The following is a 62,500-nucleotide window of genomic DNA, read 5'->3' on the forward strand; positions in this document are numbered from 1 at the left end:
ACATAGCCTACCTTAATTAACCAGCATAGAGAAACGGTTTCTATTCAACACACATAGCCTACCTTATGTCCTCAGCTTTACCTTTACTTTAGGGACCAGTTGATCATGCTCGCCTTTATTTAACTAGGCAAGTCAGTTAAGAACAAATTCTTATTCACAATGACAGCCTATGAACAGTGGGTTAACTACCTTGTTCAGGGGCAGAACGACAGATTTTTACCTTCTCAGTTCAGGGATTCAATCTAGCAACCTTTCGGTTACTGGCCCAACGCTCTAACCACTAGGCTACCTGCCGCCCCACGGTACAATTTTACGGTTGTATTTTATCCCAAAGTTATGGATCTGACTTTGCCGTTCTCCCTTACCTCCTCATCTTTAACCTATCCAAGGCCGACACCTCCACCCGACCAGGAACTCGATCGCCCTGAGCCCGTCCTTAGATATGCCTGGTCTTTATACAGTCACTTAGACAGGCCTGGTATTTATACAGTCATTTAGACAGGCCTGGTCTTTATACAGTCACTTAGACAGGCCTGGTATTTATACAGTCATTTAGACAGGCCTGGTCTTTATACAGTCATTTAGACAGGCCTGGTATTTATACAGTCATTTAGACAGGCCTGGTCTTTATACAGTCACTTAGACAGGCCTGGTATTTATACAGTCATTTAGATAGGCCTGGTCTTTATACAGTCACTTAGACAGGCCTGGTCTTTATACAGTCACTTAGACAGGCCTGGTCTTTATACAGTCATTTAGACAGGCCTGGTCTTTATACAGTCATTTAGACAGGCCTGGTCTTTATACAGTCACTTAGACAGGCCTGGTATTTATACAGTCATTTAGACAGGCCTGGTCTTTAGACAGTCATTTAGACAGGCCTGGACTTTATACAGTCATTTAGACAGGCCTGGTATTTATACAGTCATTTAGACAGACCTGGTATTTATACAGTCATTTAGACAGGCCTGGTCTTTATACAGTCATTTAGACAGGCCTGGTCTTTATACAGTCATTTAGATAGGCCTGGTCTTTATACAATCACTTAGACAGGCCTGGTCTTTATTCAGTCACTTAGACAGGCCTGGTCTTTATACAGTCATTTAGACAGGCCTGGTATTTATACAGTCATTTAGACAGGCCTGGTCTTTATACAGTCATTTAGACAGGCCTGGTCTTTATACAGTCATTTAGACAGGCCTGGTCTTTATAGTCATTTAGACAGGCCTGGTCTTTATACAGTCATTTAGACAGGCCTGGTCTTTATACAGTCACTTAGAGAGGCCTGGTCTTTATTCAGTCACTTAGACAGGCCTGGTATTTATTCAGTCACTTAGACAGGCCTGGTATTTATACAGTCATTTAGACAGGCCTGGTCTTTATACAGTCACTTAGACAGGCCTGGTCTTTCAGTCACTTAGACAGGCCTGGTCTTTATACAGTCATTTAGACAGGCCTGGTCTTTATACAGTCACTTAGACAGGCCTGGTCTTTATTCAGTCACTTAGACAGGCCTGGTATTTATACAGTCATTTAGACAGGCCTGGTATTTATACAGTCATTTAGACAGGCCTGGTCTTTATACAGTCATTTAGACAGGCCTGGTATTTATACAGTCACTTAGACAGGCCTGGTATTTATAGTCATTTAGACAGGCCTGGTATTTATACAGTCATTTAGACAGGCCTGGTATTTATACAGTCACTTAGACAGGCCTGGTCTTTATACAGTCATTTAGACAGGCCTGGTCTTTATACAGTCATTTAGACAGGCCTGGTCTTTATACAGTCACTTAGACAGGCCTGGTCTTTATACAGTCACTTAGACAGGCCTGGTATTTATACAGTCACTTAGACAGGCCTGGTCTTTATACAGTCACTTAGACAGGCCTGGTCTTTATACAGTCACTTAGACAGGCCTGGTCTTTATACAGTCACTTAGACAGGCCTGGTATTTATACAGTCATTTAGACAGGCCTGGTATTTATACAGTCCAGTTATTTAGATATGACACCGAAACATTATCACTCAATACAAACACATGCTAGGTTGTGATAGTGTGTTAGATGAACCTCTGTGTTTAGTGATTTATATCTGATGTGTCTGGGACTGACTGGATAAAACATTCACTACTTTAATGGTTATATTGTCATGTTTGTTACTGTCGTTCTACTGTTGGTGTGATACTGCAACACTGACAGCAGAGGTAAGACCTATGTGCTGTAAACGTGATATTTCATTTTTTTATTTTATATAAATTTGCACAAAAGAAACCTCTTTGCTTTGTCAATATGGGGTATTGTGTGTAGATTAATGAGGTTTTTTTTAATCAATTTTAGAATAAGACTGTAACGTAACAAACAGTGGAAAGAGTCAGGAGGTCTGAATACTTTCTGAATGCTCTGTAAATGAGCCATACTGGCTCTTCATTAAGTAGGTTAGCTGTCGTCTAACCCCTCAGTGACTGATTTCCTGTTCATAGTGTGGTTCACCTCACAGACCAAAGAGCATAGACAGAGTACTAGAACGGTGGGACAATTCCCTTTCTAGTCAAATTACCATGGCTCTGAGGGCCTTCCCCTTCTAGTAATTCTATTTCTATGCCACAGCACATTGGTCTTACCTCTGCTGTCAGTGTTGCAGTATCACACCAACAGTAGAACGACAGTAACAAACATGACAATATAACCATCAAAGTAGTGAATGTTTTATCCAGTCAGTCCCAGACACATCAGATATAAATCACTAAACACAGAGGTTCATCTAACACACTATCACAACCTAGCATGTGTTTGTATTGAGTGATATTTACTGGCGTCACTACAATGTTTTGGTCGTCTATTAAGTAGTTCCATGGTTCAGCACGTAGCTCACAACAACAGGCTAACCTTCAGTTACTTTAGAGTTACTTACTGGAAGATACTGCTAGCACACAAACACACATGCTGCTATCTGAGATGTTCCTGATGTCTTGTCTGCAGGCTTGTTGTAGCTGACTGGTAGAGAGGAGCAGAGATCTGGTCACTAGTGGAAATGTAAACAGCTGTTAGGTGAGAGACGTCCACACTACCCAGCCAGGAGAGGAGAGAGTTTCCTGTACGTTTCACCGTTTTATTTAGCTGTTAAACAGCTGTTAGGTGAGAGACGTCCACACTACCCAGCCAGGAGAGGAGAGAGTTTCCTCCCTCATCAGACAGATTTACTGCATCTCTCTCTCTCTCTCCTCTCTCTTCTCTCTCTCTCTCTCTCTCTCTCTCTCTCTCTCTCTCTCTCTCTCTCTCTCTCTCTCTCTCTCTTCTCTCTCTCTCTCTCTCTCTCTCTCTCTCTCTCTTCTCTCTCTCTCTCTCTCTCTCTCTCTCTCTCTCTCTCTCTCTCCTCTTCTCTCTCTCATTTATTCTAGGACTATAAATAGACTAGGCTTAATATTGACTGATTTAGTATTAACTTAGGACGTCATAGAGAGTAAAACGATGCTAAAGTGTAGTTTTCTCATGCCTATTTTAGCTTGAGATATTTGCCTTTTGCGAGCAGTGTTTTTCCTCTCAAAAAAAAGCAGTTTGTCAGTGGAAACGAACAGGCAGACAGACCATCATTGACCAGGAAAGGCATTGAAAGATTGCCACACAGTGAGTCCACTTTCTAAATCTGGCCTTGGCTTCTTTAATGGTCAGCAGTTAGTGTCCCATGTTGGAGAGGACTGGCTGGATGTGGATGGGCTTGAATGGGGAGAACACACCTGGGTTCAAATACTATTTCAAGTCTTTCAAATATTTGAGTTGTGCTGATTGAGCTGTAAGTGCAATGCCCACCCATCTGGTGGGAGACTGGGGGAGTGGGGGGAGGGTTGGTGGGGGACTGGGGAGTGGGGGGGTTGGTGGGGGAGTGGGGGGAGGGTTGGTGGGGGACTGGGGAGTGGGGGAGGGTTGGTGGGGGACTGGGGAGTGGGGGGAGGGTTGGTGGGGGACTGGGGAGTGGGGGGAGGGTTGGTGAGGGATGGGGAGTGGGGGGAGGGTTGGTGAGGGACTGTGGAGTGGGGGGAGGGTTGGTGAGGGACTGGGGAGTGAGGGGAGGGTTGGTGGGGGGGACTGGGGAGTGGGGGAGGGTTGGTGGGGGACTGGGGAGTGGGGGAGGGTGGTGAGGGAGTGGGGTGTGGGGGGAGGGTTGGTGGGGGACTGGGGAGTGGGGGGAGGGTTGGTGGGGGGAGTGAGGGGAGGGTTGGTGAGGGGACTGGGGAGTGGGGGGAGGGTGGTGGGGGACTGGGGAGTGGGGGGAGGGTTGGTGAGGGACTGGGGAGTGGGGGGAGGGTTGGTGGGGGAGTGGGAGGTGGGGGGAGGGTTGGTGGGGGACTGGGGAGTGGGGGGAGGGTCGGTGGGGGAGTGGGGGGAGGGTGGTGGGGGAGTGGGAGGTGGGGGGAGGGTTGGTGAGGGAGTGGGAGGTGGGGGGAGGGTTGGTGGGGGAGGGGAGTGGGGGGGGTTGGTGGGGGATGTGGGGGAGGGGGTGGGGGAGGGGGGGTGGGGGAGTGGGGGGTGGGTGGGTGTGGGGAGTGGGAGGTGGGGGGAGAGTTGGTGGGGGACTGGGGAGTGGGGGAGTGGGGGGTGGGGGGAGGGTTGGTGGGGGACTGGGGAGTGGGGGGAGGGTTGGTGGGGGACTGGGGAGTGGGGGGAGGGTTGGTGGGGGACTGGGGAGTGGGGGAGGGTTGGTGGGAGACTGGGGAGTGGGGGGAGGGTTGGTGGGGGACTGGGGAGTGGGGGAGGGTTGGTGGGGGAGTGGGGGGAGGGTTGGTGGGGGACTGGGGAGTGGGGGGAGGGTTGGTGGGGGACTGGGGAGGGGGGGGAGGGTTGGGGGGGAGTGGGGAGTGGGGGGAGGGTTGGTGAGGGACTGGGGAGTGGGGGGAGGGTTGGTAAGGGACTGGGTGGAGGGTTGGTGGGGGACTGGGGAGTGGGGGGAGAGTTGGTGGGGGACTGGGGAGTGGGGGAGGGTTGGTGGGGGACTGGGGACTGGGGGAGGGTTGGGGGGGAGTGGGGGAGGGTTGGTGGGGGGAGGGTGGGTGGGGGACTGGGGGGAGGGTGGTGGGGGAGTGGGGGAGGGTTGGTGGGGGACGGGAGACTGGGGGGAGGGTTGGTGGGGGACTGGGGGGAGGGTTGGTGGGGGACTGGGGGGAGGGTTGGTGGGGGACTGGGGACTGGGGGGAGGGTTGGTGGGGGACTGGGGGAGGGTTGGTGGGGGACTGGGGGAGGGTTGGTGGGGGGACGGGGGACTGGGCGGAGGGTTGGTGGGGGACTGGGGACTGGGGGAGGGTTGGTGGGGGACTGGGGGGAGGGTTGGTGGGGGACTGGGGACTGGGGGGAGGGTTGGTGGGGGACTGGAGCCTGGGGGGAGGGTTGGTGGGGGGACTGGGGGAGGGTTGGTGGGGGACTGGGGAGGTGGGGGCGAGTAGGAGACGGAGCACCTGCAGTTGATGTAGTGGTTTGTGACATCATGATAACATGGTCTCCCACTGTCTCTGATTAATGACAGGTAGATTTATCACCAATGGTCATATTCAAGTCCCAGGTCTGAGGTGAAAACGGTTTCCTTCAACCTTGTTCATTTCATTTATTTATGTTGTTAGCTGAATGTATTCATAATATCCTTAGCTAATGTTTCCAATGCCAAAAGGCTTGAAACTTACTGCACATCCCACAAGAGACAAACCAAACGTTATCAACCCATGATGAGTAAGCATGTGTGGAAATAAATACCTACCCCGGTACACAGGGCTAGGTGCATCAAAGGAAATGTTTATCTCAGCCAGAAAAAGAAGAGACACTGTGAAACAGTCTTTTAGTGGTGCTGGGATCATTTCCATTCACTTAGGACATCATCAAGCACACAGGGGCCATCTTCCTTTCCCTTCAAAGGGAAGTAGCCTTTGTTGAACTGAAGAAGCATTTTCTCATGTCCACTGAAAGCTGTGCCATGGGAGCTGTTTGCCTGTGACAAAACAAATTCACAGCTTTCTCAATGTCTTTCTGTCTGTTTGTGTTCTCCAGGCAGTTAGAGCTGCACTCTCCGGACGCCAAGCATACTGTGGTGTTACGGTGTAAAGACACAGCCTCGGCCCAGGCCTGGTTCGAGGTCATGCAGTCGGCGACCTCTAACCTCATCAACAAGGTCATCACAGAGGTCAAAGAGCACACAGGAAGAACAGGAATCGCAGGGAGCAGAGAGATCAGACAGCTGGGCTGGCTGGCTGAGAAGGTAGGAGCTACTCTGTACTTTATTGAATGTTGGTGCAGGAAAACACCTCAAATAAACGTGCTTACCTTTAATCAGATGAATAATATGCATTCACAGCCCACCTTCTGATGATAACTCATATGTGATTTTTGTGAGGCAGTTATACGATGGTGAGCCAAGCATTCTAGGATCCTCATACAGTATAGCTGATGCAGTAGTTTCCAACAGAAGAAGCCTGGATGGGGGCTTTGTAGTGTTCCTTCTATACAGTACAGCAGCTATTGTTCCCTGGTGACTTTCCCCCCCCCCCTCCTCGGCCTCCTCTAAATCCTCTTTCATCACTCTCTTATTAGTCAGGGCAAGCCTGGCAGAGAGAGAGCGAGACGGCTAATACTGAGTAGACTATAGCCCTGTACTTTGGGCAGTCAGTCAATCAGTCAATCAGTCAGCCAGTTAGTCAGTCAGTCTGCCAAGCCAAGCCAGAGGATGCTTTCCAGGCTTCTTAATGAGTTCCTCTTTTATTACTGCCTGCCTGCCCCATTGTGAGTCACAAATGGCACCTTAGTGCACTATATAGGGAATATGGTTCCATTTGGGATGCAGTTTCTGTGTGATGGTCAATACACTACAGGCTGGAGTCTGAGTCTCTACTTAGCTGTGTGATGGTCAACACACTACAGGCTGGAGTCTGAGTCTCTACTTAGCTGTGTGATGGTCAACAGACTACAGGCTGGAGTCTGAGTCTCTACTTAGCTGTGTGATGGTCAACAGACTACAGGCTGGAGTCTGAGTCTCTACTTAGCTGTGTGATGGTCAACACACTACAGGCTGGAGTCTGAGTCTCTACTTAGCTGTGTGATGGTCAACACACTACAGGCTGGAGTCTGAGTCTCTACTTAGCTGTGTGATGGTCAACACACTACAGGCTGGAGTCTGAGTCTCTACTTAGCTGTGTGATGGTCAATACACTACAGGCTGGAGTCTGAGTCTCTACTTAGCTGTGTGATGGTCAACACACTACAGGCTGGAGTCTGAGTCTCTACTTAGCTGTGTGATGGTCAACACACTACAGGCTGGAGTCTGAGTCTCTACTTAGCTGTGTGATGGTCAACAGACTACAGGCTGGAGTCTGAGTCTCTACTTAGCTGTGTGATGGTCAACACACTACAGGCTGGAGTCTGAGTCTCTACTTAGCTGTGTGATGGTCAACACACTAAAGGCTGGAGTCTGAGTCTCTACTTAGCTGTGTGATGGTCAACACACTACAGGCTGGAGTCTGAGTCTCTACTTAGCTGTGTGATGGTCAACACACTACAGGCTGGAGTCTGAGTCTCTACTTAGCTGTGTGATGGTCAACACACTACAGGCTGGAGTCTGAGTCTCTACTTAGCTGTGTGATGGTCAACAGACTACAGAGCAGACCCTCTGGAGTTCAGCATGCTAATGTGATCAGATATCGGAGAGGAGGGGAAGGGGAGAGGAGAGGAGGAGAGGAGAGGAGGAGTAGAGGAGATGGAGAGGAGATGGAGAGGACAGGAGAGAAGAGGAAAGGAGAGGGGAGGTGGGGGAGGAGAGGAGAGGGAGGGAGGGGATCCTTGTTTTACAGCCTTGTTGAGGTTGCTCTGTGCAACTGTCCTGAGCCTGGCTTTAACCACAGACTTTATATTCACTCTCATACTATAGCCAATTATACTGTGGCAGCATTTTAAAATGAATTAATGTTACACACTAATTATGTGGTTGTGTAGGCTTTAGTTAGATCTACGTTTGTGAGCCTGTATATGGTGTTTTAATATGGTTACTTGGCAACATGTGTTGGTAATGTTATAGGATTGACCTATGGCCACCAGAATCATATGTTCTCATAACTAGCTGAGGACCTCATAGTGAGACGAGGCTTATAGTTATGAGGATTGTGCTGTAGCAAAGCTTTCATAATGAGGATTGTGCTGTAACTTTCATAATGAGGATTGTTCTGTTGCAAAGCTTTCATTATGAGGATTGTTCTGTAACTTTCATTATGAGGATTGTGCTGTAGCAAAGCTTTCATATTGAGGATTGTGCTGTAACTTTCATAATGAGGATTGTTCTGTTGCAAAGCTTTCATTATGAGGATTGTTCTGTAACTTTCATTATGAGGATTGTGCTGTAACTTTCATAATGAGGATTGTGCTGTATCTTTCATAATGAGGATTGTGCTGTAACTAAGCTTTTATATTGAGGATTGTGCTGTAACTAGGCGTTCATAATGAGGATTGTGCTGTAACTTTCATAATTAGGATTGTGCTGTAACTAAGCATTCATAATGAGGATTGTGCTGTAGCAAAGCTTTCATAATGAGGATTGTGCTGTAGCAAAGCTTTCATAATGAGGATTGTGCTGTAGATAAGCTTTCATAATGAGGATTATGCTGTAACTTTCATAATGATGATTGTTCTGTAACTTTCATAATGAGGATTGTGCTGTAGATAAGCTTTCATAATGAGGATTGTGCTGTAACTTTCATAATGAGGATTGTGCTGTAACTTTCATAATGAGGATTATGTTGTAACTTTCATAATGAGGATTGTGCTGTAGCAAAGCTTTCATAATGAGGATTGTGCTGTAACTTTCATAATAAGGATTGTGCTGTAACTAAGCTTTCATAATGAGGATTGTGCTGTAACTTTCATAATGAGGATTGTGCTGTAACTTTCATAATGAGGATTGTTATGCTGTATAATGTTATGCAAGCCGGTGTTGTATTGGGTGTCTGGGAGTTGAGAGTTTATCTACAGGCCAAAATGAATAAACTGTATAAAGTGCCTTGCTGTGAAAAATAACGAAGATATTGTTACTAAGACTTAGTTACATAGAGAAATGCTGAAGACATTCAAGGTTGTGTCTTTGCTGTTTGTAGTAGTATGTGCTTATCACTCTTGCTAAATTGTATTTTCTAGTCCATAACATTCCCTCCATTGCACCAGTAACCCCCATGCAAATAGCAGCAGCCTGTCATGCTGTGTGGTGTGTTTTCTCATAGACAGAGAGTATTCTAGGGAGGGGAGGGGAGTCAGAGAGGAGAGGAGAGGAGAGGAGGGGGAGAGGAAGGGAAGGGGGGAGAGGAGGCAGAGAGGAGAGGAGGCAGAGAGGAGAGGAGGCGGAGATGAGAGGAGGCGGAGAGGAGGGGAAGAGGAGGGGGGGAAGGGGAGAGGAGGGGAAGAGGACAGGAGAGGAGGGGAAGAGGACAGTAGAAGAGATGGAGAGGTGGGGGAGGAGAGGAGGAGGGAGGGAGGGGATCCTTGTTTTACAGCCTTGTTGAGGTTGCTCTGTGCAACTGTCCTGAGCCTGGCTTTAACCACAGACTTTATATTCACTCTCATACTATAGCCAATTATACTGTGGCAGCATTTTAAATTGAATGATCGTTACACACTAATTATGTGGTTGTGTAGGCTTTAGTTAGATCTACGTTTGTGAGCCTGTATATGGTGTTTTAATATGGTTACTTGGCAACATGTGTTGGTAATGTTATAGGATTGACCTATGGCCACCAGAATCATATGTTCTCATAACTAGCTGAGGACCTCATAGTGAGACGAGGCTTATAGTTATGAGCACTGTGCTGTAGCAAAGCTTTCATAATGAGGATTGTGCTGTAACTTTCATAATGAGGATTGTTCTGTTGTAAAGCTTTCATTATGAGGATTGTTCTGTAACTTTCATTATGAGGATTGTGCTGTAGCAAAGCTTTCATAATGAGGATTGTTCTGTAACTTTCATAATGAGGATTGTGCTGTAACATTCATAATGAGGATTGTGCTGTAACTTTCATAATGAGGATTGTTCTGTTGCAACGCTTTCATTATGAGGATTGTTCTGTAACTTTTATATTGAGTATTGTTCTGTTGCAATGCTTGCATAATGAGGATGGCGCTGTAGTTAAGCTTTCATAATAAGGATTGTGCTGTAACTAAGCTTGTATAATGAGGATTATGCTGTAGCAAAGCTTTCATAATGAGGATTGTTCTGTAACTTTCATAATGAGGATTGTGCTGTAACTTTCATAATGAGGATTGTTCTGTTGCAACGCTTTCATTATGAGGATTGTTCTGTAACTTTTATATTGAGTATTGTTCTGTTGCAATGCTTGCATAATGAGGATGGCGCTGTAGTTAAGCTTTCATAATAAGGATTGTGCTGTAACTAAGCTTGTATAATGAGGATTATGCTGTAACTAGGCGTTCATAATGAGGATTGTGCTGTAACTAAGCTTTCACAATGACGATTGTGCTGTAACTAAGCTTTCATAATGAGAATTGTTCTGTACCTTTCGTAATGTGGATCGCGCTATAACTTTCATAATGTTGATCGCGCTATAACTTTCATAATGAGGATTGTGCTGTAACTTTCATAATGAGGATTGTGCTGTAACTTTCATAATGAGGATTGTGCTGTAGCAAAGCTTGCATAATAAGGATTGTGCTGTAACTAAGCTTTCATAATGAGGATTGTGCTGTAACTTTCATAATGACGATTGTGCTGTAACGTTCATAATGAGGATTTTGCTGTAACTTTCATAATGAGGATTGTTATGCTGTATAATGTTATGCAAGCCGGTGTTGTATTGGGTGTCTGGGAGTTGAGAGTTTATCTACAGGCCAAGATGAAAACTGTATATAAGTGCCTTGCTGTGAAAAATAACGAAGATATTGTTACTAAGACTTAGTTACATAGAGAAATGCTGAAGACATTCAAGGTTGTGTCTTTGCTGTTTGTAGTAGTATGTGCTTATCACTCTTGCTAAATTGTATTTTCTAGTCCAGAACATTCCCTCCATTGCACCAGTAACCCCCATGCAAATAGCAGCAGCCTGTCATTGCTGTGTGGTGTGTTTCCTCCAGACGAGAGTATTCTAACACAGTGTGGTGTGTTTTGGTCCAGACAGAGAGTATTCTAACACCAGTGTGGTGTGTTTTCTCCTAGACAGGAGAGTATTCTAACACAGTGTGGTGTGTTTTGTCCAGACAGAGAGTATTCTAAACCAGTGTGGTGTGTTTTCCTCCTAGACAGAGAGTATTCTAACACGGTGTGGTGTGTTTTGTCCAGACAGAGAGTTATTCTAACACAGTGTGGTGTGTTTCCTCCAGACAGAGAGTATTCTAACACAGTGTGGTGTGTTTTCTCCCAGACAGAGAGTATTCTAACACAGTGTGGTGTGTTTTCTCCTAGACAGAGAGTATTCTAACACAGTGTGGTGTGTTTCTCCTAGACAGAGAGTATTCTAACACAGTGGTGGTGTGTTTTCTCCTAGACAGAGAGAGTATCTAACACAGTGTGGGTGTTTTTCTCCTAGACAGAGAGTATTCTAACACAGTGTGGTGTGTGTTTTCTCCAGACAGAGGAGTATTCTAACACGTGTGGTGTGTTTTTGTCCAGACAGAGAGTATTCTACACAGTGTGGTGTGTTTTCTCCTAGACCGAGAGTATTCTAACACAGTGTGGTGTGTTTCTCCAGACAGAGAGTATTCTAACACAGTGTGGTGTGTTTTCTTCTCCAGAACAGAGAGTATTCTAACACAGTGTGGTGTGTTTCCTCCAGACAGAGAGTATTCTAACACAGTGTGGTGTGTTTTCTCCTAGACAGAGAGTATTCTACACACAGTGTGGTGTGTTTTCTCCTAGACAGAGAGTATTCTAACACAGTGTGGTTGTGTTTTCTCCAGACAGAGAGTATTCTAACACAGTGTGGTTGTGGTTTCTCCTAGACAGAGAGTATTCTAACACAGTGTGGTGTGTTTTCTCCCCGACAGAGAGATTTCTAAACACAGTGTGGTGTGTTTTCTCCTAGACAGAGAGTATTCTAACACAGTGTGGTGTGTTTTCTCCTAGACAGAGAGTATTCTAACACAGGGTGGTGTGTTTTCTCCCAGACAGAGAGTATTCTAACACAGTGTGGTGTTTTCTTCCAGACAGAGAGTATTCTAACACAGTGTGGTGTGTTTTCCTAGACAGAGAGTATTCTAACACAGTGTGGTGTGTTTTCTCCAGACAGAGAGTATTCTAACACAGTGTGGTGTGTTTTCTCCTAGACAGAGAGTATTCTAACACAGTGTGGTGTGTTTTCTCCTAGACAGAGAGTATTCTAACACAGTGTGGTGTGTTTTCTCCAGACAGCGAGTATTCTAACACAGTGTGGTGTGTTTTCTCCAGACAGAGAGTATTCTAACACAGTGTGGTGTGTTTTCTCCAGACAGAGAGTATTCTAACACTGTGTGGTGTGTTTTCTCCTAGACAGAGAGTATTCTAACACAGTGTGGTGTGTTTTCTCCTAGACAGAGAGTATTCTAACACAGTGTGGTGTGTTTTCTCCTAGACAGAGAGTATTCTAACACAGTGTGGTGTGTTTTCTCCTAGACAGAGAGTATTCTAACACAGTGTGGTGTGTTTTCTCCTAGACAGAGAGTATTCGAACACAGTGTGGTGTGTTTTTGTCCAGACAGAGAGTATTCTAACACAGTGTGGTGTGTTTCCTCCAGACAGAGAGTATTCTAACACAGTGTGGTGTGTTTTCTCCTAGACAGAGAGTATTCTAACACAGTGTGGTGTGTTTTCTCCAGACAGAGAGTATTCTAACACAGTGTGGTGTGTTTTCTCCTAGACAGAGAGTATTCTAACACAGTGTGGTGTGTTTTCTCCTAGACAGAGAGTTCTAACACAGTGTGGTGTGTTTTCTCCTAGACAGAGAGTATTCTAACACAGTGTGGTGTGTTTTCTCCTAGACAGAGAGTATTCTAACACAGTGTGGTGTGTTTTCTCCCAGACAGAGAGTATTCTAACACAGTGTGGTGTGTTTTCTCCAGACAGAGAGTATTCTAACACAGTGTGGTGTGTTTTTCTCCTAGACAGAGAGTATTTCTAACGCAAGTGTGGTGTGTTTTTCTCCAGACAGAGAATGAGAAGCAGCAGTGGAAGCCAGTGCTGGTGATGGTGACAGAGAAAGACCTGCTCCTCTATCACAGCCTTCCACGCATGAAGGAATCCTGGCACAGCCCTGCACACACATACCCACTGTTAGCTACACGGTACGCTACACACACCCTCTCTCTACTAGCCACAAGAAAAATAGCTGCTGCTATCCACACAGTAAGCAAAATACACCGTCTTCCTGCTAGTCAAATAGCAAAACACATTTATCTTATCTTAGCCACATGGTTAGTAGCATCCACCCTGAACAACCCAACCATGACCACATGGTAATCCTCCGCCACTCCAAACACACCTACCCTTTATTGGCCAAGCAATAATCAGAAGATATCTACCCTCTATTGGCCAAGCAATAATCAGAAGACATCTACCCTCTATTGTCCAAGCATTAATCAGAAGATATCTACCCTCTATTGTCCAAGCATTAATCAGAAGATATCTACCCTCTATTGGCCAAGCATTGATCAGAAGATATCTACCCTCTATTGGCCAAGCAATAATCATTACACACCTACACTCTATTGGCCAAGCATTGATCAGAAGATATCTACCCTCTATTGGCCTCATGGTGCAGAACACATGTGAAAGATGAGGTGGCACAGGAGGACACATCCACAACATGTTTCCATTACTGAACACAGCCAAGAACGTGTTACTTTTTATCATGTTATCAATCATTCCACCTTTATGTCCTTGATGTGAAGAGGGTTATATGGTTACAGCACTGACTAGCTAGTCTCTCTCAACAGCAGAATATAACAGAATGTGTGTCTGTCTGTAGGCTGGTGCACTCTGGCCCAGACCGAGGCTCTCCCCAGCCGGGCGTGGAGCTGTCCTTCGCCACACGTACAGGAACCCGACTGGGTATCGAGGCCCACCTGTTCAGAGCTGAAACCTCTCAGGACCTTTCACTGTGGACCAGGCACATCGTTACGGGCTGTCACTCCTCTGCCCAGATGATCAAAGAAGTCACTACCAGTGAGTACCACTACCACCGACCCTGGCTATTAGACTGTGTGAGGCCCGCTGAGCTAAAGCCTTGATTAACCAAGTCACTACCAGTGAGCCTAGGTAGACATTAGCTTGGGGAGTAACTCAAATCAAGGTTACTTATCATGTTAGTGTGATTGTAACATAGACGGGTTTGTCAGTCTCAGTACAGTACTCATAGCTGCAGTATTTGGTAAGGGGGGGTTACTGCTGGTCAGTCACATGGAAGACATTGAGAAAGGAGTCCATGTTTTTCAAAAGGAACGGAATGTCACTGTGAGATCCTGTGTGTGTGATGTCTGTGTGTGGTCTGTGTGGTCTGTGTATGTGTGTAGTCTGTGTGTGTGTGGTCTGTGTGTGTGTGGTCTGTGTATGTGTGTGGTCTGTGTGGTCTGTGTGGTCTGTGTAGTCTGTGTGTTTTATTTAAAAAAAATTACCTTTTATTTAACCAGGCAAGTCAGTTAAGAACAAATTCTTATTTTCAATGATGGCCTACCGGGGAACAGTGGGTTAACTGCCTTGTTCAGGGGCAGAACGACAGATTTTTACCTTGTCAGCTCAGGGATTCGATCTTGCAACCTTTCGGTTACTAGTCCAACGCTCTAACCACTAGGTTACCTGCCGCCTGTGTGTGTGTGTGGTCTGTGTGTGTGTGTGTGTGTGTGGTCTGTGTGTGGCCTCTGTGTGTGTGGTCTGTCTGTGTGTGGTCTGTCTGTGTGTGGTCTGTGTGTGGTCTGTGTGTGGCCTCTGTGTGTGTGGTCTGTCTGTGTGTGGTCTGTCTTTTTGTGGTTTGTGTGTGGTCTGTGTGTGGTCTCTGTGTGTGTGGTCTCTGTGTGTGTGGTCTGTGTGTGGTCTGTGTGTGGTCTGTGTGTGTGTTGTGTGTCCGTGTGTGTTGTTGGTCTGTCTGTGTGTGGTCTCTGTGTGTGTGGTCTGTGTGTGTGTGTGTGGTCTGTGTGTGTGTGTGTGTGGTCTGTCTGTGTGTGTCTCTGTGTGTGTGGTCTCTCTCTGTGTGTGTGTGTGTGGTGTGTGTGTGTGTGTGTGTGGTTGTGTGTGTGTGTGTGTGTGTGGTGTGTGTGTGTGTGTGGTGTGTGTGATAATAAACAAAAGTGAAATAAAACAATGAAATGAAACAGTAAACACTACACTCACAAACGTTTCAGAGGAATAGGAGACATTTCAATTGTGATATTATGTCTATATACAAGGCAGAGATCTGGTCACTAGTGGAAATGTAAACAGCTGTTAGGTGAGAGACGTCCACACTACCCAGCCAGGAGAGGAGAGAGTTTCCTGTACGTTTCACCGTTTTATTTAGCTGTTAAACAGCTGTTTAGGTGAGAGACGTCCACACTACCCAGCCAGGAGAGGAGAGAGTTTTCCTGTACGTTTCACACCGTTTTATTTAGCTGTTAAACAGCTTCATCATTTATCAGGAGGATCTCTCTCTCTCCTCCCCCTCTGTCATAAGCTACAGTGGAGATCAGACACATGTTGGGAATGGGAGAGACAAAGGGAGGAGGGATTTCCTCACTGACTTAGTTCAGTTGATCAGAGTTTATTACAACATGTCAAAACAAAGCTGTGTCCCAAATAACACCCTATTACCTATACAGTATAGTGCACTACATCTGACCAGAACCCTATGGGAAATAGAGCGCTGTTTGGGACGCAACCAGTGTTTATCAACTGTGTGTCTGAGGGAACTATGTCATACATGTTGTTACTGATCCAGTGTCTGAGGGAACTATGTCATACATGTTGTTACTGATCCAGTGTCTGAGGGAACTATGTCATACATGTTGTTACTGATCCAGTGTCTGAGGGAACTATGTCATACATGTTGTTACTGATCCAGTGTCTGAGGGAACTATGTCATACATGTTGTTACTGATCCAGTGACTCAGGGAACCATGTAAAATATGTTGTTTTCACTAAGAGCTCTTTAGGAATGGATCATATATCACTTCACTTATTGTGACATGGCATCAGCTGTCAGACATAAGCTTTACTATCTTTGCTAGGTCAACGTGAACATTGTTGTCATAGGAGGGTATACAATAGGAACCTAACACCAGCTGCATTAAGTACTGCAGTGCATCTCCTCCTCATGGACTGCATCAGATTTGCCAGTTCTTGCTGTGAGATGTTACCCCACTCTTCCACCAAGGCACCTGCAAGTTCCCAGACATTTCTGGGGGGAATGGCACTAGCCCTCACCCTCCGATCCAACAGGTCCCAGACGTGCTCAATGGGATTGAGATCCGGGCTCTTCGCTGGCCATGGCAGAACACTGACATTCCTGTCTTGCAGGAAATCACGCTCAGAACGAGCAGTATGGCTGGTGGCATTGTCATGCTGGAGGGACATGTCAGGATGAGCCTGCAGGAAGGGTACCACATGAGGGAGGAGGATGTCTTCCCCGTAACGCACAGCGTTGAGATTGCCTGCAATGACAACAAGCTCAGTCCAATGATGCTGTGACACACTGCCCCAGACCATGACTGACCCTCCACCTCCAAATCGATCCCGCTCCAGAGTACAGGCCTCGGTGTAACGCTCATTCCTTCGACAATAAACGCGAATCCGACCATCACCCCTGGTGAGACAAAACCGTGACTCGTCAGTGAAGAGCACTTTTTGCCAGTCCTGTCTGGTCCAGCGACGGTGGGTTTGTGCCCATAGCCATAGGCTGCCTTACAACAGGCCTACAAGCCCTCAGTCCAGCCTCTCTCAGCCTATTGCGGACCATCTGAGCACTGATGGAGGGATTGTGCGTTCCTGGTGTAACTCAGGCAGTTGTTGTTGCCGTCCTGTACCTGTCCCGCAGATGTGATGTTCGGATGTATCAATCCTGTGCAGGTGTTGTTACACGTGGTCTGCCACTGCGAGGACGATCAGCTGTCCATCCTGTCTCCCTGTAGCACTGTCTTAGGCGTCTCACATTACGCACATTGCAATTTATTGCTCTGGCCACATCTGCAGTCCTCATGCCTCCTTGCAGCATGCCTAAGGCACGTTCACGCAGATGAGCAGGGACCCTGGGCATCTTTCTTTTGGTGTTTTTCAGAGTCAGTAGAAATGCCTCTTTAGTGTCCTAAGTTTTCATAACTCTGACCTTAATTGCCTACCGTCTGTAAGCTGTTAGTGTCTTAACGACCGTTCCACAGGTGCATGTTCATTAAGTGTTTATGGTTCATTGAACAAGCATGGGAAACAGTGTTTATACCCTTTACAATGAAGATCTGTAAAGTTATTTGGATTTTTACAAATTATCTTTGAAAACAGGGTCCTGAAAAAGGGCCGTTTCTTTTTTTGCTGAGTTTATATAGATGGCGCCGACAGTGATGGTCGCCTCGCTTCGAGTTCTTAGGAAACTATGCAGTATTTTGTTTTTTTATGTATTATTTCTTACATTGTTACCCCAGGTAATCTTAAGTCTTATTACATACAGCCGGGAAGAACTATTAGATATAAGAGCAACGTCAACTTTCCAACATTACGACCAGGAATACGACTTTCCCGAAGCGGATCCTCCGTTCGGACCACCACCCAGGACAATGGATCTAATTCTAGTAGTCGACCCAAAACAACGGCGCCGCAGAAGGGGCAGATGAAGCGGCCACCTGGTCAGGCTCCGTAGACGTGCACATCACCCACCGCTCCCGAGTATACTACTAGCCAATGTCCAGTCTCTTGACAACAAGGTAGAGGAAATTCGAGCAACGGTTGCCTTCCAGAGAGACATCAGAGATTGTAACATTCTCTGTTTCACAGAAACATGGCTCTCTCGGGATATGTTTTCGGAATCAGTTCAGCCACCGGGCTTCTCCATGCATCGCACCGACAAGAGATAAACATCTCTCTGGGAAGAGGAAGGGCGGGGGTGTATGCTTTATGATTAACGACTTATGGTGTAATCATAACAACATACAGGAACTCAAGTCCTGCTCACCTGACAAAGAATTCCTTACAATCAAATTTTACCTACCAAGAGAATTCTCGTCAGTTATAGTCACAGCTGTGTACATTCCCCATTAAGAAGACACCAACATGGCCATCAAGGAACTTCACTGGACTGTATGCAAACTGGAAACCATACACCCTGAGGCTGCATTTATTGTAGCTGGAGATTTTAACATAGCAAATTTGAGAACAAGGCTACCTAAATTCTACCAGCATATTGATTACGCTACGCGCATGGGCAATACCCACGACCACTGTTACTCAAACTTCCGTGATGCAAACAAAGCCCTCCCCCGCCCTCCCTTCGGCAAATCCAACCACGACGCCATCTTGCTCCTACCGTCTTATAGGCAGAAACTCAAACAGGATGTACCTGTAATGAGAACCATTCAACGCTGGTCGTTGAAAGCCACGCTTCAAGATTGTTTTGATCACGCGGACTGGAATATGTTCCGGTCAGCCTCAGAGAACAACATCGACCTAAACGCTGATTCTGTGATTGTGTTTATAAAGAAGTGCATTGGAGATGTTGTACCCACTGTGACTATTAAAACCTACCTTAACCAGAAACCTTGAATGGATGGTGGCATTCGTGCAAAATTGAAAGCGCGATCCACCGCATTTAACCATGGAAAGAGGTCTGGGAATAGGACTGAATATAAACAGTATAGTTATTCCCTCTGCAAGGCAATCAAACAAGCGAAATGACAGTACAGGGACAAGGTGGAGTCGCAATTCAACGGCTCAGACACAAGACGTATGTGGCAGGGTCTACAGGAAATCACGGACTACAAAAAGAAAACCAGCCACGTCACATACACTGACGTCACGCTTCCAGACAAACTAAACGCCTTCTTTGCTTTGAGGATAATACAGTGCCACCTTCGCGGTCCACTAACAAGGACTGCGCCCCCCCTTCTTCTCCGTGGCTAACGTGAGTAAAACATTTAAACGTGTTAACCCTCGCAAGGCTGCTGGCCTAGACGGCATCCCTAGCCACATCCTCAGAGCATGCGCAGACCAGCTGGCTGGTGTGTTTACGGACATATTCAATCGCTCCCTATCCCAGTCTGTTGTCCCCACATGCTTCAAGATGGCTACCATTGTTCCTGTACCCAAGAAGGAAAAGATAACTGAACCAAATGACTACCGCCCCGTAGCATTCACCTCTGTCAGCATGAAGGGCTTTGAGAGACTAGTCAAGGATCATATCACCTCCACCTTACCGGCCACCCTAGACCCACTTCAGTTTGCATACCACCCCAACAGGTCCACAGATGACGCAATCGCCATCCCACTGCACACTGCCCTATCCCATCTGGACAAGAGGAATACCTATGTAAGAATGCTGTTCATTGACTACAGCTCAGCATTCAACACCATAGTACCCTCCAAGCTCATCATCAAGCTAGAGGCCCAGGGTCTCAACCCCGCCGTGTGCAATTGGATCCTGGACTTTCTGACGGGCCGCCCCCAGGTGGTGAAGGTAGGAAACAACATCTCCACTTCCCTGACCCTCAACATTGGGGCCTCACAAGGATGCGTGCTCAGCCCCCTCCTGTACTCCCTGTTCACCCACGACTGCGTGGCCATGTACGCCTCCAACTCAATCAAGTTTGCAGACGACACAACATTAGTGGGCTTGATTACCAACAACGACGAGACAGCCTACAGGGAGGAGGTGAGGACACTCAGAGTGTGGTGTCAGGAAAAAAACCTCTCACTCAACGTAAACAAAACAAAGGAGATGATCGTGGACTTCAGGAAACAGCAGAGGGAGCACCCCCCTATCCACATCGACGAGACCGCAGTGGAGAAGGTGGAAAGTTTTAAGTTCCTCAGCGTACACATCACAGACAAACTGAAATGGTCCACCCACAAAGACAGTGTGGTGAAGAAGGCGCAACAGCCCCTCTTCAACCTCAGGAGGCTGAAGAAATTTGGCTTATCACCCAAAACCCTGACAAACTTTTACAGATGCACAATCGAGAGCATCCTGTCGGGCTGTATCAACGCCTGGTACGGCAACTGCACCGCCCGCAACCGCAGGGCTCTCCAGAGGGTGGTGCGGTCTGCACAACGCATCACCGGGGGCAAAGTGCCTGCCCTCCATGACACCTACAGTGCCCAATGTCACAGGAAGGCCAAAAAGATCATCAAGGACATCAACCACCCGAGCCACTGCCTGTTCACCCCGCTACCATCCAGAAGGCGAGGTCAGTACAGGTGTATCAAAGCGGGGTCCGAGAAACTGAAAAACAGCTTCTTTCTCAAGGCCATCAGACTGCTAAACTGCAATCACTAACTCAGAGAGGCTGCTGCCTACATTGAGACCCAACCACTGGCCACTTTAATAAATGGATTAATAGTCACTTAATACAATGCCACTCTAAATAATGACACTTTAATAATGTTTACATATCTTACATTACTCATATCACATGTATATACTGTATTTTATACCATCTATTGCATCTTGCCTATGCCGCTCAGCCATCGCTCATCCATATACTTACATGTACATATTCTCATTCACCCTTTAGATTTGTGTCTGGGCATGTCTGGACAGGTTATAGAATAGGAAACTAATACAATATGTCTGGACAGGGTATAGAATAGGAAACTCATAAACTTTGTCTGGACAGTGTCTGTGAATCTGTGAAAGAGGCATGCTATGGTCCTCTATGGTCCTCTATGGTCCTCTATGGTCCTCTATGGACCTCTATGGACCTCTATGGACCTCTATGGACCTCTACGGACCTCTACGGACCTCTACGGTCCTCTATGGTCCTCTATGGACCTCTATGGTCCTCTATGGACCTCTATGGACCTCTATTGTCCTCTATGGTCCTCTATGGATCTCTATGGTCCTCTATGGACCTCTATGGACCTCTATGGACCTCTATGGACCTCTGGAGCGTGTGGTTGAGTGTTTTTGTCTCTTTGTAGACTGTGGCTAAATTTGGCTAAATCTTTTTAATCTTTTATTTACAGTGAAAACGTTGTTATTATTAGTATTACAATATTTAGTCCTAAGAATAGCTGAACTCTACGTCGGGGTCTGGGCCTAGCGCCATATTGTGGGGTTTTAGAGGAAAAAGGCCTCTTTTGGCTGAGGAGCTACATTTCCATTGAGTCCAGTGATGATTATTACGGAGACTGCGTCCCAAACGGCACCCTATTCCCGAACGCAGTGCACTATATATGGTGTCATTTAGGACGTATCTTGAGGGATTTGGCTTTTCGCGTTTGAGGCCAACTTGACCGTTATTCAACTGGCTCAAAATAAAGCAATAGTCAGAATCAGATATTGTTCAGGGGCTGTTTTATTATTTATAATGTATTAACAATTTATTATGTATTATATATTATCTAGTCTCTTATTTATTGTAAAGGGCATGTATTTATCCACTGGCATATTCCTGTTGTGATCAGTGGTCTGTAATACAGAGGTATTGTTGATACACTACCTATAGGGGTTTATGATGTCATCACAGTTGTGTTTGCTTAATATTGTAACTTAAGCACCTAAAGCACACAAGGAGAAGGGCTCTCTATCAAGGAGTGACCCCTATACTGAATATCATACTGTATGTCACGAGTGGGAAAGAAATCTAACATAGACATGAGCTTGGGGATAAACTACTCCTAGACCCTACAGGGTTAGAGCTTGGGGATAAACTACTCCCAGACCCTACAGGGTTAGAGCTTGGTGTTAAACTACTCCCAGACCCTACAGGGTTAGAGCTTGGGGATAAACTACTCCTAGACCCTACAGGGTTAGAGCTTGGGGATAAACTACTCCCAGATCCTACAGGGTTAGAGCTTGGGGATAAACTACTCCCAGACCCTACAGGGTTAGAGCTTGGTGTTAAACTACTCCTAGATCCTACAGGATTAGAGCTTGGGGATAAACTACTCCCAGACCCTACAGGGTTAGAGCTTGGGGATAAACTACTCCTAGACCCCACAGGGTTAGAGCTTGGGGATAAACTACTCCTAGACCCTACAGTGTTAGAGCTTGGGGATAAACTACTCCCAGACCCTACAGGGTTAGAGCTTGGGGATAACCTACTCCCAGACCCTACAGGGTTAGAGCTTGGTGATAAACTACTCCCAGACCCTACAGGGTTAGAGCTTGGGGATAAACTACTCCTAGACCCTACAGGGTTAGAGCTTGGGGATAAACTACTCCCAGACCCTACAGGGTTAGAGCTTGGGGATAAACTACTCCCAGACCCTACAGGGTTAGAGCTTGGGGATAAACTACTCCCAGACCCTACAGGGTTAGAGCTTGGTGTTAAACTACTCCTAGACCCTACAGGGTTAGAGCTTGGGGATAAACTACTCCCAGACCCTACAGGGTTAGAGCTTGGGGATAAACTACTCCTAGACCCTACAGGGTTAGAGCTTGGGGATAAACTACTCCTAGACCCTACAGGGTTGGAGCTTGGGGATAAACTACTCCTAGACCCTACAGGGTTAGAGCTTGGGGATAAACTACTCCCAGACCCTACAGGGTTAGAGCTTGGTGTTAAACTACTCCTAGACCCTACAGGGTTAGAGCTTGGGGATAAACTACTCCTAGACCCCACAGGGCTAGAGCTTGGGGATAAACTATTCCCAGACCCTACAGGGTTAGAGCTTGGGGATAAACTACTCCTAGACCCTACAGGGTTAGAGCTTGGGGATAAACTACTCCCAGACCCTACAGGGTTAGAGCTTGGTGTTAAACTACTCCTAGACCCTACAGGGTTAGAGCTTGGGGATAAACTACTCCTAGACCCCACAGGGCTAGAGCTTGGGGATAAACTACTCCCAGACCCTACAGGGTTAGAGCTTGGGGATAAACTACTCCTAGACCCTACAGGGTTAGAGCTTGGGGATAAACTACTCCCAGATCCTACAGGGTTAGAGCTTGGGGATAAACTACTCCTAGACCCTACAGGGTTAGAGCTTGGGGATAAACTACTCCTAGACCCTACAGGGTTAGAAAGCACTCAAAAGTTCCTCTGTCCGTAAATTACCTTTTAAGGATTCTGGTAGTTATAGTAACCAAACTGGATCCACCTTGCTTTCCTTGGGGAGGTTTCTGTGTTTTGCCACTCTGAATGGAGGTTCTTTGTGTCTGACTGAAAGCATCTTTGTGTGTGTGTTTCCCTGTTGGTGGGAAAGCGGTGGGAGTCACACAGGTCAAGCATTTCAGGTAGGGAGTAGTATTTCCTTATTGTGGAACAAAAAAACACTAACACCTGAGAGAGTTGGGTACATGTTAGTTTGACCTCTGACCTTTCCATACAACTTCTTCCCACAGGTAATTCTAAGTCAGTATTAAGAGAATGTTGTTGTGACAGCAATATGAGGACGATATGATACGGACGATGCCTTTAACACAACAATACCTTTCGGACTACCCTCTAAAGAAGATAAGTCCTTTGTGAAACTGTCTTTCAGAGCAACAGTGTGTGTTTATCAGTAAAGTGTTCCATCTTAGCTTGAGTCTTTACAAAAGGCTCTTACCTCTTGACAGAGAGCCACACAAGCCTTAGAGTGATTTGCAGAGGTTTACTGGAACACATGTAAAGTAGTTTGAGAAGTAGCTTGTTGACACTGATACAATAGAGCTGGTACATCCTGCTCTCAGCACAGGAGATCATGTCTGACGAGCATGGAGCAATGGCAAGGCCTAGGATTGACAGCATGGGAATCCATATATCTGACACACAGATCAGTGTATTATATATGGGACAGACAAGGAATCAGCCTTTCAAAGAGTACAACATTATATATTAAAAAACATCTATAGGCAAGGCAGGGTCATGAATGGTAGTTTTTTCTCAAGAGCTGGAGATGAATTTAAAAGGGATTGATTAGAAAAACAACAAATGTGAAATACAGCCGTTGTCTGTTTTTACAAGCCAAATCACTTATCTGGATTTAAAATGGCTGACATCTGCTCCAGAACTAATTTCCCACCCACTAGCACCAAGCAGCAGTAGTCCTAATATACAGCCAGGACAGGGCCTTGTTTTCATCCAACTGTTGTCCTGTTACAGGCTGGATGTGCAAGGTTCAGGAATGACCTAGCAGTACATAGCTTGTTGTGGTCTAGTAGCAACACTCCCAGCACAAGCACATACTGTAATATTGCAAGCCCGGAGACAGGGGTTGGAATCCTGCGTCCTCCCTTCATACTGTTCCTACCTGTTCTCTAGCTCCCCCTTTGTTTTGGGATGTGTATACAGTTTAAAAAATACTGAAAGGTTAGTGGAACTTTATTCACCCAGCAGTATGTTGCCTTGTTCCAGGCTGTGTGTTCAAGGGCCAGGCTGTTACCCATTCTATTGTCCTGTTCCAGGCTGTATGTTCAAGGGCCAGGCTGTTACCCATTCTATTGTCCTGTTCCAGGCTGTATGTTCAAGGGCCAGGCTGTTACCCATTCTATTGTTCTGTTCCAGGCTGTATGTTCAAGGACCAGGCTGTTACCCATTCTATTGTTCTGTTCCAGGCTGTATGTACAAGGGCCAGGCTGTTACCCATTCTATTGTTCTGTTCCAGGCTGTATGTACAAGGGCCAGGCTGTTACCCATTCTATTGTCCTGTTCCAGGCTGTATATACAAGGGCCAGGCTGTTACCCATTCTATTGTTCTGTTCCAGGCTGTATGTACAAGGGCCAGGCTGTTACCCATTCTATTGTCCTGTTCCAGGCTGTATGTACAAGGGCCAGGCTGTTACCCATTCTATTGTCCTGTTCCAGGCTGTATGTACAAGGGCCAGGCTGTTACCCATTCTATTGTCCTGTTCCAGGCTGTATGTTCAAGGGCCCGGCTGTTACCCATTCTATTGTCCTGTTCCAGGCTGTATATACAAGGGCCAGGCTGTTACCCATTCTATTGTCCTGTTCCAGGCTGTATGTACAAGGGCCAGGAGTGCAGACTGGTGATCCACTACGAGCAGGGCTTCTCTGTCCTGGCTGAGCAGAAGGGGGAGGACCAGGTGGACCAGGGGAACCAGAACCAGGCCAAACCTCTCCTTTGCTACCCCTTCGAACGCCTCAAGATGTCCTCCGACGACGGGGTCCGGATGCTCTTCCTGGATTTCAGTGGAAAAGAGGGTGAAATTGTAAGTGTTTTTTTTAAACAAGAAGCAAGGCATCCTCCTCTTGATATTCCACACTACAGTAGATCCACCATGTGACCTTTCCCCTACATTAACCTGGTTATCATTCACACTATCAGGACCATTGTTTCTACTAGGACCACTCTTAACAACCGTCTCTGTTAGTTGATGACTATACATGAGACCGTATTTCATAGAGGATAAAAAACCAGTTGACTCATATTTCATTTCAGTTTCTCTTCTGCTCTACCTAGCCACGGTTAAATGAACACAAACAAGTAAAGATGGAAAAGTTTCCACAGAATCCCCTATACGTTAAACAGGAAATGAGTCATACATGGGCATACTGAAACACTGTCCTGCAAGTCCCTCTGCTGTTAATGAAAATAACTATGTTTAGATGTGTTCTGCTCTCAGAACACTACAACTGTAATAGATTACAACTAATGGAACTCACCATTAGAACTCATGGAACTGTAATATAATAGAATTGTAATAGATTACAACTAATGGAACTCACCATTGGAACTAATGGAACTGTAATATAATAGAACTCACCATTAGAACTCATGGAACTGTAATAGAATAGAACTAATGGAACTCACCATTAGAACTCATGGAACTGTAATAGAATAGAACTAATGGAACTCACCATTAGAACTAATGGAACTGTAACAGATTACAACTAATGGAACTCACCATTAGAACTAATGGAACTGTAACAGATTACAAGTAATGGAACTGTAATAGAATAGAACTAATGGAACTCATCATTAGAACTAATGGAACTGTAATATAATGGAACTCACCATTAGAACTCATGGAACTGTAATAGAATAGAACTAATGGAACTCACCATTAGAACTCATGGAACTGTAATAGAATAGAACTAATGGAACTCACCATTAGAGCTAATGGAACTGTAACAGATTACAACTAATGGAACTCACCATTAGAACTAATGGAACTGTAACAGATTACAACTAATGGAACTGTAATAGAATAGAACTAATGGAACTCATCATTAGAACTAATGGAACTGTAATATAATGGAACTCACCATTAGAACTCATGGAACTGTAATATAATGGAACTCACCATTAGAACTCATGGAACTGTAATATAATAGAATTGTAATAGATTAGAACTAATGGAACTCACCATTAGAACTCATGGAACTGTAATAGAATAGAACTAATGGAACTCACCATTAGAACTCATGGAACTGTAATAGAATAGAACTAATGGAACTCACCATTAGAGCTAATGGAACTGTAATAGATTAGAACTAATGGAACTCACCATTAGAACTAATGGAACTGTAACAGATTACAACTAATGGAACTCACCATTAGAACTAATGGAACTGTAACAGATTACAACTAATGGAACTGTAATAGAATAGAACTAATGGAACTCATCATTAGAACTAATGGAACTGTAATATAATGGAACTCACCATTAGAACTCATGGAACTGTAATATAATGGAACTCACCATTAGAACTCATGGAACTGTAATATAATGGAACTCACCATTAGAACTCATGGAACTGTAATATAATGGAACTCACCATTAGAACTCATGGAACTGTAATATAATGGAACTCACCATTAGAACTCATGGAACTGGAATGTAACATCTAACATTCTCTCCTGTTCTATGTTCAGCAGCTGGACCTCCACTCATGCCCAAAGCCTATTGTCTTCATCCTCCACTCATTCCTCTCGGCAAAGATCGCCAGACTCGGCCTGGTAGCATAAAGGTTCTGTTTACCACCGACGGACCACAAGGACTGAACTGTTCCAGAGTTCTAGAGTGGAGTGTCCCGGAGTTCCACAGTGGAGGGTACAGAACAGAGGAGAACATGGCTTATAACTGAAATACGAGAACAAGGACTGTGATGTGCAGTGAACTAGACACAGGATCTACCCTGATTCAAAGTCCACACAAACAGCTCAAAATGAATGGATCATGTTTCAAAAACTTGATTGAGTTGATTTGTATATTTATAGAAACACATGCATTACCGATGACATCATAGTGAGAGCGTAAAAGATCAGTTACAGCAGAAGAAATTGTTTTGTTCAAATCGTTAAGCTGTAGAAGAACAATAATCTATTGTTTTGGTACTAAAAACATACTGGAAGTATTATCTATCTAGCATCCATCCAGCCTACGCTAATTTCTTTTCCTGCAATCTCTGTCTGCAAATAATCCAGCGATTACTGTTAACTTATTAAAAAGTTACTGTGAAAAAGCTAGTAAAGGCTGCTTGAACATTTGAATTGTCCTACGCCTTTGGCAGCTATTATAATTCAAGGCTTAGTTTTATTTTAACTCTGTTAATGATGCACATAAATGACATATTTCTGGATTGTCTTTGTATTTCAGGTTGTTCTTGTGGTCTAACTGGTGTTCACTGTATTGTTCACTGTATTTCCTCAACAAGAACCAACATCCCACAAAACACACACACTGAAATGTGTTCAAGTCTCTGTCCAAACAATGGCTTCACTTGTGGAGGAATGGGGTGCATCGAATGAATGCAATATGACAATTAAAATGTCAAAACACTTCCACACGCTGCAACTTGGGATGGCCCATTCCATACAATACAATAGAGTAGAATAGACTATAATATAATAGACTATAATAGAGTAGACTAGACAAGAATAGAGTAGACTAGAACATAATAGACTATAATATAGTAGAGTAGAATAGACTATAATATAATAGACTATAATAGAGTAGAATAGACAAGAATAGAGTAGACTAGAACATAATAGACTATAATATAATAGAGTAGAATAGACTATAATATAATAGACTATAATAGAGTAGAATAGACAAGAATAGAGTAGACTAGAACATAATAGAGTAGAATAGACTATAATATAATAGACTATAATAGAGTAGAATAGACAAGAATAGAGTAGACTAGAACATAATAGACTATAATATAGTAGAGTAGAATAGACTATAATATAATAGACTATAATAGAATAGACTAGAACATAATATAATAGACTATAATAGAGTAGAATAGACTATAATATAATAGAGTAGAATAGACTATAATATAATAGACTATAATAGAGTAGAATAGACTATAATATAATAGACTATAATAGAGTAGAATAGACTATAATATAATAGAGTAGAATAGACTATAATATAATAGAGTAGAATAGACTATAATAGAGTAGAATAGACTATAATATAATAGACTATAATAGAGTAGAATAGACTATAATATAATAGACTATAATAGAGTAGAATAGACTATAATAGAGTAGAATAGACTATAATATAATAGACTATAATAGAGTAGAATAGACTATATAGAGTAGAATACATATATAATAGACTATAATAGAGTAGAATAGACTATAATATAATAACCTATAATAGTAAATAGACTATAATATAATAGAGTAGAATAGACTATAATATAATAGAGTAGAATAGACTATAATATAATAGAGTAGAATAGACTATAATAGAGTAGAATAGACTATAATATAATAGAGTAGAATAGACTATAATATAATAGAGTAGAATAGACTATAATATAATAGAGTAGAATAGAGTATAATATAATAGAGTAGAAATAGACTATATATAATAGAGTAGAATAGACTATATATAATAGACTATAATAGAGTAGAATATGACTATATATAATAGACTATAATAGAGTAGAATAGACTATAACTATAATAGACTATAATAGAGTAGAATAGACTATAATATAATAGAGTAGAATAGACTATAATATAATAGAGTAGAATAGACTATAATATAATAGACTATAATAGAGTAGAATAGACTATAATATAATAGACTATAATAGAGTAGAATAGACTATAATAGAGTAGAATAGACTATAATATAATAGACTATAATAGAGTAGAATAGACTATAATAGAGTAGAATAGACTATAATAGAGTAGAATAGACTATAATATAATAGACTATAATAGAGTAGAATAGACTATAATATAATAGACTATAATAGAGTAGAATAGACTATAATAGAGTAGAATAGACTATAATATAATAGACTATAATAGAGTAGAATAGACTATAATAGAGTAGAATAGACTATAATATAATAGACTATAATAGAGTAGAATAGACTATAATAGAGTAGAATAGACTATACTAGAGTAGAATAGACTATAATAGAGTAGAATAGACTATAATATAATAGACTATAATAGAGTAGAATAGACTATAATATAATAGACTATAATAGAGTAGACTAGACAAGAATAGAGTAGACTAGAACATAATAGACTATAATATAGTAGAGTAGAATAGACTATAATATAATAGACTTTAATAGAGTAGAATAGACAAGAATAGAGTAGACTAGAACATAATAGACTATAATATAATAGAGTACAATAGACTATAATATAATAGACTATAATAGAGTAGAATAGACAAGAATAGAGTAGACTAGAACATAATAGAGTAGAATAGACTATAATATAATAGACTATAATAGAGTAGAATAGACAAGAATAGAGTAGACTAGAAAATAATAGACTATAATATAGTAGAGTAGAATAGACTATAATATAATAGACTATAATAGAATAGACTAGAACATAATATAATAGACTATAATAGAGTAGAATAGACTATAATATAATAGAGTAGAATAGACTATAATATAATAGACTATAATAGAGTAGAATAGACTATAATATAATAGACTATAATAGAGTAGAATAGTCTATAATATAATAGAGTAGAAGACTATAATATAATAGAGTAGAATAGACTATAATAGAGTATAATAGACTATAATAGAGTAGAATAGACTATAATATAATAGACTATAATAGAGTAGAATAGACTATAATAGAGTAGAATAGACTATAATATAATAGACTATAATATAATAGACTATAATAGAGTAGAATAGACTATAATATAATAGACTATAATAGAGTAGAATAGACTATAATAGAGTAGAATAGACTATAATATAATAGACTATAATAGAGTAGAATAGACTATAATAGAGTAGAATAGACTATAATATAATAGAGTAGAATAGACTATAATATAATAGAGTAGAATAGACTATAATATAATAGAGTAGAATAGAGTAGAATAGACTATAATATAATAGAGTAGAATAGAGTATAATGTAATAGACTATAATATAATAGAGTAGAATAGACTATAATATAATAGACTATAATAGAGTAGAATAGACTATAATATAATAGACTATAATAGAGTAGAATAGACTATAATATAATAGAGTAGAATAGACTATAATATAATAGAGTAGAATAGAGTAGAATAGACTATAATAGAGTAGAATAGACCATAATATAATAGACTATAATAGAGTAGAATAGACTATAATATAATAGACTATAATAGAGTAGAATAGACTATAATAGAGTAGAATAGACTATAATATAATAGACTATAATAGAGTAGAATAGACTATAATAGAGTAGAATAGACTATAATAGAGTAGAATAGACTATAATAGAGTAGAATAGACTATAATATAATAGACTATAATAGAGTAGAATAGACTATAATATAATAGACTATAATAGAGTAGAATAGACTATAATAGAGTAGAATAGACTATATATAATAGACTATAATAGAGTAGAATAGACTATAATAGAGTAGAATAGACTATAATATAATAGACTATAATAGAGTAGAATAGACTATAATAGAGTAGAATAGACTATAATAGAGTAGAATAGACTATAATATAATAGACTATAATAGAGTAGAATAGACTATAATATAATAGACTATAATAGAATAGACTATAATAGAGTAGAATAGACTATAATAGAGTAGAATAGACTATAATAGAGTAGAATAGACTATAATAGAGTAGAATAGACTATAATAGAGTAGAATAGACTATAATAGAGTAGAATAGACTATAATATAATAGAGTAGAATAGACTATAATAGAGTAGAATAGACTATAATAGAGTAGAATAGACTATAATATAATAGAGTAGAATAGACTATAATAGAGTAGAATAGACTATAATAGAGTAGAATAGACTATAATAGAATATACTAAAATATAATGGAACAGAGTAGAATAGAAGACTAATATAATGAGTATAATATAGACTATAATAGACTATAATAGACTAGAAGACTATATTATAATGACTATAATATATGACTAATATAATATGACTATAATAGAATATAATAGAATATAATAGAAGACTGTATTATAATGACTACAATATAATAGAAGACTAATATAATATGACTACATTATAATATGACTATAATATAGAGTAGAATATACTAGAGTATAATAGAACAGACTATAATATATGCCTCTAATATAATGACTATAATATAATAGAAGACTAATATAATATGACTATATTATAATGTGACTATAATATAGAGTAGAATATACTAGAGTATAATAGAACAGACTATAATATATGCCTCTAATATAATGACTATAATATAATACACTATAATATAAGACACTAGAATAGAATAGCTCAGCAGAGAATTGACCAAAGCAGCACAACACAGCTCCTAATTGGGGTTTACATGCCACTGAGTAAGGAGCAGGCATCCAAGCCACTCACACACAACCTGTTGTTCAGCATCAGAGCTGTTCAGAGCCACTGTCCACAGCTTCAAGCCATCATTCAGCCCATCTAATCAAACACAAAAGATAGACTTTCTGAATGTCAACTTCTAGAAATCAGAGAACTGCTGGAGACTTTCCAAATGAAATCAGCAATTAGTGTGTCCTTTGTTGTGTGCTGAGGGCTCCGTCTCCCAGCGGCCTGCCCGTTTCTAGGAATACGGTGAGTGTGTGTGTGTGGGGGGGGTTGATTCTTCTGGGGACTTTTGGGGATTTTAGGTCCCCACAAGGATAGTAAAACAGGGAAAATTGTCCCTCATGGGGACATTTCCCACATCCGCATGAGGACAAAGGCTATTCTAAACTGAGGACTTAGGTTTAGAATTAGGTCTAGGATTAGGGTTAGGTTTAGGGTTAGGTTTAGAATTAGGGTTAGGTTTAGAATTAGGGTTAGGTTTAGAATTAGGGATAGGTTTAAAATTAGGGGGAAGTAGGATTTTGTATGGAAATCAATTGTAGGTCCCCACGAGGACAGAAGAACAAAATGTGTGTGTAAATGTTTTCCTACCTTATCAGGACCACACTGTCCTGACAAGTCACCACACTGTCCTGACAAGTCACCACACTGTCCTGACAAGTCACCACACTGTCCTGACAAGTCACCACAATGTCCTGATAAGATAGAAAAACAAGAACAATTTAGAAAAGTCAGGACTTGTGTTATGTCCTGAATTTGTTAAAATGCTATGTTAAGCTTAAGGGTTAGGTTTAGGGTTAAGGTTAGGACAAGCTCACTCTCCTTGCTTGTTTTATTACATGAGTCCAAATCACTGATCTGATTTCACCTCCACTAATTCGTTTAATAAGTCAACTCTCCACTATCATGACTGAGGGTGGTTGGTCCTGCTTCTGTTCAGTAGGACTTAACAGACGGAGCAGGTTTTGAATATCACTAATGAGGACAGACCTAGACCGAACTCAGTCATTCTGTACTAATATTTACTTATATCCTTTTTTGCCTTAAGTCATTGAGAACAGGTTCTCTTTTACAATAAGGACCTAACCAAGAGGGAGCTGAATATTGAAGATGCTATATTTATACCATGACAAATAGAATGCTTGGTAGTTATCCCAAAATAATTGTTTAAGTCCAACCCTTACCTTAGTCTAATTGGGTGGCCTGGAGTGGGATGAATCATGAGACCAAACACAATAGGTGGTGTGGAGCACCTATAGGGGAGCATTGTTAGCCTGGACGCCTGTCTGTTGTTTAGCAGTAGAGCAGGAACAGAAGCACCCAGGCCAGAGGACAAAACAAAGCCCCCTCAGAATCTATCAGGTCCCAAGGTTGCTAACCAGAGGCTCAACCCCCAGTTCAGTTCCCATCATCCCTTTCATGCTCTTGGCCAGGGGGGAGGACTTAGGGGGGTATAGAGTAGTGAGGACTAAGGGGGGTGGTATAGAGTAGTGAGGACTGAGGGGGGTGGTATAGAGTAGTGAGGACTGAGGGGGGTATAGAGAAGAGAGGACTGAGGGGGGTATAGAGTAGTGAGGACTGAGGGGGGTATAGAGTAGTGAGGACTGAGGGGGGTATAGAGTAGTGAGGACTGAGGGGGGTATAGAGTAGTGAGGACTGAGGGGGGTATAGAGTAGAGAGGACTGAGGGGGGTATAGAGTAGTGAGGACTGAGGGGGGTATAGAGTAGTGAGGGGGGTATAGAGTAGTGAGGGGGGTATAGAGTAGTGAGGACTGAGGGGGGTATAGAATAGTGAGGGGGGTATAGAGTAATGAGGACTGAGGGGGGTACAGAGTAGTGAGGGCTGAGAGGGGTATAGAATAGTGAGGGGGGTATAGAGTAGTGAGGACTGAGGGGGGTATAGAATAGTGAGGGGGGTATAGAGTAATGAGGACTGAGGGGGGTATAGAGTAGTGAGGACTGAGGGGGGTATAGAGTAGTGAGGGGGTAAAGTGTAATGAGGACTGAGGGGGGTAAAGAGTAATGAGGACTGAGGGGGGTATAGAGTAGTGAGGGCTGAGGGGGGTATAGAGTAGTGAGGACTGAGGGGGGTATAGAGTAGTGAGGACTGAGGGGGGTATAGAGTAGTGAGGGGGTAAAGTGTAATGAGGACTGAGGGGGGTAAAGAGTAATGAGGACTGAGGGGGGTATAGAGTAGTGAGGGCTGAGGGGGGTATAGAATAGTGAGGGGGGTATAGAGTAATGAGGACTGAGGGGGGTATAGAGTAGTGAGGGCTGAGGGGGGTATAGAATAGTGAGGGCTGAGGGGGGTATAGAATAGTGAGGGGGGTATAGAATAGTGAGGACTGATGGGGTACAGTTCTGATTTTGAAAGCATTGTTTTGTTCATATGTGTGAGAGAAAGTGACATTCTCTGTTGGCTTTGCATTTGTTCCTACTGTGAACCTAGATAGACTAATGTTACGTCACTAGAAACTGACAGTGTTGTACAGAACAGTCGTAGTGTGCACACAAGATCACAACACACATTTTATTATATTTCATCACATTGATGGCACAACTAAAAGAAATAGTGATATCTACAATTCTACCAATGCTTTACAACAAACAGAGACATACACACATGTTAAATAAACTAAAAGACAAACCTCCCAGTTCTTGGAATTCCCTATTAAAACAACATGAGAGAGAACTCAGTAAATAAACCATGTCATTAATGAATGGCTGCCTGACAACTGACAGTCACTGATGTTCTTAAAACATAAACATGCTAATCACACTTTCACATCCTGACAGACTGTACTGATGTTTCCTGTGGTGAAATACATCCCAGTGGTGGTTGCAGTTTGCTGTGACTATAACAACCGGTCTAAAACCACTAGTGATTGTTCAGCTTCCCTCGTCACTTAGAGGCCTTCTCCGTAACCCAGTCAATGACCTGCAATACAACCAATAAAAACATATGGCTCTGTTTAAACGCTGCAAGCCATACAATTTACAAACTCTTCATGACCTATTTCTACCTGAATACCCCTTGACTTCTGAAGAACATGATTGAATACCCCTTGACTTCTGAAGAACATGATTGAATACCCTTGACTTCTGAAGAAACATGATTGAATACCCCTTGACTTCTGAAGAACATGATTGAATAACCCCTTGACTTCTGAAGAACATGATTGAATACCCCTTGACTTCTGAAGAACATGATTGAATACCCCTTGACTTCTGAAGAACATGATTGAATACCCCTTGACTTCTGAAGAACATGATTGAATACCCCTTGACTTCTGAAGAACATGATTGAATACCCCTTGACTTCTGAAGAACATGATTGAATACCCCTTGACTTCTGAAGAACATGATTGAATACCCCTTGACTTCTGAAGAACATGATTGAATACCCCTTGACTTCTGAAGACATGATTGAATACCCCTTGACTCCTGATAGAACATGATTGAATACCCCTTGACTTCTGAAGAACATGATTGAATACCCCTTGACTTCTGAAGAACATGATTGAATACCCCTTGACTCCTGAAGAACATGATTGAATACCCCTTGACTTCTGAAGAACATGATTCAAAGCATGCCTTGGTAAGGGGAAGGTAAATATGTAATAAATGGTTGACAGGTTACCTGCTTGGCATTGCTGCTGGCTGCTTTCATCATTTCCTCATGAAGGCCCCTGGATGTTTTCAGATCCTTTTGGAGAAAAGGAATACATTGTGACGCCAGCTTATCTCTCTCTAGTCTCTGGGGTGATGATGTAACAGTCAGCTGCTATAGTCAGGTCAGACAGCCAGCTTATCTCTCTATAGTCTCTGGGGTGATGATGTAACAGTCAGCTTATCTCTCTCTAGTCTCTGGGGTGATGATGTAACAGTCAGCTTATCTCTCTCTAGTCTCTGGGGTGATGATGTAACAGTCAGCTGCTATAGTCAGGTCAGACAGCCAGCTTATCTCTCTATAGTCTCTGGGGTGATGATGTAACAGTTAGCTTATCTCTCTGGGGTGATGATGTAACAGTCAGCTGCTATAGTCAGGTCAGACAGTCAGCTTATCTCTCTGGGGTGATGATGTAACAGTCAGCTGCTATAGTCAGGTCAGACAGTCAGCTTATCTCTCTATAGTCTCTGGGGTGATGATGTAACAGTCAGCTGCTATAGTCAGGTCAGACAGTCAGCTTATCTCTCTATAGTCTCTGGGGTGATGATGTAACAGTCAGCTGCTATAGTCAGGTCAGACAGCCAGCTTATCTCTCTATAGTCTCTGGGGTGATGATGTAACAGTCAGCTGCTATAGTCAGGTCAGACAGTCAGCTTATCTCTCTATAGTCTCTGGGGTGATGATGTACCAGTCAGCTGCTATAGTCAGGTCAGACAGTCAGCTTATCTCTCTATAGTCTCTGGGGTGATGATGTAACAGTCAGCTTATCTCTCTATAGTCTCTGGGGTGATGATGTAACAGTCAGCTGCTATAGTCAGGTCAGACAGTCAGCTTATCTCTCTATAGTCTCTGGGGTGATGATGTAACAGTCAGCTGCTATAGTCAGGTCAGACAGTCAGCTTATCTCTCTATAGTCTCTGGAGTGATGATGTAACAGTCAGCTGCTATAGTCAGGTCAGACAGTCAGCTTATCTCTCTATAGTCTCTGGGGTGATGATGTAACAGTCAGCTGCTATAGTCAGGTCAGACAGTCAGCTTATCTCTCTATAGTCTCTGGGGTGATGATGTAACAGTCAGCTTATCTCTCTATAGTCTCTGGGGTGATGATGTAACAGTCAGCTGCTATAGTCAGGTCAGACAGTCAGCTTATCTCTATAGTCTCTGGGGTGATGATGTAACAGTCAGCTTATCTCTCTATAGTCTCTGGGGTGATGATGTAACAGTCAGCTGCTATAGTCAGGTCAGACAGTCAGCTTATCTCTCTATAGTCTCTGGAGTGATGATGTAACAGTCAGCTGCTATAGTCAGGTCAGACAGTCAGCTTATCTCTCTATAGTCTCTGGAGTGATGATGTACCAGTCAGCTGCTATAGTCAGGTCAGACAGCCAGCTTATCTATCTTATTTAACATAGTTGAACAGGGCAAGTTAAAAGCGTAGGACAAGGCAATATAAAACAATCTGTCTAACAATCTGTCTTACAGTCTTAGGTGTCATTCTGTCATTGAAAACTTTTTCAAAGAGGGGCCAAGGGACTTCTAGATGAAGTTTTCACGTTAACTCACGATTGGTGCTAAATGTCAAATTCAAAGAAAGGAAAAAGGAGAGGAACCTTCAGATAGAATTTGGAGATTTCAAACAGTCTTTGACTGCAGGCGGCAAGATACTTGTGTTCTCTGGTGATCCCATGATGCTTCAGCGTCTTCGCCACAACCTCTTTTAGCATCTGGAACAGAAACAACAGAAAACACTCTGCATGCTGTTCTGACTTGCCTAGTTAAATAAAAGGTTAAATAAATAAATGTGTGTGTGTCAATGGGAATCACTGACATTTCTCTACTTCAGGGATGGGCAACTTTGATGGGGGGTGAGGGCTACCAAAATATGAATTTATCATGGGGGGCCGCAGTGGCTCGCGGGTCTGTGTACCCACATCCATACCCCCACCTTTAAGCAAAACGTTTTAGCGTTTAGACAAAAAAAAAAAAGTGGGGGTTCGCCAGTTGCCCATCCCTGCTCGAAATAAACCTGTATTTTTCTCCACGGGGCCACGTTGGTCTTGTTGTGGTTGATAAGCTTGGGTTTGCGTAGTAATCAGAACAGCTTAACGTCTTGTTCCTTGAAACTCTTATCTCAAGGATATTTTTTAAATCAATTTATTTTTTGTACTTTTACCCCATTTTCTCTCCAATTGGTAGTTACAGTCTTGTCCCATCGCTGCAACTCCCCTACGGACTCAGGAGAGGCGAAGGTCGAGAGCCGTGCGTCCTCCGAAACACGACCCAACCAAGCCGCACTGCTTCTTGACACACTGCTCGCTTAACCCGGAAGCCAGCCGCACCAATGTGTCAGAGGAAACACCGTACACCTGGCGTCCGGATGCCAGCTTGCAGGCGCCCGGCCCGCCACAATGAATCGCTAGAGCGCGATGGGACAAGGATATCGCGGTCAGCCAAAACCTCCCCTAACCCGGACGACGCTGGGCCAATTGTGCGACCGCCTCATGGGTCTCCCGGGTCAAGGCCGGCTATGACACTGCAATGCAGTGCCTTAGACCGCTTCGCCACTCGGAAGGCCCCTCACGGATCTTAACATTGTGGATAATGGTAGGACAGAAAGGAATGTACCGCTGTCGTTAGAGATCTGCTGCAGCGTCATCATGTCCTAGTTACCTAGTGGAGGGCTACAATATGGCAATATAGCACAGCATAACCTAATGGAAGACTATGAATCTAGATGTTGTGTGTGTCTATAGAGATAAATACTCTATGTGAATATCTACATGCTGTACAAAAACAGAAATATTTCCCCAACAGGTACAATAAGCCATCCTCTTACCCGGGCATGTTTCTGGGAGCGAGACTCCTTGCTGGCCTTGTCCTCTGCCTGTCCCTGCCTGTGTCCCTGGGCCTGGGGGGCTCTGTGGCTGTTTTGGGGGTCAGGGTGGGGCTTCTCTGACCCCTGGGGGCCCAGTCTCAGGGCTGAGACAGAGGAGGAGGACTGAGACCGGGTTTTCTGCGGTCTCAAGCCTCTTAAAGCTGGGTGGGTATCAGTTCCACTGCTGCCACTGCACACAGAGCCCAGGGACTCACTGCTCTCTGACTTGGCCAACCTGGACAATAGACACACAGACAGTTAAACACTCACAGACACGCGCGCACACACAGAATACTTTTAGACAAAATGGCGTCACTATCTCTGCCAGAAAGACTACTGTGAATCTACTCTACTAATGACCTCAGCTGTCACCATAATCAATTAAGGTTCAATTCCATGGCAACAGACAACATATTTCATCTCTATGTAATAATACAGTAGCCAAGAGGGCTCCTAAAGATATTCATCTGGGAAGTAATGTAGAGGGTCATCAACCTGTTGCTGCTGGCATCATATTACATCATTAAGCCTACTAGGTTATATCGCTTGATATCCACTGTGGAAACATCGATTCCAGTTTTATTAGTTTTAAAACTATCAGTTATATCTGCTGGTCACATCACCTGAGTAATAAAACCATCATTTATATCTGCTGGTCACATCACCTGAGTAATAAAACCCTCATTTATATCTGCAGGTCACATCACCTGAGTAATAAAACCATCATTTATATCTGCTGGTCACATCACCTGAGTAATAAAACCATCATTTATATCTGCTGGTCACATCACCTGAGTAATAAAACCATCATTTATATCTGCTGGTCACATCACCTGAGTAATAAAACCATCAGTTATATCTGCTGGTCACATCACCTGAGTAATAAAACCATCATTTATATCTGCTGGTCACATCACCTGAGTAATAAAACCATCATTTATAACTGCAGGTCACATCACCTGAGTAATAAAACCATCATTTATATCTGCTGGTCACATCACCTGAGTAATAAAACCATCAGTTATATCTGCTGGTCACATCACCTGAGTAATAAAACCCTCCTCAGCAGATTTAGATCTCACATAAAACAACATATAAAGGGTATCAATGTGTGAATAATTAACATTCAGTTCTACTTTGAAAGACAATATGCTGACCACAGACTATACGGCTTCTGCATCCTAAATAGCACCCTATTCCCTATTTACTTCTACCCTGTAGGCCCTGGTCAAAAATAGTGCACTATATAGGGAATAGGGTGCCATCTGTATGTATATGCAATAAGAGTCAGCAATGGAATGTGCTGCAGAGAGTCACGATAAACTATTAACAGTCCGTAAAGAACAGTAAGTGCAGAGGGGAACTATCTCCCTGTGTGTGTGTGTGTGTGTGTGTGTGTGTGTGTGTGTGTGTGTGTGTGTGTTGTGTGTGTGTGTGTGTGTGTGTGGTGTGTGTGTGTGTGTGTGTGTGTGTGTGTGTGAAGTTCTCAAGGGGGAAAAACTTCAAACACATCTGAATACCTCAGAACCCGGAAACAGCATTTTCTTTTCTACTACTATCATATAAGTCACCAACACTGTCCACTTTTCCACGAAACCCATTTCAGCTTGATGTTAACTACTGCTGCTCTAAAAGGCTGAGGAGCTGCTAAACCTCCTGCTGACATGAGAAATGATATCCTGGTGTCCCGTCCTCAGATCTGACAGCCCCTCTCTAGGAACTAGTCTATAGATGAACATGACTGGTGTTAACCCAGGGGGCATGTAAACAACAACCAAGATAAAACACTGATGAGCTAGAAAGATGAAGAGATATCCTGCTGTTTCTGATCAAAGGGAACAGATAAATCCTTCTGTTTCTGATCGAAGGGAACAGATAAATCCTGCTGTTTCTGATCAAAGGGAACAGAGAAATCCTGTTGTTTCTGATCAAAGGGAACAGAGAAATCCTGCTGTTTCTGATCAAAGGGAACAGAGAAATCCTGTTGTTTCTGATCAAAGGGAACAGAGAAATCCTGCTGTTTCTGATCAAAGGGAACAGAGAAATCCTGTTGTTTCTGATCAAAGGGAACAGAGAAATCCTGCTGTTTCTGATCAAAGGGAACAGATAAATCCTGCTGTTTCTGATCAAAGGGAACAGATAAATCCTGCTGTTTCTGATCAAAGGGAACAGAGAAATCCTGCTGTTTCTGATCAAAGGGAACAGAGAAATCCTGCTGTTTCTGATCAAAGGGAACAGAGAAATTCTGCTGTTTCTGATCAAAGGGAACAGAGAAATCCTGCTGTTTCTGATCAAAGGGAACAGAGAAATCCTGTTGTTTCTGATCAAAGGGAACAGAGAAATCCTGCTGTTTCTGATCAAAGGGAACAGATACATTTCCATTAGGGAACGCCTACTTTGTGGAGTGCATGTGTGCAATAACTAAATTTGCCTTTGCACTCCTTCTAAACAATGCAATTTTAAAAAACTTTATCAAAGGGTAAAGTCAACTAAACTTAGTCCACTCTGTTCATAACAGATTCTAGTTTTGGGAACAGAAAACTGTATTGAGATTAAATGTTTAATAGATGAAAAAAATGAAACAGAATGTAGGCCATCTTTCCCCACCACCGGCCACTGGGCTTCCTCTCATCACCATATTTGGTAGTGAGTGGAATATCTGTGTGTAAAATCTGGGATTTGATGATCAAATATACTGAGACTGCAAACATCCCAAGATGAAATGTAAGGAGTAGAGATAGTGGGTGGCCAATACAACCTAGTAGTGGAAGACTATCACATTGCAATCTATTCCCCTATGAAGTTTATTGTTACAAGGTTTCAAGCCTAGTTCCACTTTAGGTAACCTAAGGCTGGAAATGTTGTTTCAATAACAAATATGGGAGCTTAAATCAGTCTGCAGAGTAAAAAAATAACACCTGTTGAATAAAGTCTTTGACCTCTAGCACCTGCTCTAAACCAAAGGCTGTATGTACGTAACCTTTGACCTCTAGCACCTGCTCTAAACCAAAGGCTGTATGTACGTAACCTTTGACCTCTAGCACCTGCTCTAAACCAAAGGCTGTATGTACGTAACCTTTGACCTCTAGCACCTGCTCTAACCACAGGCTGTATGTGCGTAACCTTTGACCTCTAGCATCTGCTCTAAACTACAGGCTGTGTGTACGTAACCTTTGACCTCTAGAACCTGCTCGAAACCACAGGCTGTATGTACGGACCCTTCGCCTATATAGAACATGATGCCTCTAATATGCCATTTAACAGACGCTTTTATCCAAAGCGACTTACAGTCATGTGTGCATAACTTTATGTGTAGGTGGCCCCGGGAATCAAACCCACTATCCTGGCATTGCAAGAGCCATGCTCTACCAACTGAGCTCCAGAGGACCATACAAACCTCACTAACCTCTTATGGGGGTGGACGGTGTCTGTATCCCAGGATCGTCTCTTGATCCTGGGCAGGTCAGAGTTGAGGAGGGCCTCTCCGTCCGGGACACTTCCTGGTTCAGACAGCACGGCCGGCGAGGGGGCGGGGCTTAAGGCGAAGGGGACGGGACAAGGCTCCTTGGAGCAGGTGGTCTGGGTCTCGTAGCGAATCAGACGGGACTGCAGCCGGACGAAGCCCTGGTCCCGGTCCAAGGCCTTGTGGCCCTGCTCGTCCAGACAGAACCTGGGTAGGGTCAAGAAATTAGTGATTTAAAACATAGACCAGTCTGGGCGATATACAGCCAATATCATAGATAAAAACTGAGATCAGGACTAAATTAGCATCAGAACGAGATGGGTCTCTCTCATGAGTCGGCAGAACTTGACCAGGGAGAAGAAGAGCTGACAGTGAGCCAGGACACAGAGACAGAGGGGGTCAGACAGTGAGCCAGGACACAGAGACAGAGGGGGTCAGACAGTGAGCCAGGACACAGAGACAGAGGGGTCAGACAGTGAGCCAGGACACAGAGACAGAGGGGTCAGACAGTGAGCCAGGACACAGAGGTCAGACAGTGAGCCAGGACACAGAGACAGGGGGGGTCATACAGTGAGCCAAGGACACAGAGACAGAGGGGTCGGACAGTGAGCCAGGACACAGAGACAGAGGGGTCAGACAGTGAGCCAGGACACAGAGACAGAGGGGTCAGACAGTGAGCCAGGACACAGAGACAGAGGGGTCAGACAGTGAGCCAGGACACAGAGACAGAGGGGTCAGACAGTGAGCCAGGACACAGAGACAGAGGGGTCAGACAGTGAGGCAGGACACAGAGACAGAGGGGTCAGACAGTGAGCCAGGACACAGAGACAGAGGGGTCAGACAGTGAGCCAGGACACAGAGACAGAGGGGGTCAGACAGTGAGCCAGGACACAGAGACAGAGGGGTCAGACAGTGAGCCAGGACACAGAGACAGAGGGGTCAGACAGTGAGCCAGGACACAGAGACAGAGGGGTCAGACAGTGAGCCAGGACACAGAGGACAGAGGGGTCAGACAGTGAGCCAGGACACAGAGACAGAGGGGTCAGACAGTGAGCCAGGACACAGAGACAGAGGGGTCAGACAGTGAGCCAGGACACAGAGACAAAGGGGTCAGACAGTGAGCCAGGACACAGAGACAGAGGGGTCAGACAGTGAGCCAGGACACAGAGACAGAGGGGTCAGACAGTGAGCCAGGACACAGAGAGGGTCAGACAGTGAGCCAGGACACAGAGACAGAGGGGTCAGACAGTGAGCCAGGACACAGAGGGGTCAGACAGTGAGCCAGGACACAGAGACAGAGGGGTCAGACAGTGAGCCAGGACACAGACACAGAGGGGTCAGACAGTGAGCCAGGACACAGAGACAGAGGGGTCAGACAGTGAGCCAGGACACAGACACAGAGGGTCAAGACAGTGAGCCAGGACACAGAGACAGAGGGGTCAGACAGTGAGCCAGGACACAGAGACAGAGGGGTCAGACAGTGAGCCAGGACATAGAGACAGAGGGGTCACAGAGACAGAGGGGTCTGCTGGAGTAGATAAGGTAGGTAGAGGTCATAGGTGAGGTTCACAAGAAAATCAGCAACATTCAAAAAACTGTGAAAGATCAGAAGTAAATTTGCATCAGATGCCCTGCTCGTCCAGACAGGACCTGCCCAGGGAGAAGAGAGACCTTATTGATTCAAAACAGAGACAGGTCTGGACCATAACCGGTCAATAAGCTAGTACTTGGTAGTAATAAGGTATAAAAGAGCAGGGGGAGGTTCCAGAAGGAACATCAACATTCAAAAGACTGAAAGATCAGGAATAATTTAGCATAAAGAGGGAGAGAGACTAGGCCTCCACTTGTTCAAGTCTCTTAGGTACCGTTTACATGAGTAAAATAAGTCTAGTGAGATCCATCTCTCTTCAAAATTAGATATGCAACGTTTCTGTTAACAGTAGCCGTGGATGTGGTATGTCCAAAGTCACATTCCTGCTTCATGTGTTGGCGCAGCTATTAGCGTACCGTAAATACCATAGTAAACAGACTAACAAATAAGGATCGCCACTCAGACGGGGTATCAGCCTCAGGAGGTAGTTTGGGAGACATCTCTTAAAGAGAGAGTTGACTCTAGATCGGTCTCTTTACACTACACAAGTATATGTCCTGGAACTAGTTTGTGTCGTCAGGCCCTCAGGTGATTAGAGACAAGTACTCTACCCTAAGAGATGGATAGGTTTATGTATAGATTGGGGCGGCGGTTAAAGCGTTGGACTAGTAATCGAAAGGTTGCTGGATTGAAATCCCTGAGCTGACAAGGTAAAAATCTGTCATTCTGCCCCTGAACAAGGCAGTTAACCCACTGTTCCCTGTTCCTGTATGTATAAAGATACCTACTCTAGTCCATGGTAGGTTACTGTATGTATAAAGATACCTACTCTAGTCCATGGTAGGTTCCTGTATGTATAAAGATACCTACTCTAGTCCATGGTAGGTTACTGTATGTATAAAGATACCTACTATCTTCCATGGTAGGTTCCTGTATGTATAAAGATACCTACTCTAGTCCATGGTAGGATTTCTGTATGTATAAAGATACCTACTCTAGTCCATGGTAGGTTCCTGTATGTATAAAGATACCTACTATCTTCCATGGTAGGTTACTGTATGTATAAAGATACCTACTCTAGTCCATGGTAGGTTACTGTATGTATAAAGATACCTACTCTAGTCCATGGTAGGTTCCTGTATGTATAAAGATACCTACTATCTTCCATGGTAGGTTACTGTATGTATAAAGATACCTACTCTAGTCCATGGTAGGTTCCTGTATGTATAAAGATACCTACTCTAGTCCATGGTAGGTTCCTGTATGTATAAAGATACCTACTCTAGTCCATGGTAGGTTCCTGTATGTATAAAGATACCTACTATATTCCATGGTAGGTTCCTGTATGTATAAAGATACCTACTATATTCCATGGTAGGTTACTGTATGTATAAAGATACCTACTATAGTCCATGGTAGGTTACTGTATGTATAAAGATACCTACTCTAGTCCATGGTAGGTTCCTGTATGTATAAAGATACCTACTCTAGTCCATGGTAGGTTCCTGTATGTATAAAGATACCTACTATCTTCCATGGTAGGTTACTGTATGTATAAAGATACCTACTCTAGTCCATGGTAGGTTCCTGTATGTATAAAGATACCTACTCTAGTCCATGGTAGGTTACTGTATGTATAAAGATACCTACTCTTGTCCATGGTAGGTTCCTGTATGTATAAAGATACCTACTATATTCCATGGTAGGTTACTGTATGTATAAAGATACCTACTCTAGTCCATGGTAGGTTACTGTATGTATAAAGATACCTACTCTAGTCCATGGTAGGTTACTGTATGTATAAAGATACCTACTCTAGTCCATGGTAGGTTACTGTATGTATAAAGATACCTACTCTAGTCCATGGTAGGTTACTGTATGTATAAAGATACCTACTCTAGTCCATGGTAGGTTCCTGTATGTATAAAGATACCTACTCTAGTCCATGGTAGGTTCCTGTATGTATAAAGATACCTACTCTAGTCCATGGTAGGTTCCTGTATGTATAAAGATACCTACTATATTCCATGGTAGGTTACTGTATGTATAAAGATACCTACTCTAGTCCATGGTAGGTTACTGTATGTATAAAGATACCTACTCTAGTCCATGGTAGGTTCCTGTATGTATAAAGATACCTACTCTAGTCCATGGTAGGTTCCTGTATGTATAAAGATACCTACTATATTCCATGGTAGGTTACTGTATGTATAAGATACCTACTCTAGTCCATGGTAGGTTCCTGTATGTATAAAGATACCTACTCTAGTCCATGGTAGGTTCCTGTATGTATAAAGATACCTACTATCTTCCATGGTAGGTTACTGTATGTATAAAGATACCTACTCTAGTCCATGGTAGGTTACTGTATGTATAAAGATACCTACTCTAGTCCATGGTAGGTTCCTGTATGTATAAAGATACCTACTCTTGTCCATGGTAGGTTACTGTATGTATAAAGATACCTACTCTAGTCCATGGTAGTGGGAGCTGGCTGCTTGGTTGAAGGGGATCTGGGTCACTTTCCTGGGGGTCAAGTCTGGAGACATCTGGAATGTATTTCCCCTGGAAACACACACACAGACACACATTTTTGTACAGGAGCTGTGAACATTTTCTATTGAAATCCAGGACTGCAGCAAAGAACACACAGTACTGCAGCGATCTGAAGTGAAACTAAACTCTCCTGTCCTCCGCACCCAAACTGATTAAGTGTGTAAAACAACTTCCTAATGAACTGACAGAATGCCTCTTAATTGAGTTTCTTTTAATGAACATAAATTATTACGACCAAAAAATATTCTTCTCTGCTTTCTGTAAGAACACTATCCGATAAAGGCTCTTTATAAATCAGAGGAATTCAATGAGGTGAAAGCCTTTGATTGGAATGCATATCAGAAGTAGACAGCCACATGAAATCACCGTCGCTGCATGGTGTCTGAAACATCCTGACTGAATCGTTGTCTGCTGAACGGAGTGGTTTCTCCTCTAGGGAAGAGGAAGTTAGAAACAGATGATTCAACATGTTGACGGTATTCCAGATTCAGACGGTGACAGAACTGATTTTCCCAGAGTCACACTGAAGCTCCAGGACTCATTTCTACCTCCATATTAGAAGCCTGAAATCTAATTTCATACACAGACAGATTGTCCCCTTGTTGAGCTACACACAGCAGGTTGGGTTTCCATCCAGATTTTCATGTAAATATTTTAAAATCAGCATTAAGAAAATATAAGCACTTTCCCACCAGTGATAATGTTTCCACCAAACTGACTTGTTGCGGATAAACATCAGTACGTGATGATGTAGTGCACATAAAATGTACTTCTTTGTTTAAGTTTTCATGTACCGAATAAAAATCTAAAGTTCAATGTGTTTCCATCGTATTTCCAACTCTACTGATCAGTTTCTGTCACAAAAACTGTTTTAAACAGCAAATGTGCTTATTCTGGTCTTAGTATGTACGCTCCAGCTAACAGCTGTGTGGGTAGGCTAGTCTACATGATGAGATCATTATGGATAACAGCGAGAATATTTATATTTGTCAAATCGGCAGTCAAGCATCGATCATCACGTCACAAGAATAAGACCATAGATATTTATTGGAAAGGAGCATCAAGCTCATCACCAAAGATTTGTATAACTAACCCAAGATAGACCACAGCCTGTCGTTTCCAATGGGAGCAAATTAATCATAGTGGGCAGAACAAGCAAGGAAGTGGGCAGAGTAAAGGATGAGCTAGCGAGAGCCCATTGGTGTGTTCTAGCATGTATTTGCATATTTCCGTTAGGGAACGCCTACTTGTAAAGTACGCGTGTGCAATAAGTCAATTCCCCCTTGCACTCCTTCTAAACAATGCAAAAAATATATATTTAGCAAAGGGCAAAGTCTACAAAACATAGTCCACTCTGTTCATAACAGATTCTAGTTTTGTAAACAGAAAACTGTATTGAGATCAAATGTTTCATTGATGAGGAAAATTTGCAGAATATCGGCCAAAATCCATCTTTCCCCACCGCCGGCCACTGGGCTTCCTCGCATCACCATATTTGGTAGTGAGCGGAAATGCCAACCAGATGCTTCAGATTTCTACATCCAGTGAAATATGACTCGTTGTTCTATCCGTGTCATCACCGTGCACTTTAACCACTCCTGTGAAGTTCATCATCATTTATTTAATCTGTAGCCTAACAAACTGCATGGTTTCCCCAAGTCGTAGTGGGAGGACAACACACCATATCGTCGCGTGACTCCAAGTTTACTTCGATATGATGCGTACTCTCACTACTGGTGTCCCCCAGGCTCGGTTCTAGGCCCTCTTCTCTCTATACACCAAGTCACACGGCTCCGTAATATCTTCACATGGTCTCTCCTATCACTGCTATGACGATGACACTCAACTACTTTTCTCCTTCCCTCCTCCTGAAACCCATCTCTGCGTGCCCGGCAGATATCTCAGCTTGGATGTCGACCCACCACCTCAAGCTCAACCTCGACAAGACAGAGCTGCTCTTCCTCCCGGTTAGTGTTAACTACTTTGGAGCACTCAGACACATATAAATTGACCAGAGAGGCTGTTGTACATAAAGTAGAACACATCTAAATACGTTAGACAACTTTCTGTAGTAGAGACAGAATGAGTCAAACCACAATGCCTTTGAACAACTCCCTAAAGTATCTGAACAGTATCTGAATTGAACAACTCTCTAAAGTATCTGAATTGAACAGTATCTGAATTGAACAGTATCTGAATTGAACAACTCTCTAAAGTATCTGAACTGAACAGTATCTGAACAGTAACTGAATTGAACAGTATCTGAATTGAACAACTCTCTAAAGTATCTGAACTGAACAGTATCTGAATTGAACAGTATCTGAATTGAACAGTATCTGAATTGAACAACTCTCTAAAGTATCTGAATTGAACAGTATCTGAATTGAACAGTATCTGAATTGAACAACTCTCTAAAGTATCTGAACTGAACAGTATCTGAATTGAACAACTCTCTAAAGTATCTGAATTGAACAGTATCTGAATTGAACAACTCTCTAAAGTATCTGAACTGAACAGTATCTGAATTGAACAACTCTCTAAAGTATCTGAATTGAACAGTATCTGAATTGAACAACTCTCTAAAGTATCTGAACTGAACAGTATCTGAACAGTAACTGAATTGAACAGTATCTGAATTGAACAACTCTCTAAAGTATCTGAATTGTGGGTGAACCGGTAGTGGATGAGGTGCAATGATTTGATGATGCAATTTAAAGTTGTTGGTGGAAAAACAGTATATACATCCAATCCAACCATGTTCCTTTTCATGTTATTCTTTTCCATTACTATTAAAACGTTATATATTACAGAGAAGCTTGTAGGAATATAGAGTTACCCTAGTCTCCGGGCTAACAGAGTTACCCTAGTCTCCGGACTAACAGAGTTACCCTAGTCTCCGGACTAACAGAGTTACCCTAGTCTCCGGGCTAACAGAGTTACCCTAGTCTCCGGGCTAACAGAGTTACCCTAGTCTCCGGACTAACAGAGTTACCCTAGTCTCCGGACTAACAGAGTTACCCTAGTCTCCGGGCTAACAGAGTTACCCTAGTCTCCGGACTAACAGAGTTACCCTAGTCTCCGGTCTAACAGAGTTACCCTAGTCTCCGGGCTAACAGAGTTACCCTAGTCTCCGGACTAACAGTGTTACCCTAGTCTCCGGGCTAACTGAGTTACCCTAGTCTCCGGGCTAACAGAGTTACCCTAGTCTCCGGGGGCTAACAGAGTTACCCTAGTCTCCGGACTAACAGAGTTACCCTAGTCTCCGGGCTAACAGAGTTACCCTAGTCTCCGGACTAACAGAGTTACCCTAGTCTCCGGGCTAACAGAGTTACCCTAGTCTCCGGACTAACAGAGTTACCCTAGTCTCCGGGCTAACAGAGTTACCCTAGTCTCCGGGGGCTAACAGAGTTACCCTAGTCTCCGGGGGCTAACAGAGTTACCCTAGTCTCCGGGGGCTAACAGAGTTACCCTAGTCTCCGGGCTAACAGAGTTACCCTAGTCTCCGGGCTAACAGAGTTACCCTAGTCTCCGGACTAACAGAGTTACCCTAGTCTCCGGGCTAACAGAGTTACCCTAGTCTCCGGGGGCTAACAGAGTTACCCTAGTCTCCGGTCTAACAGAGTTACCCTAGTCTCTGGACTAACAGAGTTACCCTAGTCTCCGGACTAACAGAGTTACCCTAGTCTCCGGGCTAACAGAGTTACCCTAGTCTCCGGGCTAACAGAGTTACCCTAGTCTCCGGACTAACAGAGTTACCCTAGTCTCCGGGCTAACAGAGTTACCCTAGTCTCTGGACTAATAGAGGCTGCAGATCTCCGGTGGGCAGGCCGTCAGGTGTGAAGTGTCTAAGCAGCTCTTTGGCATCCAGCAAGGCTGGGGTGGTTCTCTGACCCTGGATGTCCTTAGGCCCCAGCAGACAGTCAGACGAGCCGCCAGACAGCAGACCAAACCTGGGAACGGAGACAGGCAGGAGGAAACCAAAGATGATATGGTTAAATTAGTCACGTGTCAGGAACCAAAGATACTGTCGGTCTCTCTATTCCCATAAGCCACCTTGCTTGCTTATCGTTGTTGGAAGAGAGATGTATGTACCGATGTGAAGACCATGATTCAAGTTTACCTCAGCTTCTGACGAGTCCTCTGGAGGTGCTCATAGTTCTGCAGAACACTTCTCTCTGGCCAGTCAGCATGTTGGGAGTGTTTAATGAACTCTACATTGGAATGGGAAAATAGTAATTTTGTTTTTTCAGTCAAGGTTTCTTGTAGGAGTCAGTTTTAGAGATGGCAAATACAGTGCCTTCAGAATGTATTCAGACCCCTTGACTTTTTCCATATTTTGTTACGTTACAGCCTTATTCTAAAATAGATTTTTTTTTAAATCGATACCCAATAATGACAAAGCGAAAACAAGTTAAGATTTTTTTTCAAATGTATAAAAAACAGAAATAACCTATTTACATAAGTATTCAGACCCTTTGCTATGAGACTTCGAAATTGAGCTCAGGTGCTTCCTGTTTCCATTGATCATCCTTGAGATGTTTCTACAACTTGATTGGAGTCCACCTGTGGTAAATTCAATTGATTGGACATGATTTGGAAAGGCACACACCTGTCTATATAAGGCCCCACAGTTGACAGTGCATGTTAGAGCAAAAACCAAAACCATGCCAAAGGAATTGTACGGACAGCTCCGAGACAGGATTGTGTCGAGGCACAGATCTGGGGAAGGGTACCAAAACATTTCTGCAGCATTGAAGGTCCCCAAGAACACCATGGCCTCCATCATTCTTAAATGGAAGAAGTTCGGAACCACCAAGACTCTTCCTAGAGCTGGCCGCCCGGCCAAAATGAACAAGGGCCTTGGTCAGGGAGGTGACCAAGAACCCAATGGTCACTCCGACAGAGCTCCAGAGTTTCTCTGTGGAGATGGGAGAACCTTTCAGAAGGACAACTATCTCTGCAGCACTCCACCAATCAAGCCTTTATAATAGTGTGGCCAAAAGGCACCTAAAGGACTCTCAGACAGTGAGAAACAAGATTCTCTGGTCTGATGAAACCAAGATTGAACTCTTTGGCCTGAATGCCAAACCTCACATCTGGAGGAAACCTGGCACCATCCCTACGGTGAAGCATGGTGGTGGCCGCATCATGCTGTGGGGATGTTTTTCAGAGACAGGGACTGGAAGACAAGTCAGAATCGAGGGAAAGATGAACAGAGCAAAGTACAGAGAGATTCATGATGAAAATATGCTCCAGAGCGCTCAGCACCTCAGACTGGGGCAAAGGTTCACCTTCCAACAGGACAACGACCCTAAGCACACAGCCCAAGACAACGCAGGAGTGGCTTCGGGATAAGTCTCTGAATGTCCTTGAGTGGCCCAGCTAGAGCCCGGACTAGAACCTGAACTAACATCTCTGGAGAGACCAGAAAATAGCTGTACAGCGACACTCCCCATCCAACCTGACAGAGCTTGAGAGGATCTGCAGAGAAGAATGGGAGAAACTCCCCAAATACAGGTGTGCCAAGCTTGTAGCGTCATACCCAAGAAGACTCAAGGTTATAATCACTGTCAAAGGTGCTTCAACAAAGTTCTGAGTTAAGGGTCTGAATGCTTACGTAAACGTGACATTTCCGTTATTATATTTTTTATACATTTGCAAACATTTCTAAAAACTAGTTTTTGCCTTGTCATTATGAGGTATTGTGTGTAGATTAAAACAATTTAATCCATTTTAGAATAAGGCTGTAACATAACAAAATGGGGGAAAGGTCAAGTGGTCTGACTACTTTCTGAATGCACTGTACATATTACTGAGCTGTGTTACTGGGAGTAAGGAGGGACTGGAACAGCAGAATACCTGTAGTCTTCATAGTGAGGTTCACCTCCTCTGCTCCACAGGGTTCAACTCTGGGCAGACTGGAGTCTTTAGGCAGGGTAGAGGCTTTAGGCAGGGTAGAGGCTTTAGGCAGGGTAGAGTCATGCATCTTGAGGTACTGTTCTCTGGCCAGGCTGAGCAGGATCTTCAGGTCATTGACTGGTATTGAAGCTGGCTTCTCTGCCTCTTCTCTACGTCCTAGTCAATATGGAATAACGAGAGTAGTCAGTAAGTAGCCTTGTCCGAGCCAGGGTGGCCCACAGGGCTGGAGCCTCATGTTTCTGTTGCGTGAGGCTGCTTAATGTTTACCTATCTGGCTACGATAGACTGACTTTAATACTGGAGGAACCACTTACCTGTCTGGCTACGATACAGACTGACTTTAATACTGGAGGAACCACCTACCTGTCTGGCTACGATACAGACTGACTTTAATACTGGAGGAACCACCTACCTGTCTGGCTACGATACAGACTGACTTTAATACTGGAGGTACCACTTACCTGTCTGGCTACAATACAGACTGACTTTAATACTGGAGGAACCACCTACCTGTCTGGCTACAATACAGACTGACTTTAATACTGGAGGAACCACCTACCTGTCTGGCTACGATACAGACTGACTTTAATACTGGAGGAACCACATACCTGTCTGGCTACGATACAGACTGACTTTAATACTGGAGGAACGACCTACCTGTCTGGCTACGATACAGACTGACTTTAATACTGGAGGAACCACTTACCTGTCTGGCTACGACACAGACTGACTTTAATACTGGAGGAACCACTTACCTGTCTGGCTACGACACAGACTGACTTTAATACTGGAGGAACCACATACCTGTCTGGCTACGATACAGACTGACTTTAATACTGGAGGAACCACATACCTGTCTGGCTACGATACAGACTGACTTTAATACTGGAGGAACCACTTACCTGTCTGGCTACGATACAGACTGACTTTAATACTGGAGGAACCACCTACCTGTCTGGCTACGATACAGACTGACTTTAATACTGGAGGAACCACTTACCTGTCTGGCTACGATACAGACTGACTTTAATACTGGAGGAACCACCTACCTGTCTGGCTGCTACACAGACTGACTTTAATACTGGAGGAACCACCTACCTGTCTGGCTACGATACAGACTGACTTGCTTTATTAAACTATGCTAGATATGTTTTTTTGTCAAATAGAATGTCCTCAATAAATTACCTGGTTAAATAAACTGCAATAATAAAACAATACATTAACTAGGCTCTATTTGGAAGCAATAAAGTACACTGCAAATGGAAAGAGTGTGCTGAGTACAGACATTTTAATATATATTCTGCGTCAGACATGATATCGCTTGAAAAATCTTTTTTTATTTTTATTTTTTATCTCAACGAGACTTACCTGGCTAAATAAAGGATGAATAAAATCTGATGTTGTACTTACTCAGGCACTCCTTTAGGACCAGGGTCTGCACCTCGGCCAACTTCCTCTCCCTCTGTAGCAGTTGGTCTCCATGGAGACAGGGCAGGGAGCGCAGCCAGTCTGTCGTGGTGGAACCTGGGGGAAGAGACCAAGTGGACTGCTTTATCAATCAATTGGCTGAACCCTTCTCAATAACATCAGAGAAAAGAGAAACCTGCCCACTGCTCTCGCTGGTACTACTTATTTTATTAAAGGCCCACTGCAGTCAAAATTCTGTTTTTACTGTGTTTTGTATTATATTGTACAACAGCTGATGAAAGGAACACTGTAAAAAAGTGTGACGTGATCAGTGTTATTTCCTGATAGTTGCTGGTTGAAAATACAATCTACACAGGACCTTCTAAATCAGCAGGTTTTGCATGGGCAGAGTTTAATAAGGCTGAATAGAATAAGTGACATTAGTAAGAGCAGTGTTCCGGTTTCTCTTTCATCTGAAGTAATCACATTATTTCCACACACCTGCAACAACATAACTCAGATGTGGGAGTTATTTTTAGGATGTTCAATAACCTGGTAACATGGCTTATGAGTTCAAATGAAGTTCATATGAATGTGACAACACAAACGCTATCAAAGGAGACAGGGGAGTTTAATACAAGTATACTGCAATAAGGAGACATGGGAGTTTAATACAAGTACACTGCATTAAGGAGACAGGGGAGTTTAATACAAGTACACTGCATTAAGGAGACAGGGGAGTTTAATACAAGTACACTGCATTAAGGAGACAGGGGAGTTTAAAACAAGCACACTGCATTAAGGAGACAGGGGAGTTAGAGCTAGAGAGAGAGAGCTAGAGAGAGAGAGCTAGAGAGAGCGAAACAGAGAGCTAGAGAGAGCAAAACAGAGAGCTAGAGAGAGCTAGAGAGAGCTAGAGCTAGAGAGAGCAAAACAGAGAGCTAGAGAGAGCTAGAGAGAGAGCGAAACAGAGAGAGCGAAACAGAGAGAGCGAAACAGAGAGAGCGAAACAGAGAGCTAGAGAGAGCTAGAGAGAGAGAGAGAGAGAGAGCTAGAGAGAGAGAGAGAGAGAGCTAGAGAGCTAGAGAGAGAGAGCTAGAGAGAGCTAGAGAGAGAGCTAGAGAGCTAGAGAGAGAGAGCTAGAGAGAGCTAGAGAGAGAGAGCTAGAGAGAGAGAGCTAGAGAGAGCTAGAGAGAGAGCTAGAGAGAGAGCGAAACAGAGAGCTAGAGAGAGCTAGAGAGAGAGAGAGAGCTAAAGAGAGAGAGCTAGAGAGAGCTAGAGAGAGAGCTAGAGAGAGAGCTAGAGAGAGAGCGAAACAGAGAGCTAGAGAGAGCTAGAGAGAAGGCTAGAGAGAGAGCTAGAGACAGCTAGAGAGAGAGCTAGAGAGAGCGAGCTAGAGAGAGCTAGAGAGAGAGAGAGAGAGAGCTAGAGAGCTAGAGAGAGAGAGCTAGAGAGAGCTAGAGAGAGAGCTAGAGAGAGAGAGCTAGAGAGAGCTAGAGAGAGAGCTAGAGAGAGCTAGAGAGAGAGCTAGAGAGAGAGCGAAACAGAGAGCTAGAGAGAGCTAGAGAGAGAGAGAGAGCTAAAGAGAGAGAGCTAGAGAGAGCTAGAGAGAGGGCTAGAGAGAGAGCTAGAGACAGCTAGAGAGAGAGCTAGAGAGAGCGAGCTAGAGAGAGAGAGAGCTAGAGAGAGCTAGAGAGAGAGAGAGAGCTAGAGAGAGAGAGAGCTAGAGAGAGCTAGAGAGAGAGAGAGAGCTAGAGAGAGAGAGAGCTAGAGAGAGAGAGAGCTAGAGAGAGAGAGCTAGAGAGCTAGAGAGAGAGAGCTAGAGAGAGAGCTAGAGAGAGCGCTAGAGAGAGAGCTAGAGAGAGAGAGCTAGAGAGAGAGAGCTAGAGAGAGAGAGAGCTAGAGAGAGCTAGAGAGAGAGAGCTAGAGAGAGCTAGAGAGAGCTAGAGAGAGAGAGAGAGCTAGAGAAAGCTAAAGAGACCTAGAGAGAGAGAGCGAAACAGAGAGCTAGAGAGAGAGAGAGCTAGAGAGAGCTAGAGAGAGCTAGAGAGAGAGCTAGAGAGAGAGAGCTAGAGAGAGAGAGCTAGAGAGAGCTAGAGAGAGCTAGAGAGAGAGAGCGAAAGAGAGCTAGAGAGAGCTAGAGAGAGAGCTAGAGAGAGAGCTAGAGAGAGAGCTAGAGAGAGAGAGCTAGAGAGAGAGCGCTAGAGAGAGAGAGCTAGAGAGAGCTAGAGAGAGAGAGCTAGAGAGAGCTAGAGAGAGAGAGCTAGAGAGAGAGAGAGAGCTAGAGAGAGAGAGCTAGAGAGAGAGAGAGCTAGAGAGAGAGAGAGCTAGAGAGAGAGAGCTAGAGAGAGAGAGAGAGAGAGAGAGAGAGCTAGAGAGAGAGAGCTAGAGAGAGAGCTAGAGAGAGCTAGAGAGAGAGAGCGAAACAGAGAGCTAGAGAGAGAGCTAGAGAGAGAGCTAGAGAGAGCGAAACAGAGAGCGAAACAGAGAGCTAGAGAGAGAGCGAAACAGAGAGCTAGAGAGAGAGCTAGAGAGAGAGCTAGAGCTAGAGAGAGAGCTAGAGAGAGAGCTAGAGAGAGAGAGCTAGAGAGAGAGCAAGAGAGAGCTAGAGCTAGAGAGAGAGCTAGAGCGCTAGAGCGAGCTAGAGAGAGAGCGAAACAGAGAGCTAGAAAGAGAGCTAGAGCTAGAGAGAGAGCTAGAGAGAGAGCTAGAGCTAGAGAGAGCAAGAGAGAGAGCTAGAGAGAGCTAGAGCTAGAGAGAGAGCTAGAGCGCTAGAGAGAGCTAGAGCGCTAGAGAGAGCTAGAGAGCGCTAGAGAGCGCTAGAGAGAGCGAAACAGAGAGCTAGAGAGAGAGAGCTAGAGAGAGAGAGAGCTAGAGAGAGAGCTAGAGAGAGAGCTAGAGAGAGCTAGAGAGAGAGCTAGAGAGAGCTAGAGAGAGAGCTAGAGAGAGAGAGAGAGCTAGAGAGAGAGCTAGAGAGAGAGCTAGAGAGAGAGCTAGAGAGAGAGAGCTAGAGAGAGAGCTAGAGAGAGAGAGCTAGAGAGAGAGAGAGCGCTAGAGAGAGCGCTAGAGAGAGCGCTAGAGAGAGCGCTAGAGAGAGCGCTAGAGAGAGCGCTAGAGAGAGAGAGCTAGAGAGAGTGCGCTAGAGAGAGAGAGCTAGAGAGAGAGCTGGAGAGAGAGCGCTAGAGAGAGAGCTAGAGAGAGAGAGAGAGCTAGAGAGAGAGAGAGCTAGAGAGAGAGAGCTAGAGAGAGAGCAATAGAGAGCTAGAGAGAGAGCTAGAGAGAGAGCTAGAGAGAGAGCTAGAGAGAGAGCTAGAGAGAGAGAGCTAGAGAGAGAGAGCTAGAGAGAGAGCTAGAGAGAGAGAGAGCTAGAGAGAGAGCTAGAGAGAGAGCAAGAGAGAGCTAGAGTGCTAGAGAGAGCTAGAGAGAGAGCGAAACAGAGAGCTAGAGAGAGAGCTAGAGCTAGAGAGAGAGCTAGAGCTAGAGAGAGAGCTAGAGAGAGCTAGAGAGAGAGAGAGCTAGAGAGAGAGCTAGAGCTAGAGAGAGAGCTAGAGAGAGCTAGAGAGAGAGCTAGAGAGAGAGCTAGAGAGAGAGCTAGAGAGAGTGCTAGAGAGAGAGCCAGAGCTAGAGCGAGCAAGAGAGAGAGCAAGAGAGAGCTAGAGAGCGCGCTAGAGAGCGCTAGAGAGAGAGAGAGCTAGAGAGAGAGCGAAACAGAGAGCTAGAGAGAGAGCTAGAGCTAGAGAGAGAGCTAGAGAGAGAGCTAGAGCTAGAGAGAGAGCTAGAGAGAGCTAGAGAGAGAGCTAGAGAGAGAGATAGAGAGTGTGCTAGAGAGAGAGAGAGCTAGAGAGAGCTAGAGAGAGCTAGAGCTAGAGAGAGCAAGAGAGAGAGCAAGAGAGAGCTAGAGCTAGAGAGAGAGCTAGAGCGAGAGCTAGAGCGCTAGAGAGAGCTAGAGAGAGCGCTAGAGAGCACTAGAGAGAGCGAAACAGAGAGCTAGAGAGAGAGCTAGAGAGAGCTAGAGAGAGAGAGAGCTAGAGAGAGAGCTAGAGAGAGAGAGCTAGAGAGAGAGCTAGAGAGAGAGCGCTAGAGAGAGAGCTAGAGAGAGAGCTAGAGAGAGAGCTAGAGAGAGAGCTAGAGAGAGAGCTAGAGAGAGAGCTAGAGAGAGAGCTAGAGAGAGAGAGCTAGAGAGCACTTGAGAGAGAGCTAGAGAGAGAGCTAGAGAGAGAGAGCTAGAGAGCACTTGAGAGAGCACTAGAGAGAGAGCTAGAGAGAGCACTAGAGAGAGCTAGAGAGAGAGCTAGAGAGAGAGCACTAGAGAGAGAGCACTAGAGAGAGAGCTAGAGAGAGCGCTAGAGAGAGCTAGAGAGAGAGAGCTAGAGAGAGAGAGCTAGAGAGCACTTGAGAGAGAGCTAGAGAGAGAGCTAGAGAGAGTGCTAGAGAGAGAGCAAGAGCTAGAGCTAGAGAGAGCAAGAGAGAGAGCAAGAGAGAGCTAGAGAGCGCGCTAGAGAGCGCTAGAGAGAGAGAGAGAGCTAGAGAGAGAGCGAAACAGAGAGCTAGAGAGAGAGCTAGAGCTAGAGAGAGAGCTAGAGAGAGAGCTAGAGCTAGAGAGAGAGCTAGAGAGAGAGCTAGAGCTAGAGAGAGAGCTAGAGAGAGCTAGAGAGAGAGCTAGAGAGAGAGATAGAGAGTGTGCTAGAGAGAGAGAGCTAGAGAGAGCTAGAGAGAGAGCTAGAGCTAGAGAGAGCAAGAGAGAGAGCAAGAGAGAGCTAGAGAGAGAGCTAGAGCTAGAGAGAGAGAGCTAGAGCTAGAGAGAGAGCTAGAGCGCTAGAGAGAGCTAGAGAGAGCGCTAGAGAGCACTAGAGAGAGCGAAACAGAGAGCTAGAGAGAGAGCTAGAGAGAGCTAGAGAGAGAGAGAGCTAGAGAGAGAGAGCTAGAGAGAGAGAGCTAGAGAGAGAGAGCTAGAGAGAGAGCTAGAGAGAGAGCGCTAGAGAGAGAGCGCTAGAGAGAGAGCTAGAGAGAGAGCTAGAGAGAGAGCTAGAGAGAGAGAGCTAGAGAGAGAGAGCTAGAGAGCACTTGAGAGAGAGCTAGAGAGAGAGAGCTAGAGAGCACTTGAGAGAGCACTAGAGAGAGAGCTAGAGAGAGAGCTAGAGAGAGAGCTAGAGAGAGAGCTAGAGAGAGCACTAGAGAGAGCTAGAGAGAGAGCTAGAGAGAGAGCTAGAGAGAGCGCTAGAGAGAGCTAGAGAGAGAGAGCTAGAGAGAGAGAGCTAGAGAGCACTTGAGAGAGAGCTAGAGAGAGAGCTAGAGAGAGCACTAGAGAGAGCACTAGAGAGAGAGCTAGAGAGAGAGCTAGAGAGAGCGCTAGAGAGAGAGCTAGAGAGAGAGCTAGAGAGAGAGCTAGAGAGCACTTGAGAGAGAGCTAGAGAGAGAGAGGCAGAGAGAGAGCTAGAGAGAGAGCACTAGAGAGAGAGCTAGAGAGAAAGCACTAGAGAGAGAGCTAGAGAGAGAGCTAGAGAGAGCTAGAGAGAGCTAGAGAGAGCTAGAGAGAGAGCAAGAGAGAGAGCAAGAGAGAGAGAGCTAGAGAGAACTTGAGAGAGAGCTAGAGAGAGAGGCAGAGAGAGCACTAGAGAGAGAGCTAGAGAGAGAGCACTAGAGAGAGAGCTAGAGAGAGCGCTAGAGAGAGAGCTAGAGAGAGAGCTAGAGAGAGAGCTAGAGAGAGAGAGCTAGAGAGAGAGCTAGAGAGAGAGCTAGAGAGAGAGAGAGCTAGAGAGAGAGAGAGCTAGAGAGAGAGAGAGCTAGAGAGAGAGCTAGAGAGAGAGCTAGAGAGAGAGAGAGCTAGAGAGAGAGAGCGCTAGAGAGCTAGAGAGAGAGCTAGAGAGAGAGCTAGAGAGAGAGAGCTAGAGAGAGAGCTAGAGAGAGAGCTAGAGAGAGAGCTAGAGAGAGAGAGAGAGCTAGAGAGAGAGAGAGCTAGAGAGAGAGAGAGCTAGAGAGAGAGAGAGCTAGAGAGAGAGCTAGAGAGAGAGAGAGCTAGAGAGAGAGAGCTAGAGAGAGAGAACGAAACAGAAAAAAAGGGAGAACAGAACGGCAGGACCTTTTAGGAACTATTGCTTGTTCCTCCATTTTATTCTCTTTCAGAAGGAAAATGGTTCATGAGTCAAGGTTTTTCCTTAAGGGTTTTATATAATAAACTCCTACAGAGAGCGAAGGGAACAGGAAGACCTTTCAGGAACTATTGCTTCTTCCATCATTTTGTTATGTTCTCTTTGAGAATGAAAATGCCACATGAGAGTCGGTGTATAAAAGAACCATTCTTACGATGTAATCTTTGAAGGTACTCAGAGTGATGGAAGTTAGAAATAGAGGGAACAATTCTTTCATCATGTATTGTTCTCTTTCAGAAAATAAATGCTACATGAGAGTTGGTGTAAAAGAAAAGAAACTCTTCGTAAGTCTCTCTGGATAAGAGCCTCTGTTAAATGCATGAAATATATTTTAGATTTTTTCTTTTGGGGCATTCCATAAGGGAACAAAATGTGCTCTCTGAATGAACGTGGAGGCCTGCATGCATTATACTGTACAGAGTACACCAGGCTGTTACAGCATGCAGCAGGGGGGGGAGAGAGAGGGGGAGAGAGAGAGAGGGAGAGAGGGGGAGAGAGAGAGAGAGAGAGAGAGAGAGAGAGGGAGAGAGGAGAGAGAAGAGAGAGAAGAGAGAGAAGAGAGAGAAGGAGAGAGAAGGAGAGAGAAGAGAGAGAGAAAGAGAGAGAAAGAGAGAGAAAGCGAGAGAGAGAGAGAGAAAGAGAAAGAGAGAGAGAGAGAGAGAGAGAGAGAGAGAGATACACTGCTGTGTCTTCTCCCTTTGTCCTGTTTCACTCAGAGGTTTTACGTCCGTCTTTCTACAGGGCTTTATTATCTCTGAAAGAAGGTAAATCTCCAGAGGGAGGAGTCAGAGGAGTCAGAGGGTTCCACAACTATTGGCCCGCGGGTGGATTTATTTTGGACCCCCTTTATTTCAGTTTTTTACGTTTGGACCTAAGACTGTAAAAACACCAGGAAATCAGTTCCAAGGGATTTTAATTTAGGAAATCTGTTCCCAAGTACTGGCACGCATAATAGAGAGATATGTGATCTTATACAAATGTAAGCAAGGCTTGAAATGATTATGTTTTAGTAAAATATTATATCTATTTGGGATTCTTGCAGTCAATTTGCAGTCTACAAATGATTTGTAATTACGTTCTGCCCCCCCCATCCACTAAACAAAAAAAGAAATAATAAGAAAACTTTGTGCAGCTGAATCTAGTTTAGGAACAAGTTAAAGACGAGTTAAAGGAAGTAGTACATAGTGGTTGGGCCATTTTATAGTTCAGCCTCCGACTTACTATACATAACAAGTATAAATGCCTTGGGTTATTGTACCATTTTCAAATGATTAAAACTAGACTGAGTGTTAGGAAATGGAGAGGTAGATAAAAGCAGCAGCTAGCTAGAGGGATTCTTCTTGTCCTTTTCAACTTCCGTGGTGACTGAAGAAGGCACCGCCGTAGACCCAAGGACCAGGAAATGACCTCAGAGAGGAGGCCTCTGAGCCAGTCTTTAAAAGACTGCTGGATACCAATCTGACAGTAGACCATTCATACTGTCCATGATATTGACAGGTAAGTCACCAATCATAATGTAAACAACATTTCATATCAGAGTAGATCTTTGTTTGTTCACCATTTCTTCCTTTTTTTAAAGTTTCTTACCTGAAGACGACACAGAATTCTCTCTCAGAAGCCCATTGACGGTTGCCATGGCAGCGGCTCCATTGATCTGATTGGCTGAGTGTATCATGCGGGCCTTGCAGCCTCCGCCCTCTGACCCCTGGACCAACAGGAAGTAGTGTCCGCTCTCACCCTTCACCTCCACATAAGGAACTACGGCAAACCAAATAGGTCAAAATGAGTTGAAAATAAAGAATACACATCCAGGTTATATGTAGGGAAACAGCCATAGGAATGCATAGGGAAGTTTATATCGTATAAAGAGTGCCTTGGTTCTTCTTGTTGCCTTGATTCTGGTTGTTTAAATATTTAGAGTTCCTATACAGTTAGTTCTGTGACGGTCGATCCATTTACATTTAAGTCATTTAGCAGACGCTCTTATCCAGAGCGACTTACAAATTGGTGCATTCACCTTATGATATCCAGTGGAACAACCACTTTACAATAGTGCATCTAAATCTTTTAGGGGGGGGGGGGGGTAGAAGGATTACTTTATCCTATCCCAGGTATTCCTTAAAGAGGTGGGGTTTCAGGTGTCTCCGGAAGGTGGTGATTGACTCCGCTGTCCTGGCGTCGTGAGGGAGCTTGTTCCACCATTGGGGTGCCAGAGCAGCGAACAGTTTTGACTGGGCTGAGCGGGAACTGTGCTTCCTCAGAGGTATGGGGGCCAGCAGGCCAGAGGTGGATGAACGCAGTGCACTTGTTTGGGTGTAGGGCCTGATCAGAGCCTGAAGGTACGGAGGTGCCGTTCCCCTCACAGCTCCGTAGGCAAGCACCATGGTCTTGTAGCAGATGCGAGCTTCAACTGGAAGCCAGTGGAGTGTGCGGAGGAGCGGGGTGACGTGAGAGAACTTGGGAAGGTTGAACACCAGACGGGCTGCGGCGTTCTGGATGAGTTGTAGGGGTTTAATGGCACAGGCAGGGAGCCCAGCCAACAGCGAGTTGCAGTAATCCAGACGGGAGATGACAAGTGCCTGGACTAGGACCTGCGCCGCTTCCTGTGTGAGGCAGGGTCGTACTCTGCGAATGTTGTAGAGCATGAACCTACAGGATCGGGTCACCGCCTTGATGTTAGTGGAGAACGACATGGTGTTGTCCAGGGTCACGCCAAGGTTCTTAGCACTCTGGGAGGAGGACACAAGGGAGTTGTCAACCGTGATGGTGAGATCATGGAACGGGCAGTCCTTCCCCGGGAGGAAGAGCAGCTCTGTCTTGCCGAGGTTCAGCTTGAGGTGGTGATCCGTCATCCACACTGATATGTCTGCCAGACATGCAGAGATGCGATTCGCCACCTGGTTATCAGAAGGGGGAAAGGAGAAGATTAATTGTGTGTCGTCTGCGTAGCAATGATAGGAGAGACCATGTGAGGATATGACAGAGCCAAGTGACTTGGTGTATAGTGA

The 62,500-nt window shown here is 44.0% G+C and overlaps 2 protein-coding genes across 4 annotated transcripts in view; one reads left to right on the forward strand and one right to left on the reverse strand.

Moving 5' to 3' along the window:
• Positions 1 to 6,031: 6,031 nt before the first annotated feature.
• On the forward strand, positions 6,032 to 27,731 carry LOC115182465 (beta-1-syntrophin; the record flags this gene model as incomplete). 3 transcript variants are annotated; one of them, XM_029744060.1, is given in 5 exon segments in its annotated part: positions 6,032 to 6,239; positions 13,146 to 13,282; positions 13,966 to 14,162; positions 25,046 to 25,260; positions 26,928 to 27,731. In XM_029744060.1, coding segments are annotated over 5 exon segments (850 nt in total), but the record flags the coding sequence as incomplete, so codon positions are not given.
• Positions 27,732 to 34,378: 6,647 nt separating this feature from the next.
• Positions 34,379 to 62,500, reverse strand: part of mtbp (MDM2 binding protein) — a 50,060-nt gene continuing 21,938 nt past the window's right edge. Inside the window, exons 12-22 of the mRNA XM_029744083.1 lie at positions 61,080 to 61,250; positions 53,347 to 53,460; positions 51,877 to 52,092; positions 50,138 to 50,228; positions 49,800 to 49,967; positions 45,931 to 46,026; positions 41,814 to 42,077; positions 38,369 to 38,642; positions 37,143 to 37,256; positions 35,503 to 35,568; positions 34,379 to 34,800 (exon numbers count right to left, since the gene is read on the reverse strand). Coding sequence (XP_029599943.1) covers positions 34,765 to 34,800; positions 35,503 to 35,568; positions 37,143 to 37,256; positions 38,369 to 38,642; positions 41,814 to 42,077; positions 45,931 to 46,026; positions 49,800 to 49,967; positions 50,138 to 50,228; positions 51,877 to 52,092; positions 53,347 to 53,460; positions 61,080 to 61,250 — 1,610 coding nt within the window. The 3' untranslated portion in view covers positions 34,379 to 34,764. The remainder of the gene's footprint in view (positions 34,801 to 35,502; positions 35,569 to 37,142; positions 37,257 to 38,368; positions 38,643 to 41,813; positions 42,078 to 45,930; positions 46,027 to 49,799; positions 49,968 to 50,137; positions 50,229 to 51,876; positions 52,093 to 53,346; positions 53,461 to 61,079; positions 61,251 to 62,500) is intronic.

This window comes from Salmo trutta, unplaced genomic scaffold (assembly GCF_901001165.1).
Source record: "Salmo trutta unplaced genomic scaffold, fSalTru1.1, whole genome shotgun sequence".
Taxonomy (NCBI): Eukaryota; Metazoa; Chordata; class Actinopteri; order Salmoniformes; family Salmonidae; genus Salmo; species Salmo trutta.